The sequence below is a fragment of the Callithrix jacchus genome, chromosome 3, assembly GCF_049354715.1.
Source record: "Callithrix jacchus isolate 240 chromosome 3, calJac240_pri, whole genome shotgun sequence".
Lineage (NCBI taxonomy): Eukaryota > Metazoa > Chordata > Mammalia > Primates > Cebidae > Callithrix > Callithrix jacchus.
The window spans coordinates 68,674,054-68,746,142 of NC_133504.1; the positions used below are offsets into that span (position 1 = coordinate 68,674,054).

The 72,089-nt window shown below is 42.2% G+C and overlaps 1 protein-coding gene, 1 long non-coding RNA gene and 1 pseudogene across 8 annotated transcripts; 1 reads left to right on the top strand and 2 right to left on the bottom strand.

The window, feature by feature from the left end:
• The window catches only part of LOC118152021 (large ribosomal subunit protein eL31 pseudogene), a 3,046-nt pseudogene extending 1 nt beyond the window's left edge, over positions 1-3,045 (bottom strand).
• An 11,436-nt stretch (positions 3,046-14,481) lies between these two features.
• LOC103791847 (uncharacterized) lies at positions 14,482-38,887 on the top strand. The gene is made up of 4 exons (XR_001910498.5): positions 14,482-14,583; positions 28,962-29,033; positions 37,788-37,894; positions 38,704-38,887. It is a non-coding gene; the product is annotated as an uncharacterized LOC103791847 (long non-coding RNA).
• On the bottom strand, positions 17,117-57,467 carry LOC144581749 (uncharacterized). Of its 7 annotated transcripts, none has more exons than XR_013532894.1 (4): positions 57,138-57,467; positions 42,949-43,160; positions 37,442-37,583; positions 17,117-29,131 (listed from the first exon to the last, which is right to left on the bottom strand). XR_013532894.1 is itself a non-coding variant. In XM_078366497.1 (4 exons), the coding sequence occupies exons 2-4, from the start codon at positions 43,197-43,199 to the stop codon at positions 37,186-37,188; spliced, it is 363 nt and encodes a 120-aa protein (XP_078222623.1). In that variant the 5' UTR covers positions 43,200-43,267; positions 57,138-57,467; the 3' UTR covers positions 34,992-37,185. The 7 variants fall into 7 exon arrangements, 1 of the variants encoding a protein (XP_078222623.1); XR_013532892.1 differs by lacking the exon at positions 17,117-29,131 and adding an exon at positions 29,151-33,321; XR_013532893.1 differs by lacking the exon at positions 17,117-29,131 and adding an exon at positions 34,992-37,281 and having other exon boundaries at positions 43,075-43,160.
• Between the last annotated feature and the right edge of the window lie 14,622 nt (positions 57,468-72,089).

Sequence of the window (72,089 nt, forward strand, 5' to 3'; positions counted from 1 at the left end):
TGGCCTAAAGTACAGATTAAATCCACTGCTTCTTTGTTGATTTTTCCATCTAGATGATCTACCTAATGCTGAGAGTGGGGTGTTGAACTCCCCCACTATTGTTTTATTGCAGTCTGTTTCTTTCTTTAGATCTAGTAATATTTGCTTTTCAGATCTGGGTGCTCCAGTGCTGAGTGCATATATTTTTAGAATTGTTATTTCCTTTTGCTGGATTGGAGCCTTTATCATTGTATAGTGGCTTTTTGTTTGTTTTCGACTCAAAGTGTTTTATTTTTGAAGGCAATTTTATAATTTTATTTGATGTACTTGACGATCAGCAATTAGTTCTCATTCGCACTGACTGTGTAGATTTTTGAAAGTGGTAACAGGTACGTAGGTAATCAAAGTATGGAGCTTATTTGGTGAATCTTCATCCTCATTACTTTTTTGGACAACTGTACACGGATTTGGTATGGGACATTCCTTATTCCTTTGGCCCAGACAGCTAAATTGAGCCTAGTATCTATGCGCACATCTGGGGTTCCCTTCTCCTTCATGACAAATTTCTGAATCTCTTTGAGTGCCTGAGGGGCACGCTTCTTGAAGCCCACTCCATGGCTGCGCTTGTGAATGTTTATGGCATATTCTCGGGTCACCACCTCATTGAAGGCAGAATGGCCCTTTTTCTTCTTGCCACCCTTCTTTGCGGGAGCCATTCTGCCAGGTCCAAGTTGGAAAGGCTAAAGCGTGCTTTATCTGATGTAAGCATAGCTATTCCTGGTTGCTTTTGCTTTTCATTTCGTGTAATAAATGTTCAGCTGCCAACAGTGGCTGGGCAGGGCAACCTCCAGGCCCTTGGACAGCATGCTCGAGAACTGGGGGACAGGACCAGGATCGTGGATTTGTCCTTAGGCTGTCTGCTAGTGTGTCCATGCACTGCTTGTAACTGGCAAAGGCTGGTGGTTCCCAGGCTGCTGGCAGAATGCTCAGGTAGGGACAGTGGTGGCTGGTGCTGTGGGCCTGTCTCTGAGAAGGGTGGGGCCACTCTGAGTGAGAGCAGTTTAGGAAGGCAGATACGGGGTGTGCAGTTTTCTCACATTTTGATCCAGCAACAGCCTGTGGCAGAGGAGGAAGGTAAGATTTGTCCTTGGTGTGTGTAAAAGTGCCAGCCTCTCCTCCCCTTTGACAGTCCTCTGGGGGCTGAGTTCTCAGAATGGTGCCATGTGGCAGTTGCTTGGGGTTTGGAAGCCTGTGGGACTAGTGTGAGGGTTCTTTTTTTTTTTTTGAGACGGAGTTTCGTGCTTGTTACCCAGGCTGGAGTGCAATGGTGCGATCTTGGCTCACCGCAACCTCCGCCTCCTGGGTTCAGGCAATTCTCCTGACTCAGCCTCCTGAGTAGCTGGGATTACAGGCATGCGCCACCATGCCCAGATGATTTTCTGTATTTTTAGTAGAGACGGGGTTTCACATGTTGACCAGGATGGTCTCGATCTCTTGACCTTGTGATCCACCCGCCTCGGTCTCCCAAAGTGCTGGGATTACAGGCGTGAGCCACCGCACCCGGCTCATGTGAGGGTTCTTTCTGCAGTAGGGCCTCTACACAATCTCTAAGTGGCTCTGTGTGTTAGTCTGGGGGCTCATGAGGGTCAAGGCACTTGCCTGTGGCTAGGAATGTAGAAGTCCATGGTGGGAATATGGAGCCCTGGGGGTCATTCACTTGCCCTTTCCCTGTTTAAGGGAGGTTTTCTCAGCTTCCAGCTGATCTTCTCTCAGTAGGTTGTCCTGTTTCCCTCTCCTTTGCTTTTGATGCTTCCAATCACTTTCCTGTTGAATTCTAGTGTTTTCTCTTAGATGATCTATTTGAAATATGATTATCTACTTGCCATTTCTTATCCTCTCCACAGAAGAGGTGTGTACTAGCTGCACTTAGTCAGCCATCTTGAATTTATTCCACTGGTTCCTTGGTGGGTTGCTAGTATTAATTGTCAGAAAACCTTTCCCCCATCCCCAGGGCCTTTCTGGAGAATTATTCTATTAAAAAAAAAGTGGACTATGTTATTTAAAAAATGTCAAAATCATAAAAGTCACAGAAAGGCTGCAGGACTGCTCTACATTAAAATAGTAAATGAACATGACAATTAAGTACAATACTTTAGGTTAGACTCGATCCTGTTCTGGAAGAGGAAAAGTGTCATTACAGATATTGCTTTAATTGACAAAACTGGCATATGAATTTCAGGGTAGATAAAGTATTTATTAGGGTTAAATTTACTAAAGTTGATAACTGTTCTGTGGTTAAGAAGAGAATAGCCCTATTTTTACCAAAAAAGAACAGAGACATTTAGAAGAAGGTCATAATGATCCATCAATTTATTTTTAAATGGTACAGAAAAAATTCTTTGTGTGTGTGTATAATGTATATGTGCACACACATACACATATGTATTTATAAGAAAAAGAAGAAAGAGGCCAAACAAAAAAGCAAGTAGGATAAAGTATTAACAATAGGTGACCTAGATAAAGGCTATACAGGCATTCCTTATACCAGTCATACTTTCAACTTTTCTGTAAACTGGAAATTATTTACAAATAATAGTAAAAAACAAAACAAAAGATGTTCCATCCTTTCTCTGTTGCCTGAGGATGTTTATTAGACCCTTCATATCCTGGCTCTGGCTCCTTTCTAGTTGCATCTGCTACCTTTTCCCTTCTCACACCCCAGTCAGCACCCTAACGCTTCCCATTCCCCAGAGTTCACCTCTCTGCCTTTGTACCTCTAGTTTCTCGTATCTGGAATGGTATTCAGTTTCCTTCCTGCTCAGAAAGTCCTCATTTCCTAAAGGCTTAGCTCAAAATGATCTCTTCCATGAATTCTCTGAAAAAATCTTTTAGAACGTTTTAAGCAAAGTTGAGGTGCTCAGAACGCTAGAAAGAGAGACACAATGTGCTTTGTTTAATCAGAAATGTGCAAAATAAAAGGTCTTGAAAGAGTTGAGCAATTTCATCTTACAACTTTAAACTTTAAACATTTCTGCATCATTCAGTATAGTTTTAAAGTCTTCACTCTACATGGAACTTGTATTTGAATCTTTCTACTATAGTACAGTATGTTATTTTATTTTATTTATTTTAGACAGAGTCCCACTCTGTAGTCCAGGCTGGAGTGCCGTGGTAAGATCTCAGCTCACTACAACTTCTGCCTCCCAGGTTCAGGTGATTCTCCTGCCTTAGTCTTCCTAGTAGCTGGGATTACAGGCACCTGCCACCATGCCCTACTAATATTTGTCTTTTTAGTAGATACGGGGTTTTGCCATGTTGGCCAGGCTAGTCTTGAATACCTGACCTCAGGTGATCCACCCACAGTAATGGGATTATAAGCATGACCCAATGTACCCAGCCTATAATAAGTTATTTTATATTCCAACAACAATTTTTATATCTGATAATATACCATGCTGTATCATAATTATTTCTTCAGGTATCAGTTTCACCAATCACAATGTGGAATGAGAACTATCTTATTTGTCTTTAAATCTCTTCCAACATTTTGTAAATGCCCAGCATGTAGTAGGCGCTAAGCAAATTGAATGATCATTGTATAAAACAATATAATTACCAAATTTGATTTAAACATGCGCATACATACATCCCTCAAGTTTAACACCACTATTATCCTAGCAAACAAATGGGAAATACTTAATGAAAACGTTTTCACCGGACTTACCCTTCTCGTGGGCAGTCTAATAAATAGAGTCCACTTTTTTCCAGTTCTCTTCAGTCAGAAAGACATGTAATATATGGGTAAATAAATGGTTATAGACCTACCCAGAGTGAAACCTTTTAACTACAAATTTACATACAGCCAAATCTAGTTAGGGTCAGAATTTGAAAATCCCACCAGACTCAAAGCAATTTGTAAGTAACAAAATTCCAGTCAAACTGATTTGTCTCTGATGTCTTAGACTGTGTTTTAAAAATGTTTTTGTCCATAGGTAAATCAGTCTCTGAAGAAACATCAATATCTCTGTAGCTTTGGTGTGACTAGGTTTGTTAGATGGGTGTGTGTATTAGTCAGAGTTCTCTAGACAGACAGAACTAATGCAGTAGTTATATCTATATATACAGAGGAGTTTATTAAATATTAACTTAAAAGATCACAAGGTCTCACAACAGGCCATCTGCAGGCTGAGGAGCAAGGGGAGCCAGTTCGAATTCCAAAACGGAAGAACTTGGAGTTTGAGGGGTGGAAACATTCAGCACAGGAGAAAGATGTGGACTGAGAGACGAAGCCATTCTCTCTTCACATTTTTTTTTTCCTGCCGTTTTTTATTTAGCCTCGCTGGCAGCTGATTAGATTGTGCCCACCCAGATTAAGTATGGGTCTGCCTTTCCCAGCCCACTGACTCAAATGTTCATCTCCTTTGGCAACACCCCCACAGACACACCCAGGGTCAATGCTTTGTATCCTTCAATCTAATCAAGTTGTCATTCGGTATTAACCATCCCAGTGTGTACGTTCATCTGCCTTTTCGTTTAAGAACTAAGTAATTTTATACTTTGAATTCATGAGGACAATTATATTTGTACATATTTAAATAGACACTATCCATGTACTAGATCTTCTAGAAAATAAAGAAAAGAGTTCCCTCTAGGATTTAAATTAGAATAAAAAATCAACGTAAATTTGTGTTTTTATGCTTTACGAACCATTGAAAATGACACATGCACAACTTTCTCAAATCTAATTTAAATCTTAGCTAAGAATACCCTAGCATATCAGTTGTTTCCTGGAATTTTAATATATGAAGAGGTGGAAAGAAATGTTTTCTTTCTTTATTTAAAGATAGAGTTAAATAACGATTAAGAATTTTATATTTTATGACAAAGCTGCAATGTTTTGAGCACTATTATGTTTTAGCTCAATATGCAGTCTATAGATTCTTATATTAACTTAGTGATCTCAGACTTTTTACAAATAAAAAGTGTAAATTTTTATTCCATTGGATGCTAATACTCTCCTCTGTGTTATAATTGTTCTTTTTTAAATTTTTTTGATACGGAGTTTCGCTCTTGTTTCTCAAGCTGGAGTGCAATGTTACAATCTCGGCTCACTGCAACCTCTGCCTCCTGGGTTCAAGTGACTCTCCTGCCTCAGCCTCCTGAGTAGCTGGGATTACCGGCGCGTACCATCACACCCGGCTAATTTTGTATTTTTATTAGAGACAAGGTTTCTTCATATTGATCAGGCTGGTGTCGAACTCCTGACTTCAAGTGATCTGCCTGCTCTGGGCTCCCAAAGTGCTGGGATTACAGGTGTGAGCCACCACACTCAGCCAATTGTCTGGTTTTTTCAGTATAGCTAGTTATTTTCTGTGTATGTGTAAGACAGGGTATTGTTCTGTTGCTCAGGCTGGAGTTCAGTATCACAATCACAGTTCACTGCAGCCTTGATCTCCCAGGCTCAAGTCATCCTCCAGCTTCAGTTTCCTGAGTAGCTGGGACTACAGGTATGTGCCACCACACCTGGCTAAATTTTTTTTTATTTTGTATGGAGATGGTGTCTTGCTATGTTGCCCAAGATAGTATTATCTTAGATTCCTGAGCTCAAGCAATCCTTCCACCCAAGCCTCCAAAGTGCTGGAATTATAAGCATAATCCACCATGCCCAGGCTAGCTAGTTCTTTTTACAATTTAAAAATCAAGTGTGCACTGCAACTGGAATTCTTGATTTTCAGAGCTCAGTTAGGGATTGATAAGGATATGCTGCTGAATCAAAAGGTTGAGAAGCTTGCGTCTGATGATGCAGAGTAAACCTGACTTCTTGAGTTCTAGTAATTGGCCAAAGCACATTATTTTCTCTCCTCTTTTTTTATTTTACTTTTGCTTCACATATGACATACAACTCTGAGAATTAGAGGTATCTTACTTGGAAAAGAAGAGAACTTGAGCAAATATAATTGTCATGGACTAACACTTGCAGATCTCAGCTCAAGGTAGGTGAAATTATAAGGATAACACCAGCTCAGTGTGAAGACTTTCCAACATAAACGGCTACTGCATAACAGAATGAGCTGCTATAGGAGAATACAACATCTCATCAAGGAAAGTAGTCACAGAAGAGCAGGTAACCATCTGCAAGGGTTTTGAATACTGGACCAGATAATCCTGTAATAAGTCAAAGTCTAAGACTCTGTAATTATGTCATATTGGAGATTTAATGTTTATAATATTATTGTCGTTCTGTCTGGTTCCTGGTATTAAGTCTTTGGTTGTTTTTTGTTTTGGAGACAGGGTCTCACTCTGTTGTCCAGGCTGGAGTGCAGTGGCATGATCTTGGCTCACTGCAGCCTCAACCTCTCAGGCTCAAGTAATCCTCCCACATCAGTCCCCCAAGTAGCTGGGACTACAGCCATATACCACCACGCCTGTCTAAATTTTGTATTTTTTGTAGAGACGGGATTTCACCATTTTGCCCAGGCTGGTCTTGAACTTCTGAGCTCAGGCAATCTACCTGCCTTGGCCTCCCAGACTGCTGAGATTATGGGCATGAGCCACTGCACCTGGCCTTATGGTACTATGTCTTGCCTGATATTTTGTCAGTGAAGGTCAAAGTCACTGGAAGTGGTCACTGTACCTAACGTAAGTGTCAGTTTCCTGATCTATAGAGGGTTTGATGAATTTATCTCTAGAATTCTGTCTACTTCCAGCCAGATTCTTCATTGATAGGAAGTCACCACGTGTATCTACCTTACTAACCCTCTTTGGTTAACATTCAAGAAAGTTAATATATGCCTGACATTTTCCAACAACATTTATAACCTTTGGGGATCAGTTCATTTTCAGCAATTCAATTTTTGTCATTTTGATTGCTTTTGTCAGAGGGGAAAAATAATGCCACCTAATTAAAATAATAAATAACCTCCCAAATAATGCATGTTTATTAATCTTATGAAAGATCCTCCAGCTATATTTTGTTAGAACTAAATTAAAAACAGCACAAAACTTGCAGCTCTTGCAAGTTTTCACAATTTAAAAATTGAAGATGTGTTGCAAGCAGAGTTCATGAATTATAGAGCCCAATGCTTATATTTGATAAAATATCCTCTGATCTACAGTTACAGACTGATGAGAACATGCTGTTGATTCAGAAAGATTGAAAAATCGCACGTATCACTTGCAGAGTCCTGGGACCAGCGTACCGCAAGCTGCTCAGGTATAGAGATGTATCTTCTAGGGGTGCCAATTGCCCTACTCTCTGGGACTGAACTAACTAATACCCAATCTCTGAGGTTCTTAACACCTCATGTATTCAGTCTGTGGTATTCTTAACACCTCACCTCTGAGACAGTCAACATTGTGTCAGGTGTTGAAGTCTCAGCCTCGGAAGCCAATATTATGCTAAGCTGTGCAGGAGCTGAAACTGCAACCTCTGGCTCAAGAACATCCCAAGCAGTGGCCTGTGCAGAAACTCCTGCAGAAACACCCCTTCCCTTCCTCAGGTCCAGCGAGCCAAGTCCTTGCAGCAGTAGGGCCAGTAATCGCTCCCATTCCTATTGACTTATTTTCATTTTATTTTTTTTATCAGTTAATGCTTAAAAATAAGTCCACCTCAGTCATTAATATCTTTGCATGATTTTCCCCACTTCTCCTGGAATGAGCCCTCTATTTCTCCTCTCTTGCCCAGGGCTTCCACGCCTCTGGAACCGCTGCTTTGCATTCAGCAAACTCCCTTATGTCATCTATCTGTTCTCTCAACCATCCCTTCACCTTCTCGCTCCAACTAACATCTGAGATTTCCCTGAGGACATTGCTTCTCCTGTGGTCCTCTAAAGTGGTCACTGTCAGCTCTCTCACATCAGGTGGAGGAGGGCTTTGGTGTCCCATTGTTCCCCATTGTCATTTCCCAGGTACCTTATCCTTGCACTCTCTCATCTGAGTCAGTGCCCAGCTATCTGATAAGCCTTCCTTTCCCCCTCCTGGTAGCTGTCATCTCTGGGCCTCCCATTCAGTCTTGGGACTGTTCCCCTCAAATCCAAACCCAGTCAATCACTGCAGTAACTTCAAAATGCAGAGCTGACCTATGTGCTAATCTGGCCTCTGAGTTTCAACTTCCTTATCTCCAATGACCTTTAGCTTCTCTCCATCCTAGCTCCCATTCTCAGGGTCACATTTGGACCTTGTCATCCTCTACAATGGATCTATCGCCAAAACCACTGATTCAAGCATCCTGCTTTTTGACCATAACTGTTTCTCCTTTGCCATTCCACCTACCATAACTATTCTGTGTCTAAATATAGATTTCAGTCCAGTGACCCCTTCTACTTTCTACCAATTCATCAGGTCTCTTCTTTTATCCCTCCGTTCCTTATCCAGCTAAAATCCCATGGCCTGTAGTTTCTGTAACAGTTTGTACACTGTCTCCCCCACCACAGAACCTTTGCCCATGGCAGTCTCTCAATCTGTAGTGGTTTTGCTCACCACTTGGCTGGTTAATTCTTATTCATCATTTAGACCAATGCTGGTCAGTAGAACTTCTGCAGTGGTGCAGATGTTATCCAGTTATCCAGTTCTGTAGGCGCTAGCCACATGTGACTACTGAGCATTTGATGTGGCTAGTTTGAGAAACTGAATTAGAAACTGAATTTTATGCTGGGCATGGTGGCTTAGGCCTGTAATTCTAGCACTTTGAGAGGTCGAGGCGAGCAAATAACGAGGTCAGGAGATTGAGACCATCGTGGCCAACATGGTGAAACCCCGTTTCTTCTAAAAATACAAAAAAGTTGGCTGGGCTTGGTGGCACATGCCTGTAGTCCCTGTTATTTGGGAGGCTGAGGCAGGAGACTCGCTTGAACCTGGAAGGTGGAGGTTGCAGTAAGCCAAGATTGTGCCACTACACACCAGCCTGGAGACAGAATGAGAAAGAAAGAAGGAAAGAGAGAAAGAAAGAAAGAGAGAGAAAGAAGGAAAGAAAAAAGAAAAGAAGGAAGGAAGGAAGGAAGGATTAACTTTAATTAATCTAAATAACCACATACAGTGGCTGCTATTTTTGTCAGTGCGGCTTTAGCTCTCACTCAAGCTGACCTTCCTTAGGACAGCCTTTCCTGACTCCCCGTCTGACTTCAGGGTCCGCTGTTGTATTCTGTCATGGCTTTATCCTTGCCTTTACGGCACCTATCTTAGTTTGTGATTATACGCTCGTTGTGTGATTGTTTGACTGTGTCTGTTTGCTTACCATTGTATCCCCAGCATCTAGCACAGTTCCTGACGTACTGTAAATATTTTTTCAATAAACAAATTAATGGATGGACATTGTGAGAGGAAGAGGAGGGGGTGCAGATTAAAATTGCTGCCAAGAATCTTCAGTGGACAATCCTCACAATCCAAAGAAGAATGACTGCACTACTAAAGTTAGGGGTGCCACTAAAGAGTCAGCTGAGCAACTTATTTCCACGGCCACGTGGCCAGTGTTGGTGCCTGTGGGTGCAAGGATTGTTAATACTGACTCACAGGCCGAAGGCAAGCTCCTTGTCCCAGACTATGGGCATCATCTCATTATCCACGTTCCATCAGGTTACCATTAGTCAGAGTTCAACTGTCAAAACAGTATCATCCTCCAGCAGAGCTATGAGCCTGATAATTTATTCTGATATACTTTTGGCTGCTACCAATTTTTTGTAACTTAAAAAATACTGGGATACTATATTTGAAAGTAAAGCACATTATTTCAACACCTGATTTACTCAATTTAACATATGGCTTATATCTTAAGTATGTTTTTAAAAGATTATATATTCTCAAATTGATAGAATTATAATTTCTCCTATTTAAGGGCTACATAATTAAATATAGGCATGTAATTTTTGTGGAAACAGATAAAATATGATATATAGAACATCGTAAAATATTCCTGCTGCATCTCCTCCTCATAGTCCCCTCAGAAAAAAATGGGAAAAATTCAAAAAAGGACTTCCACATCTAACACTTCAAATTTTTCAGTAACAAATTTGAGAATTCCTTTCTAATATCAATAATTTTTAAGAACTCTCCATTTATAGTAATTAAACTTTTAGTATTCAGTTAAAATAGAAAACACATAATGATAAAAACTTTTATAAACCCAGTAATTTTCTGAAATTTATAGTCATTAATCAGTACAGTACTTACATATTCTTAAAAATAAGAGTACAAATATATTTGCAATATAAACATGTTTGTAGTGGAAACACACATTTGCTCCACCTTGCTCTCCACTTCGTTTCTGTTATATATTTGGTGGTTTGGTATTTCAGAAACTGACCCAATATTTAGAGTAGAAAATGGACTTACTGAGGGGGGACAGTCTTAGGCAAAATGCAAACATATGTGTGTGTGTGTGTGTGTGTGTGTGTATGTGTGTGTGTGTGTGCTTATTATATATATGTTGCATATTATATGTATTCTTGACAAGGGAATCATAGAACTTGGAGATATTCCAAAGTTTATCTGGGCTATTTCCTATAATGCAATGGAATAGTATCTAGATCATTCATAACATAAATAGCTGAATGATTTAGGTGCCTGCAGCAATGAAACAGTGTTATTATTTTATAGTGGCTTTAACATAGGGGGAAAAGTGTTTTTTCTATAATTATGATTAGCGCCATTAAAACCTCCAAAGTTTTTGGTTTTCACTTTACTACCAATAGGTGTGTGGGGGAGTACAAAAATCTAGTACATGTCTATTCTGCAACAGAACAGCCTATCAGATCATTTCCCAGCTAGAAGCACCTGTCTTTCACAGATTCAAATCATACTTTAGCCCTGGGGCATTCACTTAGGGCATGTTTCTTTTATGATGATGGTTTGTACCAGTTTGGTTTTTGCATGTAAATGCCACCATTCTTAGAACTCCCTCCCCCACCTTACTTAGTTATGATAAGCACAACATCAGTGATTCATGAGAACATAATCCTGAAAATCTCCCCATTTTAGGAACTGCCTTCATTTTGCAAAGCATTTTGTAGAAATGCTACATTCATATTTTAATAGAAACATAATCTAGACAAAACTAAATCACAAACTTCTTTCTGGTTTCTTTACAGTTTCTTCCTCTGTAGTTAAGTTTCCTATATCCTTGAGCTTTAGTTCTAGAGCTTCGGAGTTTGCAAGGCATTTTTAAACGATCATAGAATAATAGCTGCTGCTCTAAGACCAGGTTTACTTAGATTGTCCTGACTCTGAACTTCTGAGTCCTATGTTCACCTCTTTCTTAATCATGTAAACCCATGACCCTCTGCTCTCTACCTCAAGTTCCTTCCTGCTCCTAGCCCTCTACAAACAAGTCTTTGTTTTTCCTATGTCCCAAAAGAAAAGCACCCTAGTTTTGCAGATCAACTTCTTTACCTATTCATCCTCTGAGACACATAATGGCAATTCGATTAGTAGAAACCTGCCTAGATAGCAAAATGCATGCCCACTTTAATTTCTGTACAGCCAGCTAACATGGCATGCCTCAGGGAGAGCTCTAAGCTACACTTTACTTCAGATTCCCTTGTTAATTCAACAATTAATACTAATCTTTACATATTACAACTTATAAAAGACTATTTCTACCTTTTTTTTTTTCAGACAGGGTCTTGCTCTGTTGCCTAGGCTGGAGTGCAGTGGTGCAATCATAGCTCACCACTGCCTTAAAGTCCTGGGCTCAAGCAATCCTCCTGCCTCAGCCTCTTGAGTAATTAGGACTACAGGTATGCACCGCCATGTTGCCCAGTCTGGCCTTGAACTCCCGGGCTCAAGCCATATTCCTGCCTGGCTTCCTAAAGTGTTGGGATTACAGGTGTAAACCACCATGCTCAGGCTATTTCTAAGACTATTATGGCATAATAGGTACTCAATAAATATTTGTTGAAAGAATGAATGGATCAACTTATAGTCTTAGATGGAAAAGCCAAGAGATCAGATCTCTTTTCTGTAACCACAGCACTGGATTGGCAAATGATGCCTTCTGTTTGAAATTATGTAAAATTCTTCTTTCAGATATAAACTAAAATCAAAGACAACCTCTGAGTGCCATTCCATGAAGCAATCTGCTACTGTAATAAGCAGGTTGTGGCTTCCACCACCACTGCCACTGTCATCCTACATTTTTCTTTCTTTTTTTTTTTGAGACACAGTCTTGCTCTGTCACCCAGGATGAAGTGCAGTGGTGTGATTTTGGCCCACTGCAGCCTCTGCCTCTTGGGTTCAAGCAACTCTCCTGCCTTGGCTTCCTGAGTAGCTGGGACTATGCCACCAGGCCCATGCCACCACTCCTGGCTAATTCTTATATTTTTAGTAGACACGAGGTTTTACCATGTTGGCCAGGCTGGTCTCAAACTCCTGACCTCAAGTGATCTGCCCACCTCAGCCTCCCAAATGCTGGGATTATAGGCATGAGCCAATGAGCCTGGCCTTCCTCTTACATTTCTCTACTCTTCTTCTGTCTTTTTTTTTTTTTTAACCAATATCAGAACTGATCCAGAAATCTTCCAGTCCTTGGTGTGTGTGTGCATGCACACACACACACACACACACACACACGCGTATTTTCTTGATCTTAGTCCTAATGAATAACATGTGGAACATACAAGTAATTCCTTCCTATTCTATGAATAGCAATTCAAGGGATGGTTTCCAAAGAATTATTAAAACACACGCAAGAATTTACATTATACTCCAGTGGGTAGTAACAAATTGAAAACATTATCAATGCTTCATAATGTGGGCAAAACCCTGAGTATATAACAATCCTGGGCAGTGAAAAAGAAATATCCCAGATTCCACAATTTGAACTACTGACCCTTTTCTGTAGACGACCAACACTTTCCACCTTACTTAATTTACTAATTTATTATTTTCTTAAGCTAACTTCTGCATTCCTTTGGTATAAAATGCCAGCATACCTAGAAAATATTTTTGCATTTTACATGCTAATTAAAATACATCATCACATAGTTTGTGTCTTTAATAATAATATAGTACCCTATGATTAATATACCAGACTGATATAAATAGACATAAATACACACACATATATGTTTCATCTTGCTATAATCCATCTGAGGTTAACTGAGAAGATCCCCAGATAACAAACATATGTACAAGTCCCAGCCAAGGATCCATTCTAGGGAATGTTAAATAAACCAAATCCGGTTAAGCCGAAGAATTTAGATAGTCCCTTGGAGTTTTCTACTACTACATCAGGGGAAACTGAATGTAAATTTTCTATCTGGAATTTCAGGGGCAATTAAAACTCTTAATAATTCTTTTTCCCTTTGGCTGTACCTTTATTGGTTGGCAATTAATGACTTGGCTTTTGACCAACAGAGAAGAAAGAAATACTTTTTTTTTTTTTTTTTTTTTCCAGAAAACTTGTGATGACAGATGTCATTTTCCAGCTTTCAGATGCCAATGGGAATTGAACCCAATAGTCATAAGCAATAAAGTTCTGTACAGAGAAAATCCCATTTAATGTAGGAGCATTTTCCATTAGGAAATTCCTTCTAATAAGAAGTAACTAGAAACTACTTATTGTTCTCTTTCCCAGGGACCAGTCCCATGACAGGCCCTCATTCCAGGCCCTACCACGGTGACATCTCTATTGTACCACCAACTACCCAAAGTGGTGACAGGAGCCTGAGCTGGGCCTGAGCCGCAGCAGTGACTCAGCATGCCCCAAATGTCTCCAGGTTTCCCAGGCCACCCCACAGTTGTATGGCAGCTCCAGTCAGTCTCCCGGGGAGGTCTGTCTGACCTCATTACCATGGAGCAAGACAGGATTTTGTAGAACATTCTTTTTCAGTCTCTTTAAAGAGCCCAAGCCAGGACACACAAAGACGAGAAGCTGGTTTCTAGGAAATTTAACCTCTCAAAATATGGGCATCATTGAATGTCCCTGATACAGCCATTCACCAGCTGCCACTGTATGACAGCAATATACACAAAAGATGAAAGACAATGTTGAATGACCCACGTCCGACTCAGGACTTATGATAAGATTATTAAAGTCACACATCAGCCTACCCGAAGCAAAAATTTTCTTCCCTGAAAGAGTTGGGAAGTGTCACTGTCCAGTGAGGCATTTATTTTTCAAACTAAATCCAGTTAAGAAGCTGGGCTGCTGGCCATAACTCCTACAGAAACTAACATATACTTCTGTGCCTGTGACAGCCCAGTCCAGTGATGAGTACACAGTTGTAATTGAATTGTATCTGATGTTGTTTGCACTAACACAGCACCGGGCTCCAGGACAAACCATGGCTCTGCAGAGTAGAGGTCTGGCCCACTCTCCCTGCACTCCCACTCCCCCGTGGCTTGGGTCTGCCCTCGTTGTCATGACCCGCCCAAGGTTTCATCAGCATCACTTCTGACTCATACTTTGTATTCAATAATAGCAAGATGCGAAGAGAGCTCTTCAGCAACGAGAGCCTGGAAGAGGGCCAGCATATTGGTACTAAAGCGGTGCTGGCCCCAACACAGCTCGCTGGGCCAGACGTGGATGGCAAATGGCTGACAGCCGGATAAACAAGCCGCTCCCTTTTTGGTGAGCTTAGAGGATGCAGGTGGATAGAATCAAGGCTTCAGGTATGCTTTTCAGAGGCTCTGCGGGGCTGTGGGAGGCTGTATAACAGCATTGGAGATGGTTGTGGTTCTCCCCCAGCAAAGGCACCAGCAGGGAAAAAGGCAGATTAGCAAACAGTGTGGGCGCACAGTGCAAGGCAGGGGAGAAGCTGTCAGGGTCATATCAACCTGCGAAAGGCAGCTGGTCAGGGACTCCTCGGTTCCCCATTGTCCTGCAGAGACATGGGGGGCAGTGTCCATGCCTCCCTCCCACACCACCCAAGCTGATCCACAGGAAATTCTGAGCCCTACTGGGCAAGTAGAGGGAACCAAATGTCTCCAGATGGAGAAGAGCGGAAGGTCTAACTAGCAGTCCCAGGGAAGAGCAACACAGACAAGAGGTGTAGAATTAGCCGGGCAGGGTGTGTGGGCGCCTCCCTGTGCTGGTGTGCCCAGGAGGAAGTCATTCGTGGAGCTTGGTACAGATTTTAAGGCAGTTTTGGTGTTTGAGGCTTATTTAGCACACATAAGTCCAAGGTAGCATTAGAAAGAATGATAAACTTCACGTGACTTTTCAAAACAACCAAATGAGCCCAGCGTTGGCACAAAGCAGTCAGCCGAGATAAGCGGCCATTTCAGGAGCAAAGGCCCCTGTGCCAGGAAATAAGAACAAGCACGAGCGAGAAGCAGGGAAATGCAATCCCCAGACACAGCTCATGCTTTACGGCTGTGAGACAATGCTTCTTTTGCTCGGACCTCAGGCTCTGCAAAGTGCAGCACAGAGGAGGGTAAGTGCAGTGGCCCCTGGAGAAGGGTGGTCAGTAATAAAACTGCACCCCACTTTACTTGTCCCTTTGTGTTCCTCGGTCACTGCCAGGCCTGTCCAAATCCTGCAATACGTGGAAAGCCAGTGTGTTCAGATGGAATAGTAGGGGATGTGACCTAAAGGGATTACTAGTAAGATTTTCCAGAAAAAGAAAAATAGCTATGTTTTAAGCATAAGCGCCGGAGGAAGGGAGAAAGTTTCTTTGTTTCTAATTGGAAAGCTTTGCAAGCTATTGACCTATTGAGCAAAATCAGGACAATTGGGTACAATGTGGGGATTTCTGACACTTTCCTCGAAAGCCTATTACCCCAAATTGAGAGTCCCAGGATTGGCTGTTTTACAGAAGCTCTTAAGTACTGAGGTCTTGTATGAACTGGACCCATGTAAGATGGGGAGGGGTGGCCAGGCACGGTGGCTGATGCCTATAATCCTAGCACTTTGGCAGGCCAAGGCGGGTGGATCACCAGAGGTCAGGAGTTGAAGACCAGCCTGACCAGCATGGAGAAACCCTGTCTCTACTAAAAATACAAAATTAGCCAGGTGTGGTGGTGCATGCCTGTAATCCCAGCTACTCGGGAGGCTGAGGCAGGAGAATCACTTGAACCCAAAAGGCAGAGATTGTGGTGAGCCGAGACTGAACCATTGCACTCCAGCCTGGGCAACAAGAGCGAAACTTCGTCTCAAACAAAAGCAGAAACAAAACCCAAATAACTATTAAAAGATGGGGAGGAGTGACAAACATGTTGGCTCAACCTTAATTGCCGGATTATGATTCAAGGCCATTTGCTTAGAGATAGCGAGTCTTCAGAAAATCTTTGAGTAAAGGCAAATGAAAGGCTTGGGTCTAAAAACAGGCTTCCAAAAGTGGAAATAGGACACAGGAAGTGGAGAGTTGAAAACAAAACAAAACAGATGAGCTAGAATGAAAAGAGTAAGAGAGAAGTAGGAAGATGGGGAGAGACTCTAAGGAAAGCTGTGAAGGGAGAGGATTGTGGCCTCTTGGCTTGATTTTCAGTTAGTGCCTCGAACAATTTATTTAGCGTGAGGTGAGGCTCCTGCACATTCTGCCCTGTTCTCCCCAATTATGGGGGTGGGGAGGTAAGTGAACTACACCCAGACTTCTTGCAGCTGTCACCTTAATATCAGGTATTTGCGAGGTGGGGTGAGAGGTGGGAGGATTGCTAAGGGGCTGTGTAATTACTGGGAACTCCAGCCAGTGTAACATGGGCCTGTGTAGTTAGGTTTGACAGTATCGATTGTGCCAGACTCTGAACTAAGCACTGGGGATGCTGAGATCAAGAAGGCATGATTCCAGCCCTTAGGAGTGCACCACCAAAGGAGGAGACAGATGAGTAAACTAAACATTTTGATTCAGTATGTTTTGGGATACAGGTAGGAACCAGGGCTGCAGGGCCAGGGAAAGGGGGCACCTCCCCTAAGGTGAAGGTCCTGTCTTCAGTCCCACAGAACAGCTTATGAGACTCCTCCTCGGGTGCATCTTGTTCTGAGGGTGCGGCCCTCTCCAGCTGTCCCCTACATTGTCTCTATTTTCTTACTGGCTCCTTCTATTCTAGGTCTCTCCAATCCCAAACACATCATTTCCAGCTCTGTTATGCCTTCAGGCTACTGGCTGAGCCTTTTTCTTTTACTGCCAAAGCACAGCATGCATTTTCCTACATTTCCTCCCTACCCTCTCATTTTTCACCCACCCCTTGATGTCAAGTTCCTCTCTATACCACCTTATCATAATCTCCCTGTTGCAGAAGAACCACCAGTGATTTCCTCGTTACTAAATCCAGTGACCCTCACTGATGTTATTGTACATAGAGCTGAATGGCAACCACCAGGCTACAAGCTCAAACTCTCGCCTCTTTCAGCTTCCCAGGCCTCTCTGCCCTTGTTCTTCCTGCAATTCTCCTGTGCTTCCTTCCTTAGCACCAATTCCCTTCCCATCTCATAAGTGGGAGTGTTCCCCAGTAAACAGCCACAGGGAGCGCACCTGCATCCAGAGTTCCAGCTCTTCTCCATGCTGACGACACTCAACTTTATCTCTAGGTCTGATCCTTCACCTTATTTCTGGTTCAGAATTCCTAATTACATACTGGTCAGGTTCACATTCATGGTCATCTGTGTCCCTCAGGGTTCCGAGCACAGTGCATCGCATAGATATGGATATAATAATATTAGCTGAATGATGAGTGAATGAACGAACGAATAAAATATCCCAGTCTCCTGCAGAAAATCCCACCTTGTCACTTCTGCCTTTCTTTCCTGACCTTGGTTTCTGGCCGATTATCTTCCAAGAGACAGACAATTTATTGTTATCTTCCTAGAGGAGGCTCATCCCCAAAGCCTGGAAATAGGGCTTTGTATTATCCATCCAAAGATCGGTATTGTCGCCTTTCACCCCTCCATTCTCTTGGCAATGTCTCATTTTCTTTCTTGGTGAAATAGAACGAAAGTGATCGGCCCTTGTGGCAAGTCATATTATTCATGGTAACATCGTTTTTGTCTTGTAAGTGACTGACATCAGGACTGACCTATGAAGTGATTTATACCCCACTTTCGACATGCCCTTTCCCATGATCTTTAACCCCAAAGCAACAGTAACAACTATACTAACAGCACTTGTGATATGCCGGCACTGTGCTGCACCAGGTGCTTTACATCTATTCTTTTTCCGAATCTTTTCAAAAACCTTATAAGGCAGAAACCATTTCCAGAGAAGGAAACAGAGGCTTAGGGAAGTTGGCGTATCTGGCTCAAAGTAAGTGGTAGAGCCAGGGTTCAGGGAGACACGAGAACATCCCCCTCTTAACCCTTCACCACGCAGCCTCTCATGTCTATTGGATTCAGTTACAGGGGGTGGCTTGAGTTGGTTCACGTCTACAAATAATTGAATTTTTGTTACATGCTGAGCTTTGTGGGATACAAAGGTTTAAAAAGATCAAGTCCATGATCTCAAGGAGCTTCCAGTCTAGAGGAAGAGCACCAAGATGAGACTGCCGCTTGTGAAGTGAAATGAGACTTTTGGATGAAAGGGTTACATTTGCACAAAGCATGCACAGTTCAGTATTACATGTCCCTGCCCTTGAAGAAGATCCCAGCTGCTAGAGTTTTGACTATGCAGTGTTTCAGATTTAGTTTCCCCTCCTCTTTGATCAGGCTCCTCTGTCTTTCTAAAGCTCATACTATACATATAATTTCCATTCAAATTCAAAATCTTTCCAATTATTGTAGTGAATGCAATGTTATTCAAGGATTTTTTTTTTCCTGAAAGAGCACCTATCTGACATGCATTTTTAATTTTATGTGCAATATGCAAATGTCATCACTGTAGTTGTTAACCGCAGTGCAGGATTGCAATTAACTATGGAGCTGTGCATTTTAGTTATATGCTAATGCTAATGAGATTTTCATAAAGCAAGTCCAATTACCAGCCCTATTTTTTAACTGCAGAAGCTAGTGCAAAGCAAAGGTGTTGACTTTCTTTAGAATAAATTACCCTTTGTCCTTGGCTCCTTCATCATATTCAATCATCCTAAAAAGTAACTCCTGCTACTTTGAATATTGTATCCTGCCTTCCTCTCCAGTACAATATTAATGGAGACTGTGGGCAAGATTGTTTAGAAACCAATTTACACTGCACAGGCAGTGGGAAAACTTCCTCCAAATGTAAACTGCTCCAACAGAGGAGCAGAGCTTTGAATACTCAAAGTAAACAGGACCTGGAGGAGACTGAAGACCCAGACAGTAAGTTAGCAAAAATAAATCACAAGAGAGCATGTATGTGGTGTAAACTTGCACTGAGGAAACACAAGCAGTGAATGGGTATTTAAACCCAGATTTATGATCAGCTGTGTCACTGGTGGTAGATAAGCACCGTAGAGGGCTATTCATTCATTCACTCATTTAAGAAACAGTTATGGGGGCTTCTGTGTTCCAGACACTAAATTAGACACTGAAGGTTCAAGTATGAATAATATAGGGGAGGAGAGACAGACTTTCATATTTTATTTCTGTACTAATGGATTCTTTTACAAAAAGAAAGTGTTTGTTAATTACTTGGGCAGTGAAAGAATGAATAAGGACAATGCCTGCCTTCAGTGAGCTTATGGTCAAGTAAAAGTATACAAATGTGTAAATTAATTTTAAAAGGATACAAACGTGAAACAAAGCATGACACATGAGGTATTTTTAGAGGGAGACAAAATGAAGGCAAAGGTCAGTAAGGTGATGGGGTAAAAAAGCTTCTTAAAAGATAAGGAGATTCTTGCGCTGAACCTTGAAGGTGGATGAGTATTAGCTAGAACAAGGTGGGAGGTCAGTTCAGAAAAGAATAACCTGAAGAAAGCACAGAAGTATGGAACAGCCCAGGTGACTGCAGGCAGTCGAGGGTCCCTGGAAGCATAGGGTACATGGCAGAGCTGAGGTGAAAGGTAAAGTTGGAAAGGAGCCTCTGAGACGTTTTCAGCAGGAGAATAAACAATCAGACTTGCCTCTTGGGCCTCAAAGTAGAACAGGGTGAAAGGTGAGTGGGTGGGGGCAAGTAAATCACCCACCCACAGGAACCACTTCTGTGTTCAACTCAGATCCCGAGACAAATGATCAGGTTGTATTTTCCCTCAAGATGTTTCCCGTGCCCCTATGGAAGGCTATAAAACAACAAAGTACTCTTTTTTTTTGAGACAGAGTCTTGTTTTGTCACCAGGCGCCAGGCTGGAGGGCAGTGGTGCAATCTTGGCTCACTGCATTCTCCGCCTCCTGGGTTCAAGCAATTCTCCTGCCTCAGCCTCTGGAGTAGGTGGGACTACAGGCGCATGCCACCACGCCAAGCTGATTATTTTGTGTTTTTTAGTAGAGACGGGATTTCACCATGTTGGCCAGGATGGTCTCGATCTCTTGACCTTGTGATCTGCCCACCTTGGCCTCCCAAAGTGCTGGGATTACAGGCATGAGCCACCATGCCCAGTCAGCACTCTTTATTTTTAAAATTTTCTTTACAAAAGCAGAAAGAAAATATGGAAAAGAGGACAAAAAAAATTGATGATGTTGATATACAGCTTGAGTGTCTTTTCTACTCTGGATCAACTTCTAACCAAGGTGAAAGAAGCATAGAAACAAAAGCACAAGAGAAGAAAAGACGAGAAAAATAAGGGGAGAGAGGATGACAAAAATAGTACCTAAAATGAAGTAGAATTAGGTATGGGTGATGGGGATACCTTTTCCCTTTTCATACCAACCTGTTCCCCAAAGTTCTACCACCTCTGCCAAAAATTGGGAAAGGAAAGTGGAGCATGGAATCTTCTGGAGTCAAGTCAGCAGAAGCAAACGCCCATTAGAGGTAGAAGCAGGGTTCCACTTCGTTGCAACAAGGATGGAAGGTTAAAATTCTCAGAACATAGGCAAATACATTTAGTGGTGGAAAGTTGAGGAGTTTCTCTCAGATGTCTTCTGTTTTAATTGTGAAATACAAAATAAAGTTATCTGCCCTGAGTAGAGAGGTGGGAATTAAGACACTGAAATGAGCAAGTAAACAGTGGGGCTCATCCAGAAGTGGGGTTTTGTTAGATAACTTCACTGGAAGGATCAAGGGTCAAGGGAATTTAGAATATAAGTAGTGTGTTCTGAATAGGAGGAGACTCAAGCTGAGAGTGGCTGGTGGACGGGAAGAAAGGAGAGAGGAGGAGTGATGGGAATTAACAGAGTCAGCTGGAGGGAGAGGAATGTAGCTGGAGGGCAGTTATCTGTACTTGTTATTTCAGGGGGATGTCCAGGTCTGGGGTGAAGCTGTGAGAATGGAAGGTGGAGCTGGAGTGTGGAAGGTCACCGGAAGATGAGGAGGTCAGAGAACTGAGAGGTCAGTGGTCAGATAGGTCAGATAGAAAGAATATGAGACAAATGTCAGGCTTCAATGACTAGAGGAGTGAGCAGAAAACAAAAAGAGAACAACATCATGGAAGGGCAGCGGGGACCTGACTGATGACCTGGGCCTTCAGGGAACAGGAATTCTGAGGCCGATGCTGATGATGTTTAACCTCATCCTCTCATTGTTTTTCTTTCTGATAGAGCCTTCCTTCCCCCATGGAGGTCATATGTATGAGTTCATGATCCAACCCCAGCAATATGCTGGGGGCTTCTGAGAAAGATTTTCCTCCTTGTTAGGAAATTATAGGTGAGGAGAAATTGCACTTTCTACTTTTGACATTATAGTGGGTTGAATCATTCCCCTGCGAAATATCAGGTTCTAATCCTTGGAATCTGTAAATGTTACCTTGTATGGGAAAAGAGTCTTTGCCGATATGATTAGGATATCTTCCCTGAGATAAAGAGGATATCCTGAATTGTCCAGGTGGGCCCTAAATGCAATCACAAAGTGATCTGATAAGAGAAGGGTAGAGGGAGATTTGATATAGACAGGAGAGAAGATACACACATACACACACACACACACACACACCAAGAAGGTAATATGAAGATGGATTCAGAGATTGGAGTGATGTGCCCATAAGCCAAAGGATGTTGGCAGCTACCAGAATCTGGAAGAGGCAAGAAACAGATTCTCCTCTAGAGCTTTCAGAGGGAGGACAGCTCTGTTAACACTTTGATGTCAGCCCGGTGACACATCAGACCTCTGGCTTCCAGACCAGTGAAAGAATAAATTTTTGTTGTTTTAATAACCAAGTTTGTGGTATTTGTTACAGAAGCCATAGGAAACTAATTCAGATTTAGCAGTGAGGGGTGTAATGACTGGAGTGGCAGCAGCTATCTCAAAACCATGAGGACACAAACCTGAGGATAAAATTAAATTCAATATCCTGAAGAAGACAGAGTGGAAATATGGAAAGACCTGTTGAATTAGCCATATATCACTCAACCTTTTGACTTCTTATCATGTAAGATAATAAATGTCTTTATTGTTTGTGGCTCTTCTGGTTGGATATTCTGCTACCTGCGGCCACAAGCATTCTAATTGATACAGGCCTATCTAAAAAGGTGGGAGAGACCTGGTTGGGAAGCAGCAGTGGATACTAAGGAAGGAACTTGAATCCATTTGCCAACTCTGAGAAGACTACATAAAATGAAAAATGAGCAGCTCCCATTTGAGTGAGGAGCAGAACAGGTAACTTGGGGAGAATCAGAAGGTTAAGAAAATGGTTGGGGAAAAGATTGTAGGGAAAGGGGCATGTGTTAATTATGCAACAGGCCTTTTCAAAGGCAGCAAAAGCTTAGGAAGAGGAGGATAATTGGGAGGTATTCTGAGAATCACTACACTGTATTATTGTGATGAAATTATATAGAGTATAGATGGAGTGGGGAATGAGGAGAGACTTGCACTTTGGACAATGACCAAAAAAAAAAGAAAATAAAATGTAGGTATAATGCTTAGTAGATTTAACCAGCCCCAGCGTTGCCAAGAAAGCATTTCTACCAATGTTGGGACCAAAGTGGCTTTTAAACTTTATTGTTCATAAGGTTCATGTTCATAAGGTTCATAAATCTTAAACATTCCTAGGCCCCAGCACCAAGATCCTGACTCAGTAGCTCTCAGTAGGGCCCAGAAATCTGCATTTCTAATGAGTATCCCCAGCGAACCCACTGAAATTGATTTGGGACCACATTTTGAAACACACTGTCCAGACACTTGCCTTCACACGTTTTTGACTGAAATCTGCGTTAAGAAATAGATGTTGTGGCATAAGCCACATGCATACACCCACACATAGGTATGCATACACCTACGCACACACACATGTGCACAAAGTAGGTAAAACAATCTGGCTTAACCAAATAGATGTTTATTTTTCATTTACACAAAACTCCAAAGCTGATATCCCTGATCAGGTGATTCCATTTGGGTGGCACTCGTCCAAATGATGGGCTCAGGGTCCAGGCTGCTTCTACAGATGCCTCTGAGAACATGTGGCTTCAAGATGGCCCTGGTGTCATCTAGTGGCATATGGTAAGAAGAAAGGGCAGAAGAGCCTGTGTGGGAGGGTTTTCAGGGCCATATCTGACAGTGGAATATATCCCTCCAGACACACTCTTTCAGCTGGGTCTCAGTCACATGGCCAGTTGCCAAGGCTGAGAGAGATAGAGAGCCCACAGGTCCTGGTAAGCACCATCAGACTCTCCACTGTAGATGACTGAGATGTGTGTATTTAATCAAGACTGAAGTTTCACAAAATAATACTCATATCACTCCTATCAAATCTGCTGATATTTTTCTCTTTTGTTCCATTTCGCTGCTTTCTACTTTATTTTTCAAAACATTAGTCTTCACAACTAAATTGATCTCATGTTCAATGAAGCTCAACAATTCACAGTTTGGAAAGCATCATCCTGAAGGATGTTGCCATTTGGCCAACGGGGTGGGTGGCCCCACATTTTGAGGGGCTCTGTTTTCTTTGAATATATATTCAGCCGCCCCCCCCACCCAGTACAGCCCACTCAGTAATTGGTTACCGGCATTGCTCTCATGATTGCGGTGGTGAAAGATAAAAAGGCTTCCCCAGAGTTGGCAAATTTTTGTAATTAACAACATATGAAATAGCCTCCTTTTGGTTAAGACTTTAGAACTGAAACTTGCTAGTGGGGCAAGATGAAGGAGGCAAAGGAGCTGGAGGACATGTGTCTACACTGAGGACAGGACGGAATCTACAGAGCACCTCTCCTGCTGTGCTTACCATGGTTCCCTTTGTCCCTGCACTTGGACCAGACACGCAAGATTCACCACACGTGCAACCTTTGCCCGGCTAGAAAAACCAGAAACCGAAGCCATAGTAGACATTCCCATAGGGATTTCTTACCTCTTTTGGTCTGGACTGACCCGATGATTAGTTATTGGATTTGACCCTCAATTGTATTTCTGAAGCTCCAGGTTGGATATGAGGTGAGTAGGTGAGAGGGACCTATCCTGACTCTGGCTCTTCCCAACACCCAAACTCTTCCCGCCCTTCCCAGCTGTCTCAGACATGCAGGGAATGGGGAAGAGAATTAGGAAAAGGTGTGGAGCTGGGAGAAGGAAGGGAGAAGAGTGGGAGAGGGGAGAAGGGAAAGCAGGGGACATACTCCAGAGCAAATTTTTACCAGATGACGAGTAAAAAAGATTAAAGGCTGTTTACTTTTCACTCCACCTTACGCAAAGATTTAGGAGAACACAACTACAGGACACAGTTTTCAAGACTGTAGCTTCTGGAAGGATTCAGAATTCACTGAATTTCATGAAAAATGAAAAGTACCTGAGGAAAATGCTAAATGTTATTCAAGAACCATAGAATAAGAACTGCTCACTTTAGACAGGTTAATGTGTGGCTCTTGGATAAAAATGTAGATGAGGCAGCTGTTTGGAAAGTCTGGGAGGGGCACTGAGCCAGAGAGAGACCTGGGGCGGCTCTCAGCCCAGCTGGACGCTGGAGTAACTTGAGCCCTCATAGAGTCCGGGGGGTGAGACTACAGTCCAGCATTCTATTTTTAATTCACAGCGTGGAGATAAGAGTTAAATATAAAGCAGATTAAGACTTCCCTTAAATCTCCTCTACAAAAGGAAAACTGGAATTAATCTACAGGAGCACTCCATGGATAGCTCAATACCACCATTTTCTCAGGATAAAATTAGAAGCAGAAAACTGTGTCCTTATCCTTTTGACATCCAAGAATTATTGCCATCAAAGTACTACAGCCCATGAAATTACTTTCCAGGTTATACTCATTAAGTTTAGCATTTTCATTCCGTAGACCTGTAGTTTTAACAGAAAAGAAAAAAAAAAAAAATCCCCTCCCTTCATTGTACAACTGTTCGCATATACTGGCCCATTAATGGGATGCTAATGAATGCGGAAGTCATTGTAAAATCACAAATGCAGAACTGAGAAGCCGATTTCAAACAGCGACAGACCCGGTCTTGTTTTGGAAATTTGGATCATGAGAACATGGGATTCAGGTAGAGCACTGCAGCCTGTGTTCCCTGCACACCGCAGCTAAAGAGGCACTCAATTACAGGCTCAATTTTTAAAGGAATTGTTAATCACATTGTACAATCACCATTATGAGTTAGACATTAAACAGATGCTAACTTAGCTACTACAGCCTTTGTCCCTGGATATGTTAACCACATAACACGGCAGCAGCAGAGTAAGGAGCTTAAGAGTTCAGGCTCTAGAGCAGTCGGTCAGGGTATGAACCCAAGCCCTACCAATTACTCACTGTGTGACCTTGGGCAAGTTGCTTAATCTCTCTGTGCCGGTGTTTCCACTTTTGTAAAACGGAGATAATCATAGTCCGCGCCTCCAGTAAGGATTAATTGAGACAATGTATGCAAAGCACTAAATCAGTTCCTGGCACTGTAGTGTGTGCTCAACCGCAGTTGGTTGTTGTTAGTATTATGTTGTTGGAGACGTGGGAGAAATGAGTCTGAAACGGCTGTGCAATCCGGTGGCTGAGTTCAAGCCTGCTGAGGTGTCTGGTCTTCGTGACCTCTCTGGCCTCAAGCTGCCAAGGAAGAGGAACCAGTCACCTTTCTCTGACGGTCTTTTGTGTATCTGAATCCATTACCATGCGCTGAATACATTACCTGGTGTGTAATGCCTTGGTGTGTGTATTATATCATTCCAGCAAGTCAGGATGCTTTTCTGAACAACTGTCTGTTTGCGTGATGCCTTTAAATACACACAAGAATTACAAGGCAATCCTGTGTAGCCTGCATGAAGACCAGTTGGAAAGATTTCAAACACCAAGAGCACATTCATCATAGGTCCTAATGGGAGAAGGAACTGTATGTTTGAGGAGCTGCTAGGATGCAAAGATGAGTAAAAACTGACCTCTACTTTCAAGTCAGCAGTGAGCTGAGGGGCACAGTTAAGACACAAGTGGACTGCCTTATGTGCTAGCCAAACAACACAAACCCGTTGTTATGGAGCCTCCGAAGAGGAAACACCGAACAAGACACACTTTAGAAAGCAGCACAGCACTGACTCATTTCACAAATACCCACTGGGCATCATCATTTGCCAGGTTACTATTACAGGTGCTGGGATACAGCAGTGAACAAAACAGAAGTCCCTGCCCTTGCAGAGCTGACATTCTAGTGTGCAAAAAGACAATCAGTAGAAAAGCCCAAGAGTATATGTATATACACACATATGCACACGGGTAGTGTGTCAAGGGGTGCTAAGTGTTTGTTTGTTTGTTGAGATGGACTCTCCCTCTGTTGCCCAAGCTGGGTGCAGTGGTGTGATCTCGGCTCACCACAACCTCTGCCTCCCAGGTTCAAGTGATTCTCCTGCCTCAGCCTCCAGAGTAGCTGGGACTACAGGCCCACGCTACCATGCCTGGCTAATTTTTGTGTTTTTAGTAGAGATAATGTTTCACTATGTTGGCCAGGTTGGTCTTGAACTCCTGACCTCATAATCCACCCAGCTCAGCTTCTCAAAGTGCTGGGATTACAGGCGTGAGCCATGACTCTTGGCATAGGGGTGCTAAGTGTTATAAAGAAAAACACAGACAGGGTAACAGGTTAGGGAGTGACAGGGAAAGCGGGAGCTATATGACAAGCTGCTAATCATGAGGTAAAGAAAGTTAGAGAAAGAGAGAAACAGATGGGGACTAAGAGCATCATGAGAAAATTCTGGGGCCTGTGTGGACAGGAAGGCCATGGTAGAAGGAGCAGGAGGGCAGGTTGTTCTAGGCATGGGATTTAGAGAGAGCAGAAAAGGGCCAGAGACAGGAGGAGGGCCAGAGGACAGGCAGGCATCCCCAGGGTAGGCACAGCACCTGGCGTCTGGGTTACCCAGGGGCCTGAAGCCAGAGCCATACAGGTCATTAGGTGTAACTCTCAAGAGCGACTGCAAACCACCTGCAGAAAACATAGCAGTCCCAGGTTTTATTTCAGCTGGTGAACAGGAACCAGGGCCAAAGGATGGCACCTGCCTGGTAACACCAGACACTTTTCCTAACTCTCATTTTCACTTGTCATAAAGAACCTCCAATACTGCCTGCTCTCACATTGGAATCTAAACGGGTTGAACTTCTAGAAACAGAGTGTAGCACGGGGGTTGTTAGGGGCTGGGAGAAATGGGGAGGTGTTAGTTAAGAGGTGAAACGTCTCATCTATGTAGGATGAAAACGGTCTGCAGATCTAATGTATAGCCTGGTGACTGCAGTTAACAATCCTGCATTGTATACTTTGAGATTTGCTGAGAGAGTAGATCCTAAGTGTTTTCATTCACACACACATAAATATGGTAACTTTGTGAAATGATGGAGATGTTAGTTGACCGTGGTAATCATTACACAAAGTGTATGCATATCAAAACATCGCATTGTACATCTTACATGTATAATATTTTTATTTTAAGAAAAAAGGCCGGGCATGGTGGCTCACGTCTATAATCCCAGCACTTTGGGAGGCCGAGGCGGGCTGATCACTTGAGTTCAGGAGTTTGATACCAGCCTGACCAACGTGGAGAAACCCTGTCTCTAATAAAACTACAAAATTAGCCGGGCATGGTGGCGCATGCCTGTAGTCCCAGCTACTCTGGAGGCTGAGGCAGGAGAATCGCTCAAACCAAGAAGGCGGAGGTTGTCGAGAGTCAGGATCATGCCACTGCACTCCAGCCTGGGTAACAAGAGCAAGACTCTGTCTCAAAAAAAAAAAAAAAAAAGAAGAAGAAAAGAAAAACAAGAACCTGTCTCTCTCTCTCTGTGTGTGTGCTAGAGAAAGAGCCTTCTGCAGCCACACATTCCCTGTTCCAGCCTGGTCACATCTTGGAGCCTCTCCTAGCTCATGCTCCCCCGTCTCAAGGAAGGCTGTGCATCACTTCTCCCTCACTCCGATGGTGGCTGGGGTTGAGGGCGTTATGCTTGGAGTGATGATACCAGAGCCACATGGAGAAGGAGCAGCGTGGCCTCCAAAGGAAAGGAAGCTGGGCTAGGGCAACTGTCCACCACATGTGGTTGCATGTGTGCGTGAGTTTTGCTGTCCCTTCTTTCAGCAGCATCCAGAAGCTGTCACCTCTCTTGCAGCCTGAGTGCTCACCTCACAGCCTTCCCCACCCTTCTGGGGTTTGCTGCCTCGAACCTCTGTGATCAGGAGACCAAACACATAGGCCTTTTAAAAATACATGGCATATAAGCATAGAACCAGAGCTGAAAGAGGGCCACTCACACCTTGGGCTTCTGGGGGGTTCTCGGAGACCATTTCTCAGAATTATGTCTGTGTTCTGTGGATTGAGTTGGCTGAAATTCTAATGGGCACTGGAAATACTCTGTATGAAGTAAAAGTAATTCTTTAATGTGAAATAGAATGGCTGAACATGATGGAAGTGTGCCCGCCTTGCAGACTCTAAGCGGGCAGTCCAATCCACAAAATGCACAAGATATGCTATTTCTTTTGCAATCAGGTTAGCTTACAAGTCAGTATCTCTGATACTCAGACTCTGCAACAAGCAGCTCCTATGGAAGCGCACTAGCTTTGCTCAAATTAAACTATTTTATTTCAATAAACTAGTACATTCTATGTCTCATCGATAGAAATTACTGTTTGCAGGTTTGTTTATTTGCTTATTTTTTTTTTCAGGAAATATGTTTAGCACGTAGTATGTGCTAAGTATAACGTTACATGCTAGAAGTTCAAAGGAAGATCGAACAGGTAGGTCCTTGTCCACCCACAGGTGTATGCTACATCTTCTAGGGCTTCTTCAATGAGTTTTTTAAAACTCCAGCAGAAAAACTCTGCTTCTGGCAATGCTGTAAGAATTTTGTTTTCATTAGTTCTCTTTTAGGCACTGTACCTTATTTTAACAATCAAATCATTGAGCACAGAGTAGAAAAAAAAACAGCAGAAAAAAGTTATATGGAGTTATTCTTTGAAAGGCCTAGATTACAAAACCTGAATATAACATGAGAATCATGAATAAACACAGGTAGCTTTGAAATTCCCTCATGCAGTTTCCATGATGGAAACCAACACAGACCATGTGCGGGTAATCAAACCCAGCCAACACTTCCTCTAGCTTTGGTTAGGCACTAGAATAAATGGTTGACTTGCATTAAGAGACAATATTGTTGATAAAAACATACTTTTAAAATGCTAGGATTGCTTTCAGTGTCTAATAAACTGGGTCAGAATGACAGTACAGCAGACTGATGTGTAGCAGATTCTGAGATAGTCACTGATGAATTACGTTTGCATCTGGTTATTCTAATGGTCTTGCAGCTCAGAACCACTGTATCAAAGGTATCCATTGCACCCCATGAGGATGGGCCTGAAAGCTCCCACCTGCCCTCCTACTCCCTCCTTGTAGAGGAGAAAGGTAGCTGAGGGTTCCTGAGCCCCACAAGGAGGATTCAGACATCTTGAAGGGACCTCTAGACCAGAAGAGGCCTGGGTTGGGTCAGGGTTGGCCAATGTGTAGACTGTGGACTTGGAGCCTGAACTGCCAACCATCAGCAGTGGGATGGTGTCACAGTGCCCACAAACTAGGAGGGAGGAGTCCTGCCTCAAGTGAGGTCAGCACATAACAGGGAGAGCACGCAGAGCTCAGCAGGTACCTTGAGTCGCCCCTGTGAAGGAAAGCAGGAGGGTGGTGAGGGGAAGAAACCTGTAGTGCTCAAATGTGTACCCAAAGAGACGAAATATTAAACTAGAATGCTCGAGTTATTTTGAAACACTATTTTTACATTGCCTACCAGAAGTAGGGGCTTGGGAGCTAAGCTGTGTTCAGCTATAGAAAAACAAAGCCACATTTCTACTCAGGTATAGTGCTGTATGTTGTAAACCTGATACATATCCCAAACATACCCTCAGTGAGTGAGACGGCAGAATCACCAGCACAGTTAAACGAGTTCTCCTTGTGTGCTGAGAGAAATGTATATTGAATGTTCATAGCTTAAATGCATATAGAGTATCATCTCCTCATCCTCTTGGATCCTACATTCCTATGCCACATACGGCACTAAGCTCAGAGAACACAATAGTTTGCTTGGATATGCAACATATATAGCGTATATCCACTAATACACCCATCACAACTCACCAAAAGCACAGGAGAAATGAGAAGTCTTGTTTCTTAACTTTGTGCTTAACATCCTCTGGGGTTTTTCCTGTTTGTTTTTGAGATAAGGTCTCACTCTGTCACCCAGGCTGGAGTGCAGTGGCACAATCTCAGCTCACTGCCGCCTCTGCCTCCTGGGCTCAGGTGATTCTTCCACCTCAGCACCCACTCTACCCGGCAGCTGGGACTACAGGCCTGGTGACTAATTTTTGTTTTTTAATACAGACAGGGTTTCGCCATGTTGCCCAGGCTAATGTCAAACTCCTAGGCTCAAGCAAGTGATTTTCCCACCGTGGCCTCTCAGAGTGCTGGGATTACAGGCTTGCCTGGGTTTTAATGAGACTGAATATTTCGTCATATAGGTTTTAGGCATTTCCAACTCCATAAACAACTCTAGAATCATATTACATTCTATCTTGTTGTCCAATATTAAATGGGGCACAGATGTTCACTAAATTTTTGTTAATTAATAGATTAAAAGACTATGTTTATAAACTGGATTGGTCGGCAGGAAGTGGGGCAGGTTATATATTATTATCTTAATGTGAACTAATATACAGAAATTTATTAGGATAATGTGATATTGACATCCTACCCAACCCTGAAATCCCATGATTTCCAGTTCAAACTACCTAGCATAATAGTAGTTTAGTGATAAAAGACTATTGATTCTCTTGTGGAGAAGCAGCATTCTCTTTCACTATCCTCAGTCTAGTTCTCCAAAATGCTATTTTTAAGAAGCCCCAGCTAAAAAGACAAACAGCACAGTGGGTTAGACTTGGTGCTGGAAAGGTGGAAATAGATATCTTTCTTCCACCTTGTTGAGAACTACTCAATTAGGTAGAATAGGAGACAAAAACCATTTGTGCTTCCCAGGGCAGAGCTCAGTGCGGCTGTTAAAGGTAGAAACAGAAAACAAATCTATCACAGAACCTCAATTAGCTTTAGGGGGCAGAGTCTCAGAGCCATCTCCATGGAGAGGCCACTTCTCTCAGTGACCAGGACAAAATCTCACAGCTGCTTGGGCCTCGAGGGCCTAAGGAGACAAAGTGAGCAGAGGGGAGATCATGTTCTGCAGAGATCTCAGTGCCAGCCAAAGTGTCCCTGTCCTCACACACTGGCAGGATGCCTGGAAGGAACCAGCTCAGCTGTTGAGTCTGGTGGCAGTCTATTTAACCTGATGATACTAGGAGCAAAATCCCGGCTTTCCTGTTAGTGAGGCATTTTCCAGGCAAAAGCTCTTGTATTAATTTGGTTCAATGGTTATTTGCATATCAGAAAGGGCTGACAGAAAGGCTGGCAGATAGATCCATCCTTTCAAGGAAGATACACCACCCTTTCAAGGAAGAAAGTTGGATGTTTTATGGCTAGAGACGCTATGATACCTGCAATTAGTCATAGCTGACAACTAAGACCCTCTGAATCATAATTATCATAAAATTATAGAGCTGAAAGAGACTTTGGGGATGGTCTAGTTTTTGGAAAGAATCAGGAGCCCAGAGATAAAGAAACTTGTTGAAAATTAAACAACTGGCTGGGTGTGGTGGCTCATGCTTGTAATCCCAGCACTTTGGGAGGCTGAGGTGGGTAGATCACCTGAGGTTATGAGCTCCAGACTAGCCTGGCCAACATGGCAAAACACCATCTCTACAAAAAATACAAAAAATTAGCTGGGTGTGGTGGTGTGTGCCTGTAGTCCCAGCTACTTGGGAGGCTGAGGCAGGAGAATCACTTTAACCTAGGAGGTGGAGGTTGCAGTGAGCTGAGATTACACCACTGCGCTCCAGCCTGGGTGACAGAGCAAAACTCCATTTCAAAAGAGAGAGAGAGAGAGAGAGAGAGAGAGAGAGAGAGAGAGAGAGAGAGAGAGAGAGAGAGAGAAAGCACCCAACCTTTGGGACAGGGAGGAGGAGACTTGGTTTCCAGAAGACAGTAGGATGGGATTGATGCATTTACCTAAAGCCAGGAGCTGGTAGGAATGCCAATAGCCGTGGCTCTGCCTGAACCCAGGCAGGTCAGGAACTTAGCATCCCAAGTGGGATTCTTAGTGAAAATAACACTGCCAAAACCTGGCCATGGAGAACATAAACACTGCCGGAGGAGTTGCCCACCACAAATGGATTACATGCTCAGGAAGTCCAAGTTCTCCAAAATAAATCCAACTAACTGATAGCCAAGGACTTTATCCCCATTATCTTTATCCCCATTATCTTTGACCACTAGGCCCTAGAGTTCTTGTATAATTCCAAATGGGTGAGAGGAGCTTCCTGACAAAATGACAGATTAGATTTCCCAGCAACCCTGATGGAAGGGAGAGAGTGTATTTGAAATGAATTTAGAAAAATAAAAGCATGTGATAACTCTCTTACCTATGCACTGTGGAACAATCAAACATGCAACATATCCATTGCAATATGATGTGATAGGGTTTTATTTACATATCAGGGTGTCCAATGATACAAAAATTGTTTCTTTCTATTTCCACATCTGCCTTACAATAAATAGAAAAATTTAAGAGAGATTAAATATTCAAAAGTAAACAATGCAAGCAAACAGAATCTCAGAAGAAATTTTAGAATATATGTATAAGATAGGGATCAGAGAGACTTTTGCATACATTATATCAAAGCAAGAAACTTAGTCCAGGCATAATGGCTCACACCTGTAATCTCAACACTTTGAGAAGCTAAAGCAGGAGGATCATTTGAGTTCAGGAGTTCAAGACCAGCCTGGGCAACATGCCAAGTAACCTGTCTCTACAAAAAATAAAAAAAATAGCCAGGTGTGTAGTCCCAGCTTCTTGGGAGGGCTTAGGTGGGAGGATCACTTGAGTCTGGGAGGTCAAGGTTGCAGTGAGCTGTGATTGTGCCTCTGTATTCCAGCCTGGGCAAAAGAGTGAGACCCTGTATTAGCCAAAAACTCCAAACAAACAAATAAAAGAAACTTAAAAGTAGTAGAAGAATATGTGGACATATTTGATATGTAAACATGTAAATTTGTTAGCATGGAAAGACATACTGTTGTTCAAGGTAATATACAAATGCTAGATTAGGGAAAAACTGCCATGGATGTGTCATTTAAGGCGTTACTATCAGTAAGATGCAAATAACTCCCACAAATTAGTAAGAAATGGATAGACAACGCAACAAACATAATAGCAAATAATATAGATAGAAAATTCACAGATGAGCAAATCTAAATGTGATTAAACTCATAAAAGATGCTCTATTTTACTAGTTGTCAAAGGAATGTAAATTAAAATAATGATATTTATTCTCATTCATCAGCTAGACAGTTTTTTGCAAAAGATATTCTCACACATTGGTGTTGGAAATTTAAGTAAGATTGAAATGCACATGCATGTGTCTTGTAATCTAGAACTCCTATTTCTAAGAAATCAGTACCATAGAAATATGAGAGTCATCTCTTCAAGATATAGGGGTAGGAAAAAATTCCTTAAAGAAAACAGAGAAGGCCAGGAATGGTGGCTCATGCCTTTAATCCCAGCACTTTGGGAGGTCGAGGATGGCGAATCACAAGGTCAGGAGTTTGAGATCAGCCTGGCCAACATGATGAAACCCCGTCTCTACTAAAAATGCAAAAAAATTAGCTGGGCATAGTGGTGGGTGCCTGCAATCCCAGATACTCAGGAGGCTGAGGCAGGAGAATCGCTTGAACCTGGGAGGCAAAGGTTGCAGTGAGCCAAGATTGCACCAGTGCACTCCAGCCGGGGTGACAGAGTAAGACTGACTTAAAAAAAAAAAAAGAGAGAGAGAGAAAACATGAACCATAAAGGAAAATGTTTATTAAAAATTGGCGATATTAGTATTTATTTCTACTTGCCAAAATATGTCATAAACACATTAATTTTTTATTTTTTTATTTTTATTTTTTTGAGATGGAGTTTCACTCTTGTTGCCCAGGCTGGGGTTCAATGGCACAATCTCGGCTCACTGCAACTTCTGCCTCCTGGCCTCAAGCGATTCTCCTCTCTCAGTTTCCTGAATAGCTGGGATTACAGGTGCGTGCCACCACGTCCAGCTAAGTTTTTATATTTTTAGGAAAGACGGGTTTTCACCATGTTGGTGAGGCTGGTCTCGAACTCCTGACCTCAGATGATCCACCCAGGTCAGCCTCCCAAAGTGCTGGGATTACAGTTGTGAGCCACTGCTCCCGACTCCATAACACATTTAAGAGAGAAGTCATAAACTGGCAGAAGATAGCTGCTACTGATAAAATGATCAGAATATTAATATCCAGAAATACTTGTTTTTATCTGTATGAAATTGCCAATATTCAACAATTTTTGACCCACAGAAAAGACATCTGACTCAACCTCATACACAAAATTTTTCCATATTCAATAAGAAAAAGACAACCCAAGAGGAAGAAATGGACAAATCACATGAATTCACAGATGAGGAAAACCAAATGGCCAATAAACCTTTGAAACTATGCTTAACTCACTAGAAATCTGGGAAATGAAATAAAAACTATAATGAGCTGGCATTTCATCTCATAAGGCTGGCAAAGATTAAAGAGCACTGGTAATGTGGGGAAATGGGAATTCTTCTTTATTGTAGAAGTGCATATAGGTAAAAATTTGGCAATACCATGTGAAGTTGATAATCAACACATGATTTAACTCACCTACTTCACTGCTGGGTGTATGTACCAAAGAACCTCGAGGAGACATGTGCAGCAAGGATTTATGAAGCATCATTTGTATAGCAATTGGCACCATATGAATGACATTATATTTTCTAGGTAAATATCAGATATGAGATAGGTTTACATCTGTCAAGATTAAAGACTTTACATATGTCGATGTGGTAAGTCTTTAAACAATATAAGGTTATAAACAATAAAAAACAAACTGCAGGAAAATACCTAGAGCATGAGCTCAGTTATGTAGTCTTTAAGTTACACAGGACTTTAGATACATAGTAAGATGTGAATGGAGACAATATATAGCTGATTTAAGATAATAATTAGAGAAGGAAAGAGATGAAACGGAAGCAAAATAAAGAGATCTTTAACTATAATTCCAACCTTTTTTTAAAAAAATAATAAATATGGCAAAATGTTAACAATTGTTTTAAAAAAATATTCCACACTTCTGTGTTTTCCAGTTATCCTTTGTTTTTTATGTTTGACATACTGATCCTTTTTTAAAAAAGAAACAAAGTTATAATATGTAAGATTCCGTGAATGAGGATGTTTGTTGTCCTGTTGTTTCTAGAAGTAGGAGCTGTATTAGGGAGTAACGGAAGAAACCATGGCACATCCATACCATCTGTGGCTTGCGATAGATTGAACTGGGCTTTTGTTTAGTTAATTAAAAACAATTTGACATTAATTTAGTGTCTCACATTGCTAAGTAATGAAAAATGGGACGCACAGTGTTCTGAAATTGGGTGTGTAATATTTCATCATATAGAAGCAGGTGACATCATAGGTGAATGTTTGCCCACTTGCTCAGGCTGTTTATTAATGATACATTTCCTTCCCTCTGCCCCTCCTATGTCTTTGAAGCTTTTGAGTCAGAGCATCATTTACCAACTTCCAATGCCTCTGTGGTTATGGCTGGAACTTCTGATCACATAATTTTGCAAGAGAATAAATTATGACACCAGGGTCTTCTGGTTTGATTTCTAATTAAACAAAAAGGCCTTTAATAACAAACTCTCTCATCAGTTTATGTGAGTGGCAAATGTCAGGGAGCACCTTGGGATTTCAGCTTTCTTCTTTCCCATCATAGAACATGTCACTCCTCTGACTTATACCTCGCTGTCCACAGCACCTTTCTGCAAGAGCTCAGTTAACCTGTCACTGCACTCCTGAACTCTTAGGTGATGCCAAGTAGGAGACTAAGTTACAGGCATTCTTTGTTTTTTTTGAGATGGAGTCTCGCTCTCTCACTCAGGCTGGAGTGCAGTGGCACAATCTCAGCTCACTGCAACCTCCACCTCCTGGGTTCAAGTGATTCTCTTGCCTCAGCCTCCCAAGGAGCTGGGACTACAGGTGCACGCCACCAGGCCCAGCTAACTTTTTTTTTTCAATTTTTTGTAGAGACGGGGTTTTACCGTGTTGGCCAGGATGGTCTCCACCTCTTGACCTTGTGATTCACCCACCTCGGTCTCCCAAAGTGTTGGGGTTACAGGTGTGAGCCACTGCACCCAGCTGTTACAGGCATTCTTAAATCATTTCTGCTGAATACCCAGGGGGCTGGAGAAAAAGTGGGTAACTTGTGCAGGGCAATGCTAACAATACTAATAATAGAACAATGGTTAACAAAGGGCCCTGCATCGCCAGACCCCCCATGCTGTCTTCATGAGCTCAGTTCCTTATAAATACAGCTCATGAAGATTGTTGCTGTATCACAGAGGTTACACCATTATTTGAAAGAATCAATAACATTCGCACAGTTCCTTAAAGACATTCTGTTCTCTAAATTCTTCCTTTAGCTGGTATTTTAAGAGCTGCCTCTATACTTTGGATGTGTCGCCTACTGATGTTCAACAGCTATGAAAGGGTCACTCATTACCACACCATGGCCTTCCAAAGCCCTTGTCATCCAGAAATAAAATTTCATTTCTTAGGAGGAAAATGAAAGTTTTGGGTTTTTTTTTTTTCTCTTGTAATGTCGAGAGCTTCTTCTCACCACAGCAAATTGGATCAAAATCTCCCAAAGGGGCACAGAGACAAAGGGAAATGATCTGAAGCTTCCTGTGAAAGCAGGTCACATTATCCCCTCTTCCTCGCCTTTCCCGTCAACACCTCTGCAGGAGGTGCGCCTTCAGAAGGCCGTGCTGCAGGACTGCACACACAGGGTTCTCCAGCCTGGGAAATGGGAGTCAAATGGATAACTACCATCAACATGCTGGCCATTTTGCAAACTACTTCCCCTCAGTGTTTAAAAGCATTTTTTGGTCACTTGAGGACAAAGTAAATGCCCTTTTCTGTGCTGGAAGAAAACAAGTTAATGACTTCAATTGCTTACCTTGCTGTGGCCAGCTGATTTCCCATCATGGTTCGGATGCGAGGGCATTCTTACTGTGATGCTGACATAACTAGACGGTAGAGCGCTAGTGTCACACTGTGGGTAGCTAGGGGGCATGGACTTTGCCGAGGGATCTGTAAGACTGAGAATCCAGTTCCCAGAGACAGAATAACATTAAATGTCAAATGCGGCACATTGAAGCAAGTGTTTTTGTTTTAAATTACATCCAATACATAGCACTAATGCCTATCCAAATATTAAAATTATCCCCCAAGTGGAACACATTTGCTGTTCTTTAAGATGAATTTTTAAGCTGCCACTCTATCATAATTCTGGCCTTTTACAGCGTCCAGAAGTCCAAGGCCATACATTCTCTTCATCAGCATTCACTGGAGAGGGACTGTAACCTTTCAGATGAGGAAGCACTACTTTATATTTTTCTCATGCTTTCAGGTAAGTCTGCTAAAAGACCTGGTCTCACCTAAGACTGGGGCATATTGACCCCAAAGAATGGGGAAAGGCGACTTCTATGCTACTAAGGACTGAGTTGTATTCCTGCATGCCTCCACCTTCCAAACTCATATGTCGAACCTTAACCTATAAGGCATGCTTATCTAACCCATGGCCCACAGGATGCATGAGGCCCAGGACAGCTTTGAATGGGGCCTAACACAAATTTGTAAACTTTCTTATGAGGCCAGCATGGTGGCTCATGCTTGTAATCCCAACACTTTGGGAGGCTGAGGCGGTGGATCACTTGAGGTCAGGAGTTCAAGACCAGCCAGGCCAACACGGTGAAACTGTGTTTCTACTATAAACACAAAAATTAGCCGGGTGTCGCTGCACATGCCTGTAATCCCAGCTACTTGGGGGGCTGAAGCAGGAGAATTGATTGAACCTGGAAGGCAGAGATTTCAGTGAGCTGAGATGGCAGCACTGCACTACAGCCTGGGCTACAGAGCAAGGCCCTGTCTCAAAAAACAAAATGCAAATGAAAAAAAAAGGATGAGATTTTCTTCGGCAATTTTTAAATTTTTAGCTCATCAGCTATTGTTAGTGTATTTTATGAGTGGCCCAAGAAAATTCTTCTTCTTTCAATGTGGCCCAGGGAAGCCAAAAGATTGGGCACCCCTGCCTTAAGGTGATTGGAGACAAGACCTATAAGGAGGTGGTAAAGGTTACCTGAGATGACAAGGATGGGGCTGTGATATGGTAGGATTAGCATCCCTATAAAAAGAGTCAACAGAGATCTTGTTCTCAAGGACATGTGAGCACGACGTGAGAAGGTGGCCACCTACAAGCCAAAAGAAGAGGCCTGAGAATGAAACCTATCTTTCTAGCACCTTGATATTGAACTTCCTAGCCTCCAGCACTGTGAGAAATAAATTTCTGTTGTTCAAGCCTTGCGGTCTGTGTTACTTTGTTACGGCAATCCACGCTGATTAATACAGGGACATACCTTTAGACACGTTCACATTTCAATTTAAAATGGCACTGTGGGTGGGCACAGTGGTTCATACCTGTAATCCCAGCACTTTGGGAGACCGAGGTAGGCAGATTACCTGAGGTCAGGAGTTCGAGATCAGCCCGGCCAATATGGTGAATCCCCATCTCCACCAAAGGTACAAAAAAATTAGCTGGGCATTGTGGTGGGTGCCTGTAATCCCAACTACTCCAGAGGCTGAGGTGAGAGAATTGCTTGAAACCCAGTAGGCAAAGGTTGCAGTGAACCAAGATTGCACTATTGCAATCCAGCCTGTGCAACAAGACCGAGACTCCATCTCAAAAAAAAAAAAAAAAAGCCACTGTGGCAGTATCTGAGACTTCTTTTCGAATTAGGTTGAAGGAGTTCAGGACATGGCACCCCAAAATATGCCACTTTGGTATATTGATCATTTTGAGCTCAAGGCATTTGAAAAACAGCAAATGCAGAAGCTCTTGCCAAGCTCTTATTTCCTGCCTAAAGATAGATCCTCCAAGAGGAGCTCAATTGTCATAAATTCCTTCCCCAGGAGTTTCATCAGCCAGGAAAGATGGATTCTTAATCACAGGAGAGGAGACCAGAAGCTGACACCACACCCAGACACACTTTGTCACAAACTATTATACCTCTCAGCTCTTCTTCTAAGGGTCCATTAATCTTTCCTAAAAATCATTTACTCTCCCCTAAGTGGTCTACATCCTCTCTCTGCTTCTTTTCTTAAGACAGTGTACATAAGCTCTCAAACCTCACCACTTGTTTGGGTATTCACTTTTTTCTTATGATGATTCCATGCATGTGATATTAAAAAATAGATTAAAAATACTTTATTATTTAAAACATTAGATCACAAATATTTTTAAACATTAAAAATAATAATGAAAACTTTGTATTACTTTATTGTTGTTAATCCTCCTGTTACCAGTTTATTTTCTGGACTCAATGACCGAACCTAGGAAGCTAACAAGATTTATTTTAACTAGGAGGGTTACCGGGTTCTGGCTTCAGGATCAGCTCATAGCCTGAGAACCAGGGGCCCTGAGGTATGAGTCTCTTTCTCCTTGAAATTCTCCTACAAGCTTAAAATACATCCGTGCTTTCTGACAGATTTGGTTTACAGCCTCTCTGATTGTGTTTGGGGAGGCAGAAAATGGAAAGGGTTGGGCACCAAAGATAAAGAGGACGGGTCAAGATTCTCTGAAGGTCTTTCTCACAGGTGCTGTGGAGACTTTGTGTGCACCTTGCTTCTCTTTTAGCGGTATCTGTTTCTTACATTCCTTAGGCTTTGCCATGGCTCATACTGACCATGCTATCCAGGCATTCGGCCATTTTGCTAGCCTGGACATAACTGACTCGTAACTCAACTGCCCAGGATGACATCAGTTTGTGATTTTGTTTATTCAGCACTCTTTTTTGTGGAGTAGAGGGAAAAGGATTCTCTCTAGAAAGTGAGCAGACTCTTATCATCAATTTCGCTGGCAGGCTCTGGTATTCCTTGTTCATTAAAGATAAGTACAAATTGGACTTCCAATCGTTAACAACAATATTTTGGCAGCTTATTCTGATCTCGAATAACAAGAGTTAATTGCACATCCTTGAACTTTTTCTTGACAATTCCTGGAATTTATATAAAATTTGTAGAGAAACCCAATACCATGATGCATTCTACTAGAGAGTGTTAGAGCCCAAGACTTTCAGGAATTAAACCAAGTCAGCCACTCTATTCTGTTATCCTCAGACTCCTCACTGAGGGTGGTGGTGGGGAGCCAGGCTCTTAATGCAACAGGAGGACACCGATGGGGGAAATGCCTACTACTGCCCCCTGCTGGTGAAAAAAGGTACACAGTTTTAACTTGCATAGCCCTAAAAGACCTCCTTTAAACATTGTATTGAAACCATGGTATCAGCTTCAAATGACTTTAAAATAACTTTAAATATTTTGCTTTTTTTTTTTCTGAGATGGAGTCTTGCTATGTAGCCTAGGCTGGAGTGAAGTGGCGCGATCTTAGCTCACTGCAATCTCCGCCTCCAGGGTCCCAGTTCAAGCTATTCTACCTCGGCCTCCCAAGTAGCTGGGATTACTGGCACAAGCCACCATGCCCAGATTATTTTTATATTTTTTTAGTAGAGACAGGATTGCACATGTGGGCAAGTCTGGTCTTGAACTCCTGACTTCATGATCCACCCGCCTTGGCCTCCCAAAGTGCTGGGATTACAGGCATGAGTCACCACTGTGCCTGGCCAATATTTAGCTTTTTAAAAATAAAACTGAGCAGTTAAAATATACTACTTGGTTTTTCTTGAATTATCCTCCATCTTTTCAGTTTCCTTTACAATACGTAGATCACATGTCATTAAATTCTAGGACATTCTGCACCGATGATTGACCTGTCTTAGGTACCAAAGTCCCTTTAATTTGTGATGATAGATACAACTTTTCTTTAAGTGTTCCTTTGAGAATGTATCTCAAAAATATTAATAATTACCTGGAAGGTAACTGTGGCTGTAGCAAGTGCTGGAACTTGGAGTCGTAGGTTATCATTCTAGTATCAGTTCTGAAACTGATATAGCTGTAACATTTAGGCAAGTCACCTAATCTCATAGACCTCATTTATGAAAATATAATGATAATAATACGTCACACACAGGGTTGTTATGGGGATTAAGTGAGATTATTACAATGTAAGTGTTACTCTAAGAGTTATAAAACTGGAAGGTATTACAACTAAGGGAGTAGGTAACTGCGGGGTTGCCCACTTAACCATTAGCAGACAGGTATTTGGAGTCAAATGCCCTATAGCACAGTGAGGATTAAACATTAAACTACAGATACTTGTAATTGAGATTAGCATTATTACCATGGTTTAATATTTAATTCTCACTGTTCCCTAGGGGACCAGACGGACTCTGTGGAGAATGTAGATTTAGACATTCCTGACTATTTGAATCCCAAACTAAAGTCCATACAAAATAAAAACACCTCATAGACGTAACAGAAGAGTCACTCCATGAGGCATTCTAAGAATGCACTTTCTTCACGGTGACTAGTTTTTAACTGGTCAAGTGGATAGGCTCTCAGCAATCTTGCTCCTCTGGGAATAATGAAAACGTTACACTGAAGGTTTTGTCTGTGGGTTGTGCTTTTGGACCTAAGTTTTTCTGCTATAAGGGTTGTATCATTAGCAAAACAAACCCAACCAAAAAGTTGGAATTCATGGAAATTCACCAAAATTGCCTGGCTGTTGCAGCCCAACAATTCTTTAGTTCTTTTCAATCATCTTTATTTTGGATTTAGTTGGGATCCTTGGTCTTTAATCCAATTTTAAGCATTACACTGTCCCTAATTAAGGCATAAGGAATAGTTTGGAATTTTAAAAGAACCACAAAATGTCAAACCCAAGATCCTAGTTTTTGGTCTTGTTTGTTTGTAAGGGTGGAAGGATTTTACATCTTATTTTGTACCTACTCTGTTCCCAGCAGCTTTTGCTTTGCTCACATCTCACACAGGACATACTTAATTCAGTGAATTGATTTGGGTGTATGACAAGCACTTCGGAGAAGCTAAGAAAAATGTCACAATTGGGATGGTAAAAAAGGTCTTCCAAGTGCACTGAAACTTGCATATACTCTGGGGCCTCCGAGTTTTCTGGGAAAAAACAAAAGCAAAACAGTGGCTGGGAAACTAGCTTAGTACATAGGTATAAAGGATGGAACAGCTTCTTTTGACCATTTTAAGAGAAAGCCATAAAGCACAAGTTCTTGGACTTATGCCAGCGAAAAATGTAACCCTTTTATTTATAGGTGGCATTCATTAGAACTGGGCCTTTGTGAGGCTATCCCAGACTGTGGTCACTTGGTTTAGTCAACTGCTGGCTCCTCTGGGAGAACACATCCCTTTTTAGCAGAAATAAGGAGCAAGGAGAACCACTGGGTAGCAGCTATCACAGTGATTCCCAATAGCAACCAACCCGCAAAAGCCCTGTAAAGAATAGCGCTGCTGTATTCCATGCCAGTGAGTGAGACTTACACACAGCACGGGAGAGGCAACATGGATCCACAAACAGCTGGTTTACTTATGTTGGCCATGATGGTGCCCTCGGGACAAACCGCAGACGGAGATCTGCCCAGGGAATTCCTGGCTTCGTAGGCTCACCGTGTCCTTCGATCCCCGCCCAGCCATTTCTGTACGGCCGCTGTTGTTGTCCCAGCTGAACCCCATTTCTTCCCTCTCTTTTGTGGCTGTAAGAATGAAAAACTTGATGACTTCTTCCTCTTCATCGTGGCTACTTCTCAAAGTGTCTTGGTGACCACGTCATTATTGCCTGATTCTACTGATCTAATAAAGTCTAATAAATAAACAAAATTTAACTATGTGTGACTAAGTATTTATGCCTTTTCACAAATGAAACTTCTTAAAAATAGATTTCCCATCTAGATTAATTTATCAAGTAAAATTTCCCTGTGTTTTAATAAAATAAGTTTTCCTAATCTCAACAGATGTTAGTCACAAACATACATCACACATGGGAAAGGATTATAATAAAGCTCATTAGTGCTGTTTATTTACCTTTCAAATGCTATTGAATTTTTACATGAGTTTGTCTATAAGTTTATTAGTTGTTTTTAAGAAATAAATATGATTGAATTTTCCAAATATAGTTGAATTTCATAGTTTAGCATTTCATATGAAATAATCAGCCAATGTTTTTGCCTGCTGTTTCCATGAAGATTTATTTATCTTAGAAGTGATTAATATAGAGTGATTATAAATAGTATAAGTTTAAATAGAATAGTTTATACATTATTTATTTTTGCTATGTTGTTTGTTAGGCTTTACATGTGGTTAAAAAAAAAAACTGTAACAATCCTCTCAGCCTGGAATTTTTCTTTACCAAACTTTTCCTCCATTTTCAGGAAGGAGACAATTATCCAGAGGCTTTTAGATTAGTCATTTCTTTTTCTTTTTTTTGTTTTTTTGAGGCGGAGTTTTGCTCTTGTTGCCCAGGCTGGAGTGCAATGGCGCAATCTCCGCTCACCGCAATCTCTGCCTCCCAGGTTCAAGCAATTCTCCTGCCTCAGCCTCCTGAGTAGCTGGAATTGCAGGCACATGCCACCATGCCCGGCTAATCTTGTATTTTTAGTAGAGACAGGGTTTCTCCATTCTTATCAGGCTGGTCTCGAACTCTCGACCTTAGGTGATCTGCCCGCCTCAGCCTCCCAAAGTGCTGGGATTACAGGCATGAGCTACTGCGCCCGGCTTAGATTAGTCACTTCTTAAGAAGTTAGATCATCCAGTACTGCATCTTAGCCAACTGTCCAAGGTCAGCAAAATGCTGTGGCATGTTCTGTTTGATGGCCCAGGCAGAAAGCCACAGCATTCTCACTATTAATATCTTCTGACCTGTCAATTTACAAATAGAAGCATCATTGTGGTCTTTTTTTTTTTTTTTTTGGCATATTCCTGAAAAACTAAAGATCTAAGGTTTGAGATAAGAAATATTTGATTTAATCAGTTTTAAACCATAATCCTGAGCTTTTATTAAAAAATGCACTGTTTATTTCTTTTTTCTTTTTGAGACAGGATCTCACTCTGTAGCTCAGGCTGGAGTGCAACACTGCAATCTGTGCTCACTGCAACCTCTGCATCCTAAGCTCAAATAACCCTCCTGCCTCAATTTCCCAAGCAGCAGGGACTACAGGCATGTACCACCATGCCTGGCTAATTGTTGTATTTTGTGTAAAGACAGGGTTTCACCATGTTCCCCAGGCTGGTCTCGAACTCATGAACTCAAATGACCCGCCCACCCCAGCCTCCCAAAGTGCTGGGATTACAGACGTGAGGTATCATGCTCAGCCACTGTTTATTTATTTCATACAATTTTCTTAAACACCAATTATGTGCAAGTTACCAGCTCGGGCCTCTGGGATGAATCAGTCAGATGTACCCTCAAGGAGCTTATGGTCTAATTGGAGAGAAGAAATATAGCAAAATGCTATAACATATGGCAAAAAAGCAAGATGTACCGCAAGAGACGCATAGACGAAATGATTTGGGGATTCCAAAAAAATAGATTATTAAATTCTGTGGGCTGGCAGCAGAGGGGAGGGAATTGGTAATTAATCTGAGAAGATGACATTTGACCTTGCCCTTAATGGACAGAACTTAAAATGTAGAGAGGAGACGTAAGTGCAGACATTTCAGATTGAGAGAAGAGCATAATTAGGGCATAGAGGTCAGAAAATACGGGGGAATAAAAAAAGATTCAAGTAGTGCAGTTTAGTTAGAGAACAGGGTACATGAATTAAAAAATCATTAAAACTGAAATCAGAAAGTCAGTTTGAGAACAAATCTAGAGAACTATTAATACCAGATGATAGAATATAGGCTCTGTTTTACAGACAGCGGGAGTCCGCTGAAGGGGAATGGCACATTCGACATGTGCTTCAGCGTTGGACGATGTTGGAAAGGGGGTGGGGACTGTGAGTGAGACCACCAACCCATCAGGCATGCTCTGTAACAGTCTAATAAGATATGGCTTCGGGTTTCTTGGGGAAAAAAAGCCTGAAGCAAGGATTAAAGTGCTGATATTTTATAGGGAAACCACAAGCCCGGGTCAGAGAGGCTGTAGAAAAAGGAAAAAGGGGAAGTGAGTATAGGAAACAATGTGAAGTCATGCCTTGCACAGCTGGCTTCTGCTTCAGGATGAGCCATTAGAGAGGGAGCCTCAGCATGGGAGGCTCAGCAGGTCTGTTCTTTGGCATGCGGGATATCTTGCAAAGGATGCAGAGAGGGACCATGTCTCTAGCGTTCTCTGGGAAGAATAAGGGAGAAGTTTATCTTCCCACCTACTTCCCATTGCCTGTTTCTCATTAGTCAAAACTTGTCCCCCTAGGAAGTAACTCCCTCACATTTCCAAGTTTACATCATATGACTGCTCCAACTACAAGGGATGCCAAACCCCAAACCTGATGTATGTATGGTGTCCCTGTCTCATCCAGGTCTGGAAGTGAGGGGAAGAGCCAGAATCTCTAGGTGAGTACTAGGTGGTTTGGCTCTCTCTCTCTCTCTCTCTCTGTGTGTGTGTGTGTGTGTGTGTGTGTGTGTGTGTGTGTGTGTGTGTGGTTGAGCGGTAAAGAGTTAAGGGGACCTCTAAGGCAAGTCCCCAGTCAGCCCCAGCCAGATGAACTGTGCTGGGCAGGTATGGTAGCTGAGTAGTTGAAGGTCCTAGAAGTGGGCAGCGGCCACGGTGTCTAAGGAGGCACAGAAGATTTGTGTTGAGATAATGATTCAAGAGAAAAGAAAGACCCTTCATATTTCAGTTAGTGAAGAATTCTTTTGGTGGGCAATCATGCACTTGGGGCTAACTTGTCTTCTCTGTAACATTATTTAGAAAATCACCTCCCTCTCAACTATGAAGACTGAGCACCACTGGCTTCCAGCTATTTCTGTATATTATCTGAGTTCGTAGGGTTTGAGTATCACATTTCTTTCCTTCCAATTCTTTGATTTATCATCATAATGTTTTGGCATATGCAGCCCAGTCTTTGGAGGAGGGGTTGAGAACTGTGTAATATCAGGTTTAGCATTAAAAAGTAACATCTACCGTCTGAGGTTGGGACTATAAACACCAGTCTGGACACAACAGAGCATGCTTAGACCACTTGTTTGGAACTGCGAGGAAAATAAGGTCATACAAAAGAGCCCTCTGCCCTTAAGAAAGTTTGCAACTGCAAAGCACTTCTGAGTACCAGCAGGGAAATGCAATCACTTATTCTCAAGACTGAAAAGAGAAAAGAGACCTTTTTACCACTTTATGTGTGTGGATGCCGTGTGAGAGAGAGAGAGAGAGAAAGAGAGTGAGAGCAAGAGAGCGAGAGAGACAGAAAAATGTGTGTTTTACCTACTAAAGCTAATGGTAGCCAAATTTACCCTTTTTTTCTTGGAATTTTTTTCTTAATCTAAAACAGGCTTGGTGCTCTGGAAAAAGAATTAGAATTGCATTCAAATAGTCAGGCTTCAAGTTGCTTCTGCCTCTGTGTGAAGCAAATAGTAACAACTCACTTCGAATCTCAGGCTCCTGGACTGTAACTGCAGATAATGATACTCACCCTACCAACCTCAGGGACTGTTCTAAGAATGAAATGAAATGAGATTGAGCTCTGAAAATGCTTAAATGCTTTTCAAAGTAGAGTGATTGTGCTTTCTGTAGCATCAAAGACAGTCCTCTGTAACTGGGCAAAGTCAAGGCATGGACCAGATCTGACAGCAGAGACTGGCTTGGGGGCTGGAAAAAGAAGATGTCCCGAATCTCTACATCCCTTATGGGGTGTACAAACCGCCCCATAGCGCACTGCACCAGGTAGGGTTAAATTGATCCCAAATGTCTCAGGAATTTTTAATGCTTTTCGAAGAGACACAGCCAGTTCTTTATCTGCGGAAAGTAATGCTGCTAACCTACTATCTGTCAGTTTCCTCAGTGCTTTGAAGATTTCTCTAAAGTCATTTGACTTGGTTTCCCTTTGATTTCAAATTCCTGGTTAACCACTTATTATATGTATGACCTTGAGCCTTTTTAACTCATCTGAGCCTCTCAGTTTCCTCATCTATAAATTGTGAATAAAAAGATGTTACTGTAGGATTATTAGACATTTTAGAAATAATATTTCTAATACTAGCATAGTGTCTGATCCATAGGCATCCAGGAAATGCCAGCTAAGATCACTAATTATTGTCGTCATCTTTAGCATCATACACTAGACCAGACAATCCCACATTTAAATCTGCTCTGTCACTTATGAGAAGTGTAACCCTGAACAACTTAAGAAAACTTTTTGAAGTTCAATTTTGAGATAATGACGGATGCTTTCAGAATTCGTGAGAATTTCAGAGGTATCGGCAGTAGGTTGAAATGGTGAACCCTCCGAAAGATATATCTATGTTCCAAACTCAGAACCTGTGAATGTGACATTATTCGGGAAAAGGGGGTTTTGCAGATATAATTAAGGATCCTGAGATGAGATCATCCTGGATTATCTAGATGGGGCCCAAATCCAATAGCGAGTGTCTAAGACAGAAGAAGACACAAAGAAGAGGAGAAGGGAATGTGGCCACAGAGGCAGTGACCGGAGCAACACAGGAAGCCAAGGATTGCCTGGAGCCACCAGAAGCTGGAAGATGACAGGAAGGATTTTTCTTTCCCCTCGAGCCTCGGGAGGGAGCATGGCCCTGATGACAACTTCATTTCCGACTTCTAGATTCCAGAATTATCAGAGAATAAATTTGTATTGTTTTAAAACACTGTGTTTGTGGGAATTTGTTCTAGCAGCCCTGCAAAGCCAATGCAGTATTTAATACAGAGTGCCGGGTACCACGTTGACACGTGACAAGAGCTCAGTGCATGGTAGTTGCATAGTGGCTTCCCCACCTGTCCCCACCACCTCCTCAATGAGTAAATGCCAGTATAATCCATAGGCAGCCACGTGAGTGTCTGACTCCAGGGAGCAGGGGGTACAGTTAGCCTCAGTCCATGCTAAGGGAGAAGCCTGACCTTAGCGTGGTTAACGCCATGCTCTGCCACAGGCAATTGACACCAGGGCTCTCCCACTTTATAATAGCACAGTCTCATTATGCATTAAAGAGTTCGTTCTCCTGAAACTCTTACTGCCCTCAAAGATTTGGAATTTAAAAATAACACATCAACAAATCTCTGTTCAAAAATAATGAATAATATACTTAAAGGTTCTTCTTGTAACAATAGCCAGCCTCTTCCTGAAGTGCTATAAAAATTCAGGGAGCGACTTCACCCACTTGTGAGAGATAAAAGAATAGCAACTAAAACAGGCAGTCAGACCAAGGCAGGGGGCAGCCTGTTGTCTCTGGGTTGAAAACCACCCTGAATGCTAAAAGAAATCACTCTAAAGAGGGGTGTGTGGGTGCATATTGACAGACTTCAGAAGCTGAGGTTTCTGAGCTTAGCCTCCTGAATGAAGCAGGACTTTTGACAGACATACTACCCCCTGGGGCTGCTGCCTTAGGTGTGATGCTATCAGAGCCAAGTATCTGTCTGTGACGGGTCCAAAATTTACACACCATGGATGAGATGGAGCAAACACACGGAGCTTTTTTTTTTTTTTAGGTTTCTATAACCGATTCCAGCTTCCTTGTGAATCCACATCCTGTAGGGCAATTGTTAAAGCAAACCTTTATACAGTGATTGCTGTGTGTCCCCGGCACTCTTTTCAGTGCTTGAGATATATTAACCATTTAATCCTCATGCTTCCTAGGAGGAAGTACTATCAGGATCCCCATTTAGCAGAGGAGCAGCCAGTGACAGAGATTTAAGCTGTTTGCCCAAGGCCACATAGCTAGCAAACGGTGCCAATTCAAGAGCAGGTCATCTGACTCAAGACTTTATGCTCTTTGTCACTACACTAAACTGTGAGAAATAAAATTAAACTTGCCAATTAAAATGATCTGCCCATCTCAGATGTACACTTTCAAATGAAATCAATTTCTTTTGAGTAAATGCACGGTCCAGTCCTCTCACCTATGGGAGCGGGACTTCTGGTGGTCGTGCTCGTCCCTGGGCGGTGAGTGGACATCCACTGCTGGCAAGCCCTGTGTCTGTTCTCTGTTGCTCTTTCCCTGGCTGGTCTCTGGCTGGGCACCATCCTGCCTCTGGCTGCCTCATGCCATGAGAGGGTGGTCATGAGTGTCCATCAGGGCTCCTCTTCCACAGGCATTGGGCAAACCTCCACAGGTCCCCTTCTGCTGGCATTGAGGGTCCTGCAGAGGTATGTCCACACTGCACCCCAGCCATTTACTCCCTCAGCTTTGGCACTCAGTACCTTCAGCTGGCTGAGCAGGTTTTTTGTCTTCCTTCTAGGACCACTGGAAACCTAGGAGTTCTTCCAAAGCCAACCTTGGCTTCCAGGAGAAGGAAAGGACTACCTTTATCCTTTCCCACCTCACATCATCCTCTCTGGACTCTCCTCAGGGCTACCAAGCCATTTCCAAACCACCATAGATGCTGCCCCACAGGGGTATACAGTTTTCTCAGTCTACCCTCAGGGAGGTTGAAATGTAAACATTACAACTCAGATGTGCAAAAAAAAAAAATGTAGCTCTTTCTTTCTTCTTTTTTTTTTGAGACGGAGTCTTGCTCTTACTGCCCAGGCTGGAGTGCAATGGCGCAATCTTTGCTCACTGCAACCTCCGCCTCCCGAGTTCAAGCGATTCTCCTGCCTCAGCCTCCTGAGTAGCTGGGATTACAGGCATGTGCCACCATGCCTGGCTAATTTTTGTATTTTTAGTAGAGATGGGGTTTCACCATGTTGGTCAGGCTAGTCTTGAATTCCTGATCTCAACTGATCCACCTGCCTCCGTCTCCCAAAGTGCTGGGATTACAGGCGTGAGCCACCGCACCCAGCCAGCTCTTTTTTATTTTCTATTATGTATCCCAACTTGCTATGGGGCCCCATTCCCAGTCAGTAGCAGAAACATTTAAAAAAAGACTTAAACCTCGGTCTCCTCTTTTAGGAAAGTCTCTTTCAGTTTAACTCATTCTTTTGGGGGGTAAATATTCAACCAATTCAAAATTAAATTCCTTCTTAGTGCGGATTTTTTTCAGATTTTTTAAGGGGGCCCTTTTTCCCTCTTCCTTTCCAAGACGGCCTCTCAGGAATGAGGGAGGTTGAGAGTCGGCACGTTATTTCTCTAGAGACGAGGTCTTCAATGGTCTGGTCTGGTCTCTGATGCCCTCTGCTGGTATCCGCCAAGGTGTGGTTAGTCCTCCCTGGTCCACTGGTGGACTCGGGGTCCCTGCCATTGCCTCAAGATGCGAAGCCTACATCCTTTGTGACCACCTTGACTTGTCCCTAGGCCTCTGCATGGTCACTATTTTATCCAAACTTCTGTGAACCCCTTTCAGATTCACGTGAAACCCTGGGTTGTCCTACATACCATTTGGACTGTGGACATACCATTTGGCTAGGGACAAGTGCTAAAGAAAAGTTATCCAGACACTTGTTGAAATGGTAAGACTTTATTCAAGACTGTTGTGGTAGAGATGATGTCTATTGCAATAGGAGAAAGAGATTGTGTTCAACTCTGAATACAGTAGAGACCGCTGAGGATTTATAGTCAATGAGCAGAGTGAAGAAGTTGGGTTAAAAATTACTAAGAAGAGATATTAAGCGTAGGGGGATTCTTGCTAAACTGGCCTTACAGCATTCTTGCTAAAGGCAGGGAAAGGACTTACACATCAAAGTGAGGGATGAGGAACTTGATCAGATGTCTAGAGTGGGGAATGATTTAGCAAGATCCTTCATTAAGACTGGGCTAGAGGCCGGGTGCGGTGGCTCACACATGTAATCCCAGCACTTTGGGACGCTGAGGCAGGTGGATCACCTGAGGTCAGGAGTTCAAGACCGGCCTAACCAACATGGAGAAACCCCGTCTCTACTAAAAATACAAAATTAGCCGGGCGTGGTGGCACATGCCTGTAGTCTCAGCTACTCGGGAGGCTGAGGCAGAAGAATTGCTTGAACCCAGGAGGTGGAGGTTGTACAGTGAGCGAGATCGCACCACTACACTCCAGCCTGGGCAGCAAGAGCAAGACTTCGTCTCAAAAAAAAAAAAAAAATGACTGGGCTAGGGAACTTAAAGTCAGGAAGAGACCAAGGTCAAGGCCTAGTCACGAATAGGACTTAGAAGAGCCTGACCAAAATTTGGTCAAAGAGAAAATCTTTATTACCAGACAGAGTCTCAGGCAAGTCTATCTGAACATCTATCAGCCTAGACGTTCTCAGACGCTTTTGCACTCACACTATCTGTGGTTTCTATCACCCGCCTCTTCTTCACCCTTTGATTGAAATCTGGAGGGTTGGAGGTGCCTTTCCAGGGACCCAAACAGCATCCCCACCCTGAGTGAATTCCCTTTAATCTCTCTGCTTTCTACTGCTTCTTTCTATCTTCCGTTCTTTCTATCCTGTACTCATAGCAAAACTCTAATCCAAGCTGGATTTTCGTATGTAAAAGAGTGGTCTGAGAAATAAAAAATAAATCCTTTTCTCTCTCAGCATAGGCTAGCTGAGACAATATTATTGTCTTTCTTTGGATTAAATCCAACTTGGAAAGTCAAAAACCAAACCCTGACACTTTCTTTTCCTTTATACTTCAACAATATTGATCATTCCTGACATAATAAACACCTCTAACTGGATGAGAAGGTCACACAAAAGGAAGTTCAAAAAAGATACACATTAATGTATTTCAAAACTACTTTATTCCCATGCATACCTATAGGAGCTTCCTAAGTCTACAGTCTGTGCCTTCCCTTCCTATTCACCCTGCAGAGCTATGATGATGTATATTTTTCCGATAGTTTGAAAGACATTTGGAGAATTCCACTTTTCTTTCTCCACGATACAGTGATGGACATTGAGGAAGATACTGCACATTTGTTCACTCAGCACTCATTCCGACCTCTCCCAGTCTGCCTTTCTGTCTACTACAAGCTGGAAGGTAAAAGAATTGTATTTCCCATACTGTCTTGTGCTTAGGATCTGCATGTGACTTAAGCTCTACACCCACTCCCAGCCCACCCCAGTGAGAGGTGTGGAGGTGGAAGTGAGTAACCAGCTTGAGGAAACGGCTGAATTCTCAGTGAGACAGGCTTTTCCAATAACCACAGTGAAAGCAGCATGTGGGCTTCCCTGGGGTAGCTATGGAAGCATATCTGCCATCCAGTCCCTAACATCACAGGTGCCCCTAAGAACAATCCCCTGGTTTACTCAGTCAGTTCTTCTGGATGTGTTATACTTGGTTGCCCTGTTCTTGGTCATGGAGCTTCTGAGAATGTTTATGTTCAGAGATTCTGTGAACTATCTAATAGTCTTTAACCTATCCTTTTCTGCTTAGACTGACTCGACTGGAGCCTACTGTCTGCAACTCAGAAGCCTGACCAATGCAGCAACCCCCTCTCCATTATCCCTGCTCCCCCTTCCTCTCATAATAGAAACAAAAGTGTTAGCCTGGAAATAACAATTAAAACAACAACAACAACAACTGGAGGGTCCTTTGTCTTACTCAAAGCTATCTTGGTTTGAAATAAGAGACATCAACTTGAGCTATCTTTACCTAAAAGGGAAATTCATTAAAAGGATGCCATGGGCTATTTAGTGCTCTGGAGACTAGAAAACCCTCAGGGGACAAGCAAGCATCTGTCTTTTCTTCTCTGGTTTTTTTTTTCCCCCTCCATGCAAAATTCCTGAGTTTATATCAAGTTTCAACGACAAGGGCAAACTATTCTCAGTGCCAATTCCAAATTCTTGAAATAAAGATCAAGCCTAGAAGTCAAGTTGTCCACCCCAAGCTAATCACTTCTGGCCAGAGAACTGCATCACACAAAAATATGGCTGTGGAGTGGAGGTGAGTACTCAGAAAATTAGGATAAGATGACAGACACTCCAAACTCTTACCCCTTAGATGTCTATATTTAGAAAACTCACCAGAACTCAAAAATTTCTAGAGTTTAATAATGCTTGAGTGGTAATCAGGTAGTTACAATATAGCGCAATATACTTTGAAGCTGCTGAATCCTCCGCAAGGCTTCACTTTTGGGAAACCTCTGGATGGGGGATTTTGTGAAACCATTAGAGACCAGTGGCTTTGCCCTTAATGGCTATGGTGGCCATTATCTGACTTCCCGGGAGCTTTTCTCAATCATACCACCTTCTTTAATACTTTACTACTAAGTCCATGTGATACACAGATTGCCTTGGAAAAAGTCCAAGGGTATTGTTGTGATTTTGCTTTTCGAAATCTTGATGAAGATTCCAAACATGCCATGGTGCTATATTATTATTATTATTATTATTATTTTGAGACGGAGTTTTGCACTGTTGCCCAGGCTGGAGTGCAGTGGTGCAATCTTGGCTTACTGCAACCTCCACCTCCTGGGTTCAAGTGATTCTCTACCTCAGCCTCCCAAGTAGCTGGGATTACAGGCACCCACCACCACACCCAGCTAATTTTTTTTTTTTTTTTTTAGCACAGATGGGATTTCACTATTTGGAAGGATGGTCTCAAACTCCAGACCTTGTCATCTGCCCACCTTGGCCTCTCGAGGCTCTAGGATTACAGGCACAGTTACCGCGCCCGGCCTGTGGTACTATATTCTAAATCCTTAGATCTTGTAAAGATCTAAGAGGGTACCAGAAATCTCAAGTCAAACATATAACCAGTTTTATCCAACTATAGTTCTCATCAGACAACTCTATCATGGTAGAATTCAGGTCCTCAGTAGGGCTCAGATTGACTGGCTTAAGTGATGTTGAGAGTTCCTCAATGAGGCTAAGAACTATGAAAACACAAGGGCTTAACCTTGCACAGAACAAGAGGGGATGTTCCCTACCATGTTAGGATTTTGACTAAAAGCCCCAAACCTGCGGGTAATAAGTACTAAATACTTACACAACATCTAAAAGACTGAATAACACATGGCAAAAGCAGTCTGACCATTATCATTCTGTCTAGACTATATAAAGCTAAAAATTTAAAAATAAGAGTATTTGAAGAAACGATGTAGGTATAGAGAAGTCATTGATACTTTATTTCCAGAGACACATTGATAGGGACAAACAAGCCCGCAATAAAAAGAGTTGGTTACCTTACTCCTTATCTGGGTATTTTCAAAGCTTCTCAAACTCACAGGTCTATCCTCTACTTTCCAGTAGAACAGACTTGGTAATCCAGGGACCCTACAACTATAAAACGATTAGATCCTTGATAAAATAAAATTTAAACGACACGGATAGGCTCAAATGAAATAGGGGAGAGAGCACCTAGGGTGAAAAACAAAGCCTAACTAAAACAAAACTCTTGATTTGAAACCACAGCAGGTGAATGTGCACAGGTGAAGGATAGAACGCCTCTGAAGGCAGGGGCTACAGATGGTCCAGGCATTGACTTTGGGCTGGAGAGTAGGTTAGATTCCAAGATACAGCAGGGCAAAAGGAGCCCAGGCTGAAAGGGTCACAGGTAATAGCCACAGCCTAGGGCCCTGGGAGAGCTCCAAGGATACAGAGATGGAGATTAGAACAAGACGGACCAATAAGAGGCTCCTAATCCCTCCTCCCTGGTGTCACATAGAGAAGGAAGAGGGAACCACGGGAAACAAATGAGGAACAAGGAAAGAAAACACGAAAACAAGGAGAGACTGCGCTGCCCTTCCGGACTGTGATGGCTGAAGCTGTGGGTGAAGCCTGATATGGGAGCAGGGAGATTTAACTCAGGCAGACCTTAATACTGCACTTAAAAGCAACTGCAAAATCATGAATGAGGAAGAGAGATCCAAGAACATAATTGCAAGCAATGGCAGAGGAAGAATAAACTTTGTTGACTTCTGGCCAATCAGTAAACAAGTTACTTCAGACATAATTGTCTCACATGATTGCCTGTAAACTTTGGTGAGATTCCATGAAGATGCCCTAAAAATTAGCCTGGGACAAGGAACTCAGGAAATCTCTTCTCCAAACAAAGTGAAAGCAAATCTCACAGTTTGTGTTTATGTATACTTGCAGATTTCAAAACCCAAATCATACCCATAGGAAACATGCTTTAAAAGATGTCTGATGTGACCCATTCAAAGCAAAAGATGCTTCTTTTTTTTTTTTTTTTGCCATAAAGAAAATGGCTCTGCTATATTTCCTCCATTTCTGGTAGATTTTTAGTTTTATTGATAAGACAATGTATATCTGAACCTCAGAAAGCACTGAAAGAAGGGGTGAAGGGCAAGTGAGGAGTTTAACAGAACAATGCAATTATGTGAGAGCTAGTTATAGAATTAGGGGAGTAGGCTGGGTGCAGTGGCTCACACCTATAATCCCAGCACTTTGGGAGGCCGAGGTGGGCGGATCACAAGGTCAAGAGATCAAGACCATTCTGGCAACATGGTGAAACTCTGTCTCTACCAAAAGTACAAAAATTAGCTGGATGTAATGGTGCACACTTGTAGTCCCAGCTACTCGGGAGGCTAAGCCAGGAGAATCGCTTGAACAGGGAGGCAGTGGCTGCAGTGAGCCAAGATCACGCCACTGCACTCTGGCCTGGTGACAGAGCAAGACTCTGTCTCAATTAAAAAAAAAAAAAAGAATTAGGGAACGAATCATTTATGTTGTTACTTCTGTGTGATCACAAATGTCAAACACTCCAGCCCATATTTAAAGGAAGGATAAAAGCTAAGATTAATGTGAATGAAATGAATAAAACCACAAGTCAGTGGGCCTCAGGATGTTGCATAGTAATATGTCATAAGCACAATATTTTCTTTTCTTGGTAGAATTAGATGCTAAACCTAGACGATGAAGCTGTTTTCATGAAATCATTTTTGAACTACTGATTTTAGGCAAAATTCATCTTATAAGTACTTAGCATTCTGAAAATAAATGTTCAGGTTGAAGTTATTCTGTAAGAACATGTGTTCACATCTAAATTACCACAAACTTTATGTTTTTTTAAGAAAGATGGGTCTCACTTTGTTACCCAGGCTGGAGCGCAGTGGCGTGATAATGGCTCACTGCGCCCTAGAGCTCCTGGGCTCAAGCAACCCACCTGCCTCAGCCTCCCAAGTGGCATGTACTGCCAGGTCTGGCTCATTTATTTTTAAATTTTTAGAGATAGGGTCTTGCTGTGTTGCTCAAGCTGGTCTTGATCTGGACTCAAGCAATCCTCCTTCCTCGGCCTCTGGAGTAGCTCAGATTGGATTACAGGCCTGAGCCACTGTGCCCAGCTCACTAACTTTATTTTTATTTATTTTTTTGAGACGGACTCTTGCTCTGTCACCAGGCTGGAGTGCAGTGGTGCAATCTTGGCTCACTGCAACCTCCGCCTCCTGGATTCAAGCAATTCTTCTGCCCCAGCCTCCAGAGTAGCTGGGACCACAGGCGCGTGCCACCACACCTGGCTAATTCTTTTTGTATTATTAGTAGAGACGAGGTTTCACCATGTTGGCCAGGACCGTCTTGATCTCTTGACCTCGTCATCTGCCTGCCTCAGCCTCCCAAAGTGCTGGGATTACAGGTGTGACCCACTGCGCCCGGCCACTAACTTTATATTCTTAAGGCTTCACATAATGAGGCTAAAAGGTTCTTGTATTTTCTCAGTCATTTTAGAACAGACAGAGGGAGCTGGCTGAAGGAAAGAGTTCCTCTTACCCTGAAACCTTCATTACAAGCAGACAAAATTCTGGCGTCTTCAGGCTTCCACAGATACCTTGCATTTACATAGCATCTGGCAGTGTTCAAAGGGCTTCAGTAATGGTGCAGGAGCTGGAGCCTTGAATCAACTGAGGAGGCAGAATCAACCGGCTCCCAGACTATTACAGACAAGCTTGTGGCCTCCAGTGAGCCACGCAGTCTCTCTGAGCTTTAAGCTCCTCATTTATAAAACAAGGACATTACATATACCATCTCAACATTTTTTCTAGGCCTAGGATTCAGCGGTCTTGCCCTCCTAGCAACGGAGTGATACAATGTTGCCACTCTGGCAACGGAGCAGAGGCTGGGGAGTTTGGCAAGCTGACGGACGTGTTTATGAGCTCAGAGCATGGTTAAGGCTGACGCGAGAGTCGTTCAGACAAAGCAGAAAGAAAACCACTTTCAGAATACTCTTTGTGATGTGTATGCAATTTACTTCCTAAAAAAAGACAGAGTATTTTCATGGCTGGTGTGAGTCCAAACTTGCCATAGTCTCAGGCAATGCGTCTGGCTATTTTAAAGTGCTAAGAAGTTTAGTGACAAGTGCCCTTCCTCTTTATCTTTTACAGTTATTAGGCTTTGGGGGTGAGAAGAAGATGCGGGGGAGGGGAAGCTTGAGTAATCCTTTCGGGGGCTGCTTCTTACTTTGGCACACGGATAGTTCTCAAGAGGAAAGAAGATTTTTTTTTTAACCATGTAGTTTTCCATGAACAGGAAATTCATAGCAAAACATTTCCCTTTGTTTTGAGGGAGTCACAAGACCACAACACCCAAGGGCCCTCCCTGAGAGTCATCTGTAGATCTTTGTATTTTAGCCAGCATTCCTTGCCATATTGTTTATATAAAACACACACACACCCCTAAACTCATACATCTAAATTCACACACATGCAGGAAACTTAAATGCAAATATTTTTTCACATACCTTTATATGTATACTAAAAGCAAGTTTATATAACAAGATTAGCCACAAATATGTAATATAAAAATTCTGACCTTGTTTAAGGTACCCTAAGAATGTAGTACCATGATTGTCAACTAGGGTTCTGGGCACTTTGGTATGTCTGAGAAAGCTCTGTAAGTCTGCTAACAAATTCTGAACAACATGCAAAATTTATTTTGGTGACTTCTGAGTATGTAGCCTGTTCTTACAATGTCCATCAGATGGACCACAGGGCTCAATGAGCAGAGGCAACATGATGTAGAACAAAGGGGCAATTTCTGGGAATGGGACATAGGTGGTGGACACATCAAACCTGAAGAAAAAGGTGTTTACTGGAACAAGGGGGAACATTGCCTTTAGAGGCCCAGGGAAAATAAGTAAGATCAATACACTGTTCTGTTCAACAGTAGCAAAGATGATCACTTTGATAAAACTGATAAAATGTATGGATGAAAGTGACAACGCTGTTATAGAAATGATTGTTTTATTTTTAATTTTTTTTTTTTTTGAGACAGTCTCACTCTATCACTCAGACTAGAATGCAGTGGTGTGATCTCGGCTCTCTGCAACCTCTGCCTCCCAGGCTCAATCAGTTCTCATGCCTCAGCCTCCCAAGTAGCTAGGACTACAGGTATGCATCACCACACCCAGCTAATTTTTGTATTTTTAGTAGAGATGGGGGGGGTTGCCATGTTGCCCAGGCTGGTCTTGAACTCCTGGCCTCAAGTGATCCACCCACCTCAGCCTCCCCAAATGCTGGGATTACAGATGAGAGCCATAGCACCCAACCAAAATGATTGTTTTATAATTGTTGTTGCCTTTTTCATTTTTAATTTCTTCAAATGTACTGATAAAAGTCCTAGCATTTGCAAATATGTTATAAACACAAAGAAGGGTAAGAAGCATCATTATAAGAAAGCGTTTGGGTTTGGTCCTGACTTTCCTACAGTGTCCCAAACCCCTTATCCTTTGGTATGTCTCCTGGAGCTGCTGAGCAACCCAGGTGCCTCCAGAGCTTGCAGAGGTTATAGAATAAGGCTGTGCTAAGGAGGGCCTGAATGTCTGCTAAAGGGGCAGGCATTCCCCATATCTCTTATCAAGGGAAAAGGGGTCCCTGGATGAAAAAAGAGAGTCTGATAGAAAAGGGAGATTTCTCACCCTCTGGGACTTGGCCTATGGCCACTGCCAAGTGGTAGAGGCTGACAATTTCCTCTACTGGAGGCAGAAACACCATTAAGGGCTGAATCTTGCAAAACAGATAGTTTTTATGTTCCCCTTTGTATGTAGTTTTCTTTTGTTATCCCAAACTTTCTGGTGCCTAAAAATTTTGTTTAAAAGTTCCAATTTGCAAAGCACAGTGGCCCATGCCTATGGGAGGATTGGTCGGGGCCAGAAGTTCGAGGCCAGCCTGGGCAACATAGTGAGAACCCTTCTCCCCCCAAAATTAGCTGAGTATGGTGGCACATGACTATTGTCCCAGCCACTCCAGAGGCAGAGGTGGGAGGATTGCTTGAGTCTAGTTCAAAACTGTAGTGAGTTATGATTGTGCCACTGTACTCCAGCCTGGGCCACAGAGCAAGACACTGTCTCAAAAAAAAAAAAAATTCCAGTTTGGTCACAGCCATGCTCTGTGTTTTGGAGAATTAAGAAGACAGTTGAGTTTACCCTTGGGCTAAACATTATTGGAGGAGTGTTTTGCAGAGATTAGTATGGGGACAACAGCACCATAAGCAAGAAATCCCCAGGGGAAAAAGGAACCCCCCCCCCCACCCACCCCGAACAAGATACTTAGCTGTTCCTCCCAAGATGCAGATTCTTTTTTCATTGCTAAGCCTTAATGGATTAGTCTTCAATTTTACCACTGGGTCTTGCAAGCTCCTTTACACACATATAAGGAAGAATAGGGCATGAGTCGGTGAATTCGGCAACATAAGAAAGTTTGAGCCAGACCCGATGGCTCACACCTGTAATCCCAGCACTTTGGGAGGCCGAGGCAGGCAGATTACGAGATCAAGGCAGGAGAATCGCTTGGACCCGGGAGGTGAAGGTCGCGGTGAGTGGAGATTGCGCCATTGCACTCCAGCCTGGGCAACAGAGTAAGACTTCATCTCAAAAAAAAAAAAAAAAAAAAAAAAAAAGAAAGAAAGTTTGAACCAAACCTAAAATGTTATCGCAACAATAATTAACAAACTCTCAGCATGAGACCCTGATAGAGGTTAAACTGCTAAAGAAATAATAATTTATTCATGTTGCACTTTGGCAATTATTTGTGGATCTTGAACGTAGTACCTCACCTGGAAAGGCCATTTATCCTTTTTTTTAGCGCTTGAAGAGGATGTTTAATAGGCACAAATCCTCGACTTCCCAAATCAAAAGTATTAAATTGCACAGCTTAAATTCTTTTATTAAAATGTCTGCAGTGCTGCTTGCGAAAAAAAAAAAAAAAGTGGCCATAATTCCTAAAACTGAGCTGGGAGTTCAAGTCCAGTAGGATTTTTCTTTATGGGAACAAGAAGGGAAGCCAAAATGAAAGAGGTGAATGAGAAGAGAATCCAGATTCAGAATTCACTTTCTTAAAAACCAGCAAGCGTGACGCCAAAAGCCATTACAACTGTTTTGTCTATTGAGACTGTGTCTCTGAATCATGTAGACATATAGGCCAGGCCAGAACTCAAACTTCTCTGAAAATCACTGATTCTAGGCTGGGAGCAGTGACTCATGCCTGTAATCCCAGCACTTTAGGAAGCTGAATTGGGTGGATCACCTGAGGTCAGGAGTTTGAGACCAGCCTGACCAACATGGAGAAACCCCGTCTCTACTAAAAATACAAAAATTAGCCAGGTATGGTAGCACATGCCTGTAATCCCAGCTACTCGGGAGGCTGAGGCAGGAGAATCGCTTGAACCTGGGAGGTGGAGGTTGTGGTGAGCTGAGATTGCACCATTGCACTCTAGTCTGGGCAACAAGAGCAAAACTCTGTCTCAAAAAAAAAAAAAAGAGAAAGAAAAGAAAATCACTGATTCTTTTATCCTTAGCAAGTCTAAAACAACAGTCCTCCCAATAGCAAAAAATGGTATCACCGTATTTTAATCCCAGTCGTCTTCATTGATGCCTATAGTGTAACATGAAGAAGGTAGTTCCCATGTAGTGAAGTGCTTGATAATAAACATCTATAAAATGCATTTCTATATACTAGCTCCCAAGTTATAACTGATATTTATTCTAAAGTAAGAGGTGGAAACTTTCCTTCTCCTTTTCCACCCTGAAGATATAAAACATTTACAATTTGAGAAACCGAAGAAAACCTTAAAGAAATGTTATAATGTATAAATTATAGCTACCAATACTCAAAATGAGTCAAGAAATGAAAAAGATTGCAAATACATACCATTAATAATGTAATGTCACCTTAATTTTGAAGTTTATGTAATTGATGCTTGTATATTGAGATTATTTCCCCTAATAATAATAATGGATTTGCGTTGACTTGTTATTTTTAACAGGGAAAATAACCTACTTTTTAGGGGCCCTTTATAAGCTACAGCACACATTTTAAAGATTGTCAAAATTATCTTTAACTTCATAGGAATTGACTCAATGGTCACGGCCCCATTAGCGTGACGCTCCCTCACCTGAGTTCAGCTGGAGCCGGGGAAGGCGGGGGAGGGGCAAGCTGGCCTCAGCCTGTGCATGCCAATGCCCTTGTTCAGACTGCATTGGACACTTGGTATCATTCTTACTTTAATTTGTGTTCAAAACATTATTTGTTAGCAGATGACAGCTTTCTTCTTGACACGTCACTGGCATATCCATTGACAGGGTGGGTGAATGGGCTAGTAAACAGAAATTTAAGGACTCTTTGCTGTTACAGCTGGAAGGAATTGAGTCAAACATCAATACTCTACAGATGAGAAAACTGCAGCGTAAGGAGGTTAAGTCTCTTGCCCAAGGTCATGGAGGTATTGAGCGTTGGAGTTGGCACTAGAATTCCATCTTCTGTTTCTGCACTGGTTTCCACGGTGAAGGCCACTGGACTCCACACTGGTATGTGGAGGAAATGACTTGCAAGCGTAGAAAGAAAGAAGCTTTGATCTCCCAATGGCTCAGAACTTCTTTTAAAAAAATGATGTTTGTTGGCATGGCCAGGAGCACTGCCCTGGAAAGTCTCCATCGTGTGACCTCCTCTATGTAAACCCAAGCCATGGCCAAGGGAGCCAGGAGCTCTGGCTGTCCAGAGGGTCCACATCTGGGCAGGTGCCAGGACAGTCGCTCTGAGGCTCAGGCTCCCTCACCTAAACATTGCTTAGGAGCTTTGAGATTTTTTCAACCTGCATGAGTGACATCAGGAGATTTACCCCATCCTCAAAGAGGTTTGGGCTCTAGGAATGGCTCTGTCCAGCAGACCATCCTTCCATCAGTTGAGATCAAGCAATGAAGTCAAATATGTTTTGGCCTGGCTTTGCTAGAAGAGCTGTTTGGACTTGCTGAGAACTCACTCAATGACTAAATCTTCTTTCATTTAGCTTTTGTGTTTCCTGGACAGAACTCAAGAGGAAGATTTTGTATTATTGTAGTGGGGTTAAACAAGGTCACTCTGGTCTGAGTGACAGACAATAATACCTAGCCCCAGCAAGGTACCTGTTTTTCAGGGTAGTGTGATCAGTATTACCCAAGAATCTTGCAAGCCATCTTTTACACGGAGGCCAGCAAGATCACAGAAGGCAATACCCAGTTTGCTCAGAGACAAGCTGCTTCCTAATCAAGTTTTCTTATACTCAGAACTATGGAAACATTTTCAAAGGTATTATTCTCGGCAGGTTTCCAATAATTCAACATTTCCAGACTTACCCAAATGGCTTCTGAAATATTTGCTGTTTGTTGAGAGCAGCTTTCAGGATGAGGTAATTAAAAGAAACCTATCAATTTGAGATTTTTTTTCCATGAGTAAATAATGTTGACATACTGTTCAAATAAACCCACAATTTACTGCAGTCTGTTTTTAGACAAACCCTCCACTTTAACCTCCAAATGGGAAAAATGAAGAGGCTTTCCTCTTCTCATTTAATCAAGAACATATGTTCAAAGATAATACCGGAGGCTTATTCTGGGAAGCGTTCTGCTCTTCCTCCGACAGCCACGCAGCGAGCTCACGAGGCAGCCTCCACACATAATGAAAGCAAACGTCACCATCAATCTCCCGCTCGGCGGAGGTCACTTCCGAAAAATCGCCCGCTGCTCATATAAGCACCGGCTCTGCCCAGGCACATGGAGGGGAAATGCTGCCTGTGACAAACACCAGCAGGTAGGCGCCAAGCAGAGGCCAACCCAGGCAACTCGGAGAGAAGGGAGCTGGGATGAAGCAGGTGTGTGTGTGTGTGTGTGTGTGTGTGTGTACACACAACAGCCCTGGCCCGGTGGGTTCTGGCTGCCAGAACCAGCAACCGCAGCAACCACACCACGAGAGGAGCTGCTCTCCCCACTGCAGGGAGACCTTCGGAAGCACCAATTTTCATTAAACCTAAGAGTACACTCAGGGGCGGGAGGCCAAAGCAGTCCTCAAAACTGAGGCTTTTAAGAACATCTGTTGGGAGCTTGGAGATCCTAAGAAAAGAGAGAGAGTGAGCAAGACAGAGAGAGAGAGAGAGAGAGAGAGAACTCAGAGTCCAGCACTTTCATTTCCAGACTGTGAGTCATAAAAGGGGTAGGTAAATCCCTATCGCCAGCATACGCTGACCCAAGTCCAGGTTTACGAACACCTGAAGTACATTTCATGGGAATTAGCTTTAAATATCAACCTGATCATAAAGCTTGAAAGGCTTTTCTCCCATCTCAGGATGCCAGGAGTCCTCTGGAACCTGGAATGGAGTTTTCTGACAGCAAAGGTTTACAGGAGCATAACAAAAATTATGGAGATTTCCCCGCCAGGCATAAGGATGTGATCACTATAGGCACCTGTGGGCCCAAGCAGGTTACCCACCAATATCCCTTTAAATACCAAATTATGGACTATTAGGCCACTGCTTCAAGGCTTCTACAAATGTGAAACCTTGACAAATTCCCAAATAAAAGCCATAAAACCCATCATTTTTTAAACCTGCATGAGTGACACCAGGAAAATTACAGCAGTGTGGCAGGTCACTGTGAAATAAAGCTGCCAGAAAGAAGCTTATGATGCTGTCATGGAAAAGGCAATTAGAAGGTTACTTGTTCTCAGGTCTAAGATTGTTCTTGTTCTTCCAGCAGCTCCCTGCCTTCTACCTCCCTGCTGCAAAATGGATCAATCTATAATAAGTAGTAGTTATATATCATAAGGCAGCAATTCCTTTTAGTTGTTCCACTATAAAAAAGCATCCAGATTTAGAACTTGACAGGAACCAGTATCGCCTGCCCCCCAGAGCCGGCAGAAAGTCTGTGTGTGTCATTCAGCCAGCATGGAGTCTGGGTGTTTTAAAAGCTTTAATTTGAAGGGGATAAAAAACCTGGGCGTTAAGCAATTTGGCTGTGGATATTTAATGCATCAGCCACGCTATAGAATTGGAGCCCTCTATTTAAAATGAGAAATTGAAAACTTACACGCTCTGTAGGCAAGGTGTTAGTAAATGTACGATGGTAAGCAGAAATCAGCTGAGAACCTGCAGAAACGCCATTAGAAGGACTAATGGCATGGTTCAGAAGTGGCTTTAAATAAATGCTACGGTGTCATTTGTAAGTGTGTAAAACAGGTCTGGCTTTTAATTAGCAGAAGTCATATCTCCCTAATGTGTTTAGGTAAAGACATTACTTTTCAAAGAGAACATCCTAATAGCGTCTACATAGAGACCAGGAGGAAACAATGGCCTGAGAGTTGAGATTTGCCTCAAGGCACATTCTGCCTCACTGGCAGCATCGAGATTGCAACTCAGTCTCCTGATCTCTAATTTCCACTCTATCACACTTATGGTAGATAGAAGAATGCATCCCAAAGGTGTCTACATCTTAATCCCCGGAACCTGTACATATAGCACCTTACATGGCAAAAGCGACGTTGCAGGTATGATGAGTTAAGGGTTTTGAGATAGGGAGATTATCAGGTGGCCCAAACAGAATTGCAAGGGGCCTGATAAGTATGCGAGGGAGCAGGACAGTGAGAGTCAGAGTCAGAGAGAGACTGGAAGATGCTATACTACTGGCTTTGAAGATGAAGGAAGGGACCACAAGCCGAGGAATGCAGGCAGCCTCTAAAAGCAGGAAAAGGTAGGAAATGGGTCCTACAGCCTCCAAAAAATGCAATCCTGCCAATGCCTTGATTTCAGCCCATGATACCCTTTCAGACTTCTGACTTCTAGAAGTCTAAGAGAACACACTGCGTTGTTTTAAGCCACTAAGTTTGTGATGATTTTTTTGAGACAGAGTCTCGCTCTGTCTCCCAGGCTGGAGTGCAGTGATGTGATCTAGGCTCACTGCAACCTCTGCCTCCTGGGTTCAAGCAATTCTCTGCCTCAGGCTTCTGAGTAGCTGGGATTGCAGGTGCCCACCACCGCGCCTGGCTAATTTTTTTGTATTTTTAGTGGAGACAAAGTTTCACCATCTTAGCCAGGCTAGTCTTGAACTCCTGACCTTGTGATCCACCGGCCTTGGACTCCCAAAGTGCTGGGATTACAGGCATGAGCCACCATGCCTGGCAGTTTGTGATGATTTATTACAGTAGCAAGAGGAAATCACTACAGTGTTCTAGCTGGGGGTCACATTTCTCTACCTCATTTTGATCTACTCAAAGAAGTTCATTACCTCAGTTTTGGTCAGTCTTTGTAAAAGCAAAAACAACAATTCAGATGCTTCTGCAACTCTCTCCATACGGAGAGCAGGTGTAATCCCGAAACCCATACCCTGGAGTTGGCCTACCATGTACCAAGTTGGGGTTTGGCAGGAGTGGTTTATCCTTTTGGGAAGAAGCATTTTATCACTGACGTTGTTAAGAGTCACCACAGCAGATTTTTAGTGGGTTTTGTTGTTTTTAAAATCTCATAGACAGTGCACCTCCTATTGCCTGCTCCAGCATGATCTGTTCCCACTGCCCACATCCACCACTAACCTTCACCATTGGTCTTTAGTGTCTTCTACTTATCTTCTTTGATTTTGTTTTGTTTATTTAAAAAAAATTTTAAACTTTCCTTTATGGCACTCTCTTGTGGCACCTTATCAGCTCTCTGCTCTGTGTCTCTTTCTTATGTGAATGATTCCTAAAGGGAAATATTTTTTTCTAATTGTCAGCTCTGTGTTAAGAAATTAGTTGGCAAGAACTTAAAGTATGAGAGTTCACCAACTATTTCTCTTATATTAGAATATTCTATTTCATTTGGGTGTGTTTCATTAATGCCTTCTACCCTCTCATCCCTGTTGCTTCTGTAAAGCCTTCAAGCCCCCCCAGAGTTAATCTCTACAGGTGAAATTTCAGGTTCCTGGTTTGGGTGGGCCTTCTCCAGTGTCTCATGTACATTCTGTAGATATAGCTTTGCAGTGAGACAGACCTGGGTTTGACTCCCTGACCCATCATTTACTAGTCATGTGACCTTGAAAAATATTTATTGTTTCACTTTATCTGTAAAATGGAAAACATAACAATTATCTTGCTCCCTAGTGAGAAATTAATGATATTTTATATTCCAAGTGTTTAGCACAGAGTATGGCGCGCACAAGCCACAGAAATTGTGGTGGTGGAGAAGTCACAAAGTACTTGGTGCCCGTACTTCTCTGATTCTGAAACTTCTGGTTCTGTAAGACTTAAAAGCCCATTTACATTCTATGGTATCAGAAGTTTCAGAATCTGAGTGTTGAAAAGAAATATCCACTCACCCAATGTGTAACAGCAGCAAGCATTTATACATGACTAGCTGTGAACCTTCTTGGATAGCAGGCTCCAACAAGAGCAAGCAATGGTAAGAGATGATCTACAGCCCTGTCCAAAAGAAGCTCATGGTTTAGCAGGGAGAAGGTATAAAGACATAATTACTGAATGACTGGCATGTATCACTCTATACTGAAGTGATATTACAACTGAGGATGATGAGAAGACCCAGGAGACAAAAATCTTCCAGGGGAATCAGGAGCAAGGCCACAGAGGTGGTGAATTTTGAGTTGGGTCCTGGAGCATGAGTAGAAGTTTGCAAAACAGAAAACAAGAGAAAAATTATACCAGACAGAGAAAAGTGTATAAGAAAAACAAAATAAAAGAATATCAACAGAGAATATCTCCTGAGCATAACAGTAATATTGAAACCATGGGTACAAATTAAATCCAGTTCCATGAGTTAAAGCCATGGCCACTTGCTCTGAATCATCAACAACCCAACTTTCTCCAAAGTCTGCTGCAAAGTGATTTCAGGGTCACCCGAACATTCTTCCTTGACTAAAAACAATGCCTTGAGAATTCACGGATGGCCACAGTGCAATCAATACTAATCAGGTAATATGCACTGGCCCTGAGATAACAGAGCATCTAGAATCCCAATGTGTGAATTCATACCTAATCAATATACTGCCTTACATGAGTTGAGGATTTGTTCACATTCCAAATCATTTTAGTAAGATGCTATGAAAAATCAATAACTTATTAAATACTAGTTACCTCATTAAAACAAACTATTAATCACCTTTGTTGCTATTATATTGGGACCACAGATCTGACTTTATATATGTTTCAGTGGTGTGCATGCTCACAGGTTTACTCCATTCATTAGAGGAAATGACAAACAGCAATGCTATTAAGAAGGAAGTCTGAGTTTAAGAACCCGTCTGGGCTTGCAGAATGACATACACTGCAGCCAAGATGGTGCTACTATAAGAAATGGAGTCCCCAGCACATTATTGAAGAAAAAAAAAAAAAAACCATAGCAGTCAAAAAAAAAGGGGATGGAGCAAAAGCTATAACTCCAGCTGGAAGTGGTGAAAATTAATTGGTGGAAGTAGAAGAGACTTTATGCTACTAAAACAATAGTCATCACTTCAAATGTTTCCTGCTCTTGAAATATTTTGTCAGTACCTTGTGACACCAGGAAATAAAGTTATGTTCATTTTTAGTTTTAATGGAAATGGGAGTACACATTAGCATACATACATATTTTGTGAAATGAAAAAAAAAGAGACCCACTCTCAGCCACAATATAAGTACATTCCTCAAAAAATGAAGACTTCTGGTCCTATTTCATTGACCTGTTAGGAATGGTTACCTTTAAAATTTTTTTGAAAACAAATTTCTTTTCTTTTCTTTTTTTGATATGGAGTTTCACTCTTGCTGCCCAAGCTGGAGTGCAATGGTGCAACCTTGGCTCACTGCAACCTCTGTCTCTCAGGTTCAAGCGATTCTCCTGCCTCAGCTTCCTGAGTAGCTTGGATTCCAGGCACCTGCCACGATGCCCGGCTAATTTTAATATTTTTTGTAGAGATGGGGATTTCACCATGTTGGCCAGGCTGGTCTCGAACTTCTGACCTCAAGTAATCCACCCACCTCGGCCTCCCAAAGTGCTGGGATTATAGGTGTGAGCCACCATACCCAGCTGAATACAAATTTCAAGTTGCATCTTCCACAGCCATTATGTTATCAATTTCTTAGGAATATAGAGAAAAGCTTGGGGAGAGATCCAAGATGGCCAATCACTAGCAGCTCATGATTGTAGCTCCCAGTGAAAGTTCAGAGAACGAGAGGATGCCACACTTTCAGACGAATTTTTGTTGCTCACGGACCAGGAGATTCCCAGTGGAGGAGCCCCACGGGTCATCAGTGCGACTCTTGTGGCCGGCGTGGCAGTTTTGCCAGCACCCCAGCATGGCAGTTCTTGGTACAGAGTGAACAGGACTGGGTTCCATTTTGGTCAACGTTTGGAGCTCAGGGAAGGCAGAGTCGCCCATTCAGCTGATTGACGAAGGGATTCAGGAGGGAAGCCAGACTGGAGATTCCCGGGCAGAAAAGCACCAAGAATCTTGACACCGCTGTTTTAGCCAGCACAGTGGGTTGCTCAGATTTCGGCGCTGGGAATCAACAAGTTGGACGTCCACTCAGAGACCTAATTTGAAAGTCGGCAATTACAAAGATGACAGGTGGATAAATTTACAATGATGGAAAGAAATCAGCATAAAAAGGCTGAGAATACTCAAAATCAGAATGCCTCTCCCTCTACAGAGGATCACAGTTCCTCATTAACAAGGGAACAAGGCCTGAAGGGGGACGAGTGCATTCCAATAACAGAATTAGGCTTCAGAAGGTGGATAAGAAACTTCTGTGAGTTAAAAGAACATGTTCTAGCCCAATGTAAAGAAACTAAGAACCTTGAAAAAAGGTTTGACGAAATCCTAACAAGAATAGACAATTTAGAGAGGAATATAAGTGAATTAATGGATCTAAAGAGTACAATATGAGAACTCCACAAAGTATGCACAGGTTTTAACACTCAAATTGATCACACAAAAGAAAGGATATCAGAGGTTGAAGACCAACTTAATGAAATGAAACAAGAAGACAAGATTAGACAAGAAAAAGTAAAAAGGAATGAGCAAAGTCTCCAAGAAATATGGGACTATGTGAAAAGACCTAATTTACGTTCGATAGGTGTACCTGAATGTCATGAAGAGAATGAATCCAAGCTGGAAAATATTCTTCAGGATATTATTCAGGAAAACTTTCCTAACCTAGTAAGGCAGGACAATACTCAACTCCAGGTAATACAGAGAATACTACAAAGATATTCCTCAAGTAGAGCAACCTGAAGACACATAATCATTAGATTCACCAGGGTTAAAATAAAGGAGAAAATTCTAAGGGCAGCTAGAGAGAAAGGTCAGGTTACCCATAAAGGGAAGCCTATCAGACTCAGAGCAGATCTCTCAGCAGAAACCCTACAAACTAGAAGAGAGTGGGGGTCAATATTCAATATCCTCAAAGAAAAGAATTTTCAACCCAGAATCTCATATGCAGCCAAACTAAGCTCCATAAATGAAGGAAAAATAAAATTTTTCATGAACAAGCAAGCACTCGGAGATTTCATCACCACCAGGCCTGCTTTACAAGTGCTTCTGAAAGAAGCACTATACACAGAAAGGAATAACCAGTATCAGTCATCCCAAAAACTTACCAAAAGGTAAAGAGTATCTCCATAATGAAGAATCTGTATCAACTAATGGGCAAAATAGCCAGCTAACATTAAATGACAATCTTAAACTCACAAATATCAATATTAATCCTAAATTTAAATGGATTAAATGCCCCAATCAAAGACACAGACACGCAAACTGAATAAAAAGTCAAAACCCATCAGTACGCTGTATCCAGATCCATCTTATAAGCAAGGACACACAAAGACTCAAAACAAAAGGTTCTCACGAATCAAATGGAGAGAAATCAAATGGAGAGCAAATGGAGTTGTAACTTTCGTCTCTGACAAAATAGACTTTAATAGTAACAAAGACTAAAAGAAACAAAGAAGGACATTACATAATGGTAAAAGGATCAATGCAACAATAGGAGTCAATGATCATAAATATATATGCACCCAATATAGGAGCACCCAGATACATAAGACAAGTTTTCAATGACTTGTAAAGAGATTTGGACTCCCGCACAATAATAGCGGGAGACTTTGACACCACATTGTTAATATTTGACGGATCAACGAGATAGAAAATTAACAGGGACATTTATGATTTGAACTCAGACCTGGAACAAGTAAACTCAGTGAATATTTATAGAATTCTTTACCCCAGGTCCACAGAACATATATTTTTCTCAGTATCACATTACACTTATTTTGAAAGTGACCACATAATTGGAAGTAAGTCACCCTTCAGCATTTGCATAGCATTTCACAGACTTAAATGAAATATTGGTTGGCTGTTTGTTATTTTCTTCCCTTATTCCTTCCTGTCTGTTAAGCACAATTATCAGCATAAAAGAGGTTTTTAATACCTATTTTTAGATTGCATTCCAGCCTGGGCAATAGAGCAAGACTCCTGTTCTCTCTCCCCCTTTCTCTTTCTTTCTTTCATTAAAAAAAAAAAAAGAGAGAGAGAGAGAGAGAAAAGCTTGGACTATATGCCCATGAATCTGTGAATAAGTTACTCTTCTTATCTATGGAAACGTCCCCGCCCCTTAAAAAGTATTGTCAGCATTATGTAAGCTAAACTGAGAAGTGCTGAGTTAAACAAAATTATCTCACTAAATTATATATGATAGATTTTTTTCACCCTAGGAATCTTTGAATAGCATGTCTTAAGAAATTGTGATCATTAGGTCCAAATAATTTAAGGTTGCTGTTTTATTTGGAGATGATTGACTTTTATGTAAATTTTTTGGCAAAGAGCATTCATTTGTGAGTCTTCTCTGCAGGCTGCATGGTGCAGTGGAAAGAAAACAGACACTGCATTTGTTAGTCTGGATTTGAATCCTAACCACTCTCAGACGGTCTTTGGTCACTAACATTACTTTTCTAAGTCAGTATTTTCAGATATTAAATGGAAGTAAATAACATTCCCCTACCTGCCTCACTGGAGGATCATTATGATGAGCTAAAGTCATGTGTGTAAAAGAATATGACAAAATCTGGGACCCTAACTGGTTAGTCTTCCTGTGTTGTTGCAATAAAAGAAACACAGCAAAAAGAAACCCAGCAACTGAAAGTTAAAGTTATTCTGCAATTTGTTTGTATTTTTAAAGAGTATTAAAAGAGATCAAATGTATTATTTATTTATTTATTTATTTATTCGAGGTGGAGTTTTGCTCCTTGCCCAGGCTAGAGTGCAATGGCATGATCTCAGCTCACTGCAGCCTCTGCCTCCTGGGTTCAAGCAAATCTCCTACCTCAGCCTCCTGAGTAGCTGGGGCTACAGGCCTGTGCCACTATGCCCTGCTAACTTTTTAGTATTTTTAGTAGAGACGGGGTTTTATCATTTTGGCCAGTCAAGTCTCGAACTCCTGTCCTCAGGTGATCCTCCTGCTTCGC

What these genes read in the sequence shown, in the direction of transcription:
- LOC144581749 (XM_078366497.1), bottom strand. Translation starts at nt 43,199, where the DNA reads ATGAAGAGGAAGAAGTCATCAAGTTTTTCATTCTTACAGCCACAAAAG. An exon ending in GGCGGGGATCGAAGGACACG is followed by an intron (nt 37,584 to 43,074) that starts GTGAGCCTACGA and finishes CTGGATTCTCAG; the next exon opens with TCTTACAGATCCCTCGGCAA. An exon ending in AATCAGCTGGCCACAGCAAG is followed by an intron (nt 37,282 to 37,441) that starts GTAAGCAATTGA and finishes CCCATTTCCCAG; the next exon opens with GCTGGAGAACCCTGTGTGTG.